Source organism: Mytilus edulis, chromosome 7 (genome assembly GCF_963676685.1).
Source record: "Mytilus edulis chromosome 7, xbMytEdul2.2, whole genome shotgun sequence".
Taxonomy (NCBI): Eukaryota; Metazoa; Mollusca; class Bivalvia; order Mytilida; family Mytilidae; genus Mytilus; species Mytilus edulis.
The window spans coordinates 76,314,776-76,386,864 of record NC_092350.1 but is presented as its reverse complement, the minus strand read 5'-3'; the positions used below and the strand labels follow the sequence as shown (position 1 = coordinate 76,386,864).

General features: G+C 32.2%; 3 protein-coding genes and 1 long non-coding RNA gene across 4 annotated transcripts in view; 2 read left to right on the top strand and 2 right to left on the bottom strand.

Annotated features, from left to right (window-relative positions):
* LOC139482220 (uncharacterized) overlaps positions 1–3,754 on the bottom strand; it is a 14,059-nt gene extending 10,305 nt beyond the window's left edge. The window contains exon 1 of the mRNA XM_071265951.1: positions 3,593–3,754. Within this exon, the coding sequence (XP_071122052.1) occupies positions 3,593–3,610 (18 nt within the window). The 5' untranslated portion in view covers positions 3,611–3,754. The remainder of the gene's footprint in view (positions 1–3,592) is intronic.
* A 12,119-nt stretch (positions 3,755–15,873) lies between these two features.
* LOC139483434 (uncharacterized) lies at positions 15,874–17,571 on the top strand. The gene has a single exon (XM_071267455.1). The coding sequence runs from the start codon at positions 15,874–15,876 to the stop codon at positions 17,569–17,571; it is 1,698 nt and encodes a 565-aa protein (XP_071123556.1).
* A 4,391-nt stretch (positions 17,572–21,962) lies between these two features.
* On the bottom strand, positions 21,963–28,904 carry LOC139482219 (uncharacterized). Its single transcript, XR_011654797.1, has 3 exons — positions 28,739–28,904; positions 28,273–28,385; positions 21,963–23,467 (listed from the first exon to the last, which is right to left on the bottom strand). It is a non-coding gene; the product is annotated as an uncharacterized lncRNA (long non-coding RNA).
* A 5,417-nt stretch (positions 28,905–34,321) lies between these two features.
* LOC139482218 (uncharacterized) lies at positions 34,322–51,560 on the top strand. The gene is made up of 9 exons (XM_071265950.1): positions 34,322–34,520; positions 36,947–37,114; positions 38,084–38,196; positions 40,885–41,047; positions 42,821–42,934; positions 43,314–43,502; positions 46,297–46,425; positions 49,092–49,170; positions 50,622–51,560. Exons 2-9 carry the CDS (start codon positions 37,015–37,017, stop codon positions 50,956–50,958), a joined length of 1,224 nt encoding a protein of 407 aa, XP_071122051.1. The 5' UTR covers positions 34,322–34,520; positions 36,947–37,014; the 3' UTR covers positions 50,959–51,560.
* Positions 51,561–72,089: the final 20,529 nt, after the last annotated feature.

Here is a 72,089-nt window from a genome sequence, read left to right as displayed (position 1 = left end):
ACTAGTATTTTTTTATTATATTATAACAATTATTGAAAATTAAAACAGAATCATATTTTTAGTTAAGATTTGAAAGTTTCATTATTTTTTTCCATTTAAAATAAAGAAAAATGACTTTGTAACCTAGGAATGTTAATGATATGGACACGATGTCCTAGGAAAATAAGTCTGGGGACATATTTTATTAAAATATAATACACACCTCTATAACTGAATATTGAAACATAACATTTATATTGATATTTTAAAATAAAGGGCATGGACGATTTTACCTATGAATGTTATTGACATGGACACGATTTCCTAAGAAAATAAGTCTGGGGACATATTCATATACAACTGTAAACTGAATATTGAAACATGAAATTTTTATTAATCTTTTGAAAAAAAGGTCTGACATTTTACCTAGGCAGTAGCAATATTATTGACATGGCCATGATTTCCTAGGAAAATTAGTCCGGGGACATTCATGTCAATGCCCGAGCTCTTGATCCAAAAAATATTTTAAATCATCAAAATTGCATTTCAATGTAAATAATTTGTTTCATAAAACGTTCCTTTTAAAATACACGACATGGACGATTTTACCTAGGAATATTAATGACATGGACAACATTTCTTAGGAAAATTAGTCTGGGAACATAAACTTTATTAAAAGAATTGATACACAACTCTATATAACAATATCAAAATATAACATTTTTTTACATTACAAAATAAAGGGCATGAACGATTTTACCTAGGAATATTAATGACATGGACATGATTCCCTAGGAAAATTAGTCTGAAGACATACATTTTATTAAAAATATAAATAAACAACTCTTATAAGTTTCCATTGTTTAAACTTAAATGATTTGATTCATTAATATTTTTCCTATAAAGAGGACATGGACGTTTTTACCTAGGAATATTAATGACATGGACTACAACTCCTAGGAAAATTAGTCTGGGGACATAGATTACTAACATCGGACTAAAAATACTAGTAAATTTTGTAACCATGGACTTTTTCTACTAGTTATATGTGTCCATCCAGATATATTTTACCAGGACAATTTTATCTCTTACTAGAACATAATTCATGTCACAATCTCTTTTTTGTTGATCTTGTTTTGCTGATAAAGTTGTTTGTTTACAGTTTCGACCGATTAGCTTTAGCTTTACACCCCTATCCTCCAAAGGGGTACTACACCGAGTGTCATTTAAGGGCAATGACTCCCCTACAATTCTACTAATGGGTTTGGCAATTTTTTTTTTTTTGCTATTTAATTGTCTTTCTATCTTTTAAAGTTTTCTAAATGATAAGCAAAAATGTCAAAAATAAGGTAAAATTATCATGAATAAGCAACACCTCTATTAAGGAGTCTACGGACGAATTTTTCAATTAAAGTTACTCTTAGTCAATTCTATGCAAAGAAGCCAAAATTGAAAAAGAGTTATAATTATTCATATAAAGGTACAATGTTTGCATAAAATGGAAAAATAGAAAATACAATTGCATTCTGAGGCTATCGGTCATTCAAGGAATGACTGTAATATTTTTTCTGTCTATGAAGAAATACAAAAAAAAATAAAATTGATGCACACTGAATAACGCGCGTAGCGGGTTATTTAACAATGTGCACAACATTTTTTATGTTATTTCGAATAGACAGAAAAAATATTACAGTCATTTCTTATAATTTAATTCTAAATTCCATTTTAAACCGTAGAAAACCATGAAAAAACGTTGATGATGTCACGGTCACATGACTAAATTATGTCTATGAGCTGATAACAAAATAACGTCAGCCAATCAGAAGACGCGTTACATCCAAAATTAAATTATTTAGAAAGAAACTCAATTCTCCAGGTTTTTACAGTCTAACTTTGTATCACCACCCCAGTAGCAAGTACTTCGGTACTGGCATGAAAATACGGATTTTTTAGTGTTATTAAAATTTACTGTTACAAAATGATAGAAATTATTATAAATTAAGGAATGTATCTCCCTCATGCAAAGCTCTGATTCCTTTCACGGATTTGGCTATACTTTTTGGACCTTTTGGATTATGGCTCTTCATCTTTTACATAAGCTTTGGATTTCAAATATTTTGGCCACGAGCATCACTGAAGAGACATGTATTGTCGAAATGCGCATCTGGTGCAAGAAAATTGGTACCGTTAATTTAATTACTACCACTGGGTCAATGCCTCTGCTGGTGGACTATTAGTCCCCGAGGGTATCACCACCCCAGTAGCCAGTACTTCGGGACTGGCATGAAAATACGGATTTTTTAGTGTTATTAAAATTTGCTGTTACAAAATGATAGAAATGATTATAAATTAAGGAATGTATCTCCCTCATGCAAAGCTCTGATTCCTTTCACGGATTTGGCTATACTTTTTGGACCTTTTGGATTATAGCTCTTCATCTTTTACATAAGCTTTGGATTTCAAATATTTTGGCCACGAGCATCACTGAAGAGACATGTATTGTCGAAATGCGCATCTGGTGCAAGAAAATTGGTACCGTTAATTTAATTTATAAAATTATATCGTGTTTTAAGATAAAACATCGGTCTAGCACCAGGTAGACAACAACATCGTATAATTATGAAGTTTATAGGTTTAATTAGTTATCAAAGGTACCAGGATTATAATTTAGTACGTCAGACGCGCGTTTCGTCTACATAAAGACTCATCAGTGACGCTCAAATCAAAATATTTATAAAGCCAAACAAGTACAAAGTTGAAGAGCATTGAGGATTCAAAATTCCAAAAAGTTGTGCCAAATACGGCTAAGGTAATCTATGCCTGGGATAAGAAATTCCTTAGTTTTTCAAAAAGTTCAAAGTTTTGTATACAGGAAATTTATAAAAATGACCACATTATTGATATTCATGTCAACACCGAAGTGTTGACTACCGGGCTGGTGATACCCTCAGGGACGAAACGTCAACCAGCAGTAACATCGACCCAGTGGTGTAAATAGTTATCAAAGGTACCAGGATTATAATTTAGTACGCCAGACGCGCGTTTCGTCTAAAAAGTTCAAAGTTTTGTATACTGGAAATTTATAAAAATTACCACATTATTGATATTCATGTCAACACCGATCGAAGTGTTGGCTACTGGGCTGGTGATACCTTTTAAGCCCCAGTCAAACTGTCACGTTTTACTACGTTTGAAAATGCTATTTTTCAACTACGTTTTGAATAAAAATGTCCCGTTATTTTGAAAGCTAGATTTTACTAGGTTTGTGCCACGTTCTTATCACGTTATCCTGCGTATTAGTACGTGAAGACCCACGTTTCCACTAAGTATTGATATGTTTTGCTACGTAGTAAGCACGTTTTGTTGCGTTCCGCTAAGCTTTAATACGTATTTACCAGGTTTAAATGAATAGGGGAGCGATACATGTAGTATTACACAGAAAACAGATTTCTTTAACATTTAAAAAAAAGCCAGCATAAGAAAGTGAATTATTTATGGACTTTAATTTTTATTAACATTACCCTTAAACAATTTGTGAAAATGGTATTTGAATATATTTCGCTTTTTTTTTAGTTGTATGTTAATCATTTAGGCTATTAATATAAATACATACCTGATACAGCAGCAACATTTTGAGAACAACTGAATTCGATTGCAGTAGCCGAATATAATATATATTTCTATACCTACTTAATATTACTTATATTTACAAATTCATATCGTTTTCATTTACTTCTTGCAGATGTTGCATTGCAGTCAATTACATGCAGAACATATCCTTAAATATTAGTTATATCATATTAAGCTACTTCAGTGCGGTGATTAAGCGAAAGCTTGTAGCTTTAAAAACTGTGTTACTAATGCAAACATGTTATCATCTAATACTAGTAGATGGTGCATGATAATTTAATCCAGTACCAAATTGAATTATATACATATTGTAATCCGTTTTAAAACTATATTCTCTTCCTCATATTTATAGGTCACTAACTTCAAGAAATTGATCAAAAACCAAATAGCAAAAATGAAATCGTTTCAGGAATATGACAGTTGTTGTCCATGTTTTGTCATTTGATTTTGCCATGTGATAAGGGACTTTCCGATTTGACTTTCCTCTGAGTTCAGTATTTTTGTGATTTTACTTTTCAGAAGAGTATTTTTCATGTAAATTGTATTTTAAAGGAAGGGTTTATTTTGACCTAAAATTCAAAGTACATCGGCTGAAAGATTTTCGACTTTTTTAAAAAAACTTCTTCAGTCGATTCAATTAGTTAATGTTAAAGATTTGAAGAGTCTAGTCATTAAAGACCCCCTAAATGCAAGCTTAAATATGAAAAATCTATCAAATATGCCACAATACATCACTTTTCAGATATGTTTTGTATAAAATGGAAGTGGCCGCATTTGTGTTCAGTCTCAATCTTTATATATGGTATGTATCATATATATTTAAGTTTTCAGACTGAAACAAGTGCAGCCACTTCCACTTTAGTCAAAAACTATCTAAAAATTAGGGATAATGCTAATATTTCGAAGATTTTATTAGTGATGCTAGTACCGGATGAATGTGCAGTGTTAAGTAAAAAACAACCCTCTTCATGTAACCAAAGTATTCTTCTTTTAAACGAATAGCTAAAACTTTACATTTTTCACAAATCCTTGAAATGCTATATTGTGGAGGTAAAAAGGGACGTTGGTGCTGTTTTTTTAATGACTGGATTGAACTCATCATATATACCAGGATGGATATTTAGTATTTGCGATAGACGCGCGTTTCATATGGTCTTATAGTAATCTTGACTACTTTAAAGAGCCATGAATGAAATATATAACATATCTGAAACTACATGTGCATCAACTAGATTTGGGGTAACTTTGATGAGATGACACAACAACGAAACAAGAAACTAAAAACAATGTCAACCTTTGCATGATTCGGTCTCCCAACAATAGACATGCATGTGGATATACAATAGGTCAAGATCTAAATTTTCTAGGATCTTAAAATGTACTTTAACAGCGACAACTAAAATGAAATCATTCGATAATCTTTTTTGTATAAAGCATTATATACAATAGTTATCAAAGGTACAAAGCAGCTTGTGTCAACCAAACTACTAATTACATAAAACCATATATACAACAAGTTTTAACAACGAGTTAATGAAGACTCCCTTGTTCTCAGTTCTATTGACCACTCACAAAATAACCTAGACCTTATATATGTTGAAAAAAATGTTGGATTCAATACATATTGTAGCTTTTTTGTAAATGATAATCAAAAAGTCTGTATTTTGAGAAATTATTGTTTCTTATATATTTATGTCGTTTGCAATAGAAGAAGAAGCATTGATTTTCATCATCTGTATCATTATAAGATCGATACTAAGATGGCCAAATATTCGGAGGAACTTTTGTTTCTAAGACAAAACAGTTTTAAGTGTAACAAAAATCATCTACCTATGAAGTTTGACTTTATTTTAGGAAATTCAATATGGGAATGTATGTATGGTATTTCTTAGACTTATTTCACTTCAATGTTCAATAACGAAAAAATGTTACATATCATGGTACTTAATTTAATTCTATATGTATATGATTTTCGTAATCCTCTTATTACATCATAACACAGAATAACTGAAATATTGATATTGTTAAAGTTATGTAAAGCAAACCAGCTTACACTTTCGACCTAATACAATTTCAACACTTTCAATTTATTCAGACTGATCCTTAGATTAATGATTCATTTTATTTATGTTTTATTATAACTGTTCGCCATTATCCTTGATAGAAATTTGCTGCGTTCCAATTTTTTTTTTATCATGGATTACCCTGGATAAAAAATTTGCAATGACGCTATTCTGACAAAAGTTTTATTGAAAGGGTAATGGCAAAATAAAAAAAATCGTCAAATCATATTTATATTTATAGATTACCGTTGAGATGACCAATGATAATATGTTTATCGCTATTTTACCTATGACGACGTTGTGAATTTCATGTCAATTTCATTAGCAACGCCACATGCCTCCTTAGTTTCTAGCGATAATTTTCAATCTTAAGCGAGTAGCATGATATGAAAAATTATCACAAAAAAGGATCATAGGAAAAATGCACAACATAGCGACAATACATTTTATTAATTGGAGATGTGGAGGGATATGTCAATTACACAGCTACTAAACGGAACAAATGACCTTAAGACATCTACGACATTGCCATAAAGCACTGCATGACGTTAGCGTTGATATGTTTTCGAGGAAAAATAATGATAAAACATGGTGTAGAAAACATTCAAACATCAAAATGATAGACTTATACCTCGAATTTGATACAAGAGGTCATCTCAGTACCATAATCTATGACAAACGAGATGATTTGAATTTTGAATTTGTCAGTTGTCTCCACATAAGTAGAAATATACTAATTCCACCTGCATATATTGGATATACATTTTCCAACTCGTTCGGTATTCAGAAGTAAAATCACAAAAATTTTGAACTCCGTAAAGTCCCTAATGGCAAAATCAAAAGATAAGACACATCAAACGAATGGATTACAACTGTAATTTTCCTGGCTTGGCACAGGCATTTTCTTATGACGAAAATGGTGGATTGAACTTGGTTTAATAGCTAGCTAAACCTCTCAATTGTATGACAGTCGCATCAAATTCCATTATATTGACAACGACGCGTAAACATAACAACCAGACATAGTAGGTAATAATGTTTAAAAAAAGGTGATACAGCCTTCAACATTGTGTTATGATCTTAATCACTGCCATTTGATTAGGGACCTCTGTTTAGAATTTTCTTCGGAGTTTGGTATTTTTTGTTATTTCACTATTTACAGATATCAGAGAAACTTCTCGGTTTTAAATCTAAGTTGTTGAGCTTGACATCGCTGACCACAGGTTAATTGTCGAATCACGCACCTTGTGTGAGTTAAATTGGTACCGTTATTGCTAATATAAAGTGATAGATAACGGATCAAGATGACCAGTAATATATTACCTTAGCTAGCGCTGTACTTTGCAAAACATTTTGAAATCCTCAATGCTCTTAAACCTCGTACTTTATATGGCCTTATTGGCGTTTTGGTTTATGCCACTGATAAGCCTTTTGTAGACTGCAGTACAAAATTTTAAGCTTGTGCTATATGATGAGTTTATTCAGATCCGAACAAAAGTTATTTAAGTTATTTAAGTTCAACTTCCCATCATTTCGTGAATATTTCACGAAATTCATTGTCATGGCAACGTGTACACCATTAGTATATATATGTTTAATGCATTTTGAAAATATAAAAGAATTAATGAGAATTTGAATGGGAAAATCATTCACGACTCTAGTGGACAGACGGACGCATGGACGTGGGATTGTTCAACATCACCAGCGTAAAGAAAACAGAGATATTTCATTATGTGATAATTGAAACTACTAATAAGTAGGTTAACTATGATATCCCGATCTGTAATATCACAGTGCTCTACACATGACATTGTTAAAAACCCATTTCACCAATGTGTGTAGAGGTCTTAAAAAACGTTATAAAATAGATGTATTGACTAAACTGTCTTTCTGTCTTCCTTAAGAGTAAAAATACAAAAATAACGAACCCCACGGAATATTCAAAACGGAAAGTCCCTAATCAAATGGCAAAATTAAAATCTCAAACATATCAAACGAATGGAAACTTATCTTTTTTTCGTGATGGATGAAATACTTTAATATTTGTAGATGAACGTTAGGAACAACTGTTAACACGTCTTGCGATTTCTTTCATAAAATAGCAAGCTGTATCTTCGCAATAATGAAGACAATTCCTCTACATTTATTTGATTTTTTATTCGTTTTCGTTTTAAAATCTTATTTTATAGCAGAAGTAACATTCCCTGTAAGACGTTTATGGTAGATTATTAGAATTATATTTCCTATTATTTAGCAAGACATTAAATATAAAATTCAATTATTTTATTGGATAAAGACCACATGATAAATATGACATTGCAACACAACAAAATAGAATACATTTGTTAAAGGGAAACTTCGCAAAAAAATCAAAAAATGATATTATGTCCATTCTGTATAAAAATTCTCAAATTTATAGATATTAAAGTTTTATTCCGCTAGATAAGAGATCACCATCGATTTTAAATTTTGAGTATCAATTCTCTGCGTTCCGCCATTTTGTCATCGTCTACGATTAAAAATCACGATATGTCTATAAACCACAAAGGACCAAAACTACAGTAACCGATGTAGTCGTAATTGCGTGTCGATATCTTGTCAATCGTACGGTTGTTTTATCTGACTAACTAACTTGATACGGAAAATGTTCTTATTTTTGTTTAAATAATCATAGTCTGTTATTTTTAAACTGTTAATATTGGAAGTAGTTTTAAAAGTCAAAGTTCAAATCTTAAATAAGTGTTCCGTGAAAATTGTTTTCGAAAATCTAATTCGTTCATAATTCTTTAAAGTAATAAACTTTATTCATATAAATTCGAATCTTCCCTCATCTGATCACCAGCATGGCTAAAGGTATTACTCCCAAAGGTATTGTGAGGGGTGTGAGGTGACACGTCCAGGTATTCAAGCGATTTCCTGTCGGGCATGCAAGTTCATGCATCGTTTCACTTCTGTAGGTATTGATCAGTGTACACGGCCGATAACTTATAGCTTTCCATTTTGAACTATCAGGTGTATAATATACATCTCTGTCTTGCGTGTCAGAAAGTAGTCATTACTTAACTCATACGCTTGTTTAAAAATAACATTTCTGGTGTAAAGAATATTATTTATAAAAATATAAATAATACCCCCCAAAAAAAAAGATTTCAAGAAATAAAAATCTATTTACATATTTTTCCAAGGGTTAATTTGGGAAAATGTAATATATATACTCGTTGTCAATAGTAAAGGACAGATACTAATAGCCTAAGATAGCAATTATTTTGTTCGGTAAATTCTCTTTCGTACAATACCAGAAAACATGCAAAATAAGTTCTTTAAATTTTGACTCTGGAATTAATACCGTTTTTGCGTGCGAGAAACTTTATTTCTGGCGATGAGCAGACATGGGCGGGAATCAATAAAAAGATAGGTTTAATTTTTGTTCATTCATTTAACATGTATATCTTGTGACGGAAATGCTTCCCTAATAATGTTAACAACACAAGATGGAATAGTCACTCTGTTTCTCTTGCCAAGTTGTTGCCCTTTTCTGACCCAACAAACAAACTAACGATAAGCCATTAGTCGGCTTTGGCTGTCAGTTAGTACGTCTGGAGCTCTCCCTCTATGGCGCTTGTACCTAAAAAAACTTATATAGCTGCCTTTTGTCCAATCCCTTTGTTTAAATGTACATTTGATACTTGAAACAATAAAATACTTTGAATTGAATATAGCTGGTTTCAAGAATAACCGGGTTCAGACAAACTGTGAAATCGATATTGTCAATAATGCATTCACCCAATTCAATATTACCATCACAGAGAGTAAATTCGTGGCAACAAAGACATTCCGTCAATAACGGCATAACTATGCATTTAGCACACGAAAACCAATCTGTGTTAAACATCCTCATTATATATTTTAAGGATATCTTGATTTCGGGAACTTCCATTTCAGTGAGCTCTTCTTCGGTATACTCTGGCTCTAGTGCGTACCCAAATTGACCATACTCGTCAAAATCTGCCTCTCTTGACGGACTGGAACCACTGTTAGTACTATCATTCTCCGAACAAGACATTTTTAGTTATGATTTTATGATTAATTTTTGGACCATATATACACTGTCCTATAGAAACAAGCTCGCACAAATCATAAGAAAAAAAATATGTGAGTAAAAGTTAATTGAATTATCAAAATTAATATCCTTTGGTCTCGAATGTATGTTAATTAATTAATGTGTTTTGATAGGCTAGCTCAAATCCTCATCCAAATAATATAATCTATATGTAATAATCGTTTCCTACCACACCGCGTTTGATGCCAAGCGGTAGACATATTTTAGGTACTAATTAAGTAATTAAATGAACAATAGATAACAATAATTAATCATAAATGTGCAAAGATTTAAAAACAAAAGTATTTTTTCTTTATTCGTACATATTATATTCCGCTTCGGTAGAGTTATCTTCAGATATTAATTAATACATGGGTTTCAAAAGTCTAAATGTAAGTGTTTTCGTACATTTTTTTTGCCTAATACAGACAATCAAAATGCTTTGGTAAAGCTATTTCTAATTTTTAAGTTTCCCTTTTTTATGAGACATAAATCAAGGACAAGAGGTGTATATCATTTCATTCTAACACATGAATTAAGTTTCCCGTCTTTAACCGAAAATTGTTTATTTCTTAGTAAATTAATTTATTTGAATTCAAATAAAGAATAGCACCAAATCTAATTGAACAATTCTACGGCGATCTATTTTCATTTGTCACCAACTTGAATATGTATTTTAAATGTGTGTATTAAATGCTCCCTTGTTTTATAATCCACTGATCCGAATAGACAGTCACACCTGGCAAGGTGTGCCCTAGAGGCGTGGTTAAATACCGAAGTGCAAATAACAATTTACCTTTCAACAAGCCATCTACGAGTATTGCCACAGAACCGTGAATACACACATCGTATAAACCTAGTCATAGCAGAGACAGTAAAAGGTCAATAAGAGTACACCAACATATTGTCTTTACAGATTATTGTACTTTAATTTGATCACCTTATCAGTCCAAAATGAATCAATTAAAAATGAATTTATAACTTTTGTGTTGTCTAAAAAAATTATTCGAATATATACGTTTAACATAAAAAATTTGTCTCATGAATGTGTACAATTGCACGTCTGTGCGTTTTATCTTCTTATTATCGGCTGGTTATTATATAAAGCATAAGTCATCGGCGCGCTTACGATTACGTTAAAATATGATTAAAAACCAAGACTTTTAATGATTGTATTTTAAATCCCGGCATGCAAAAACCAGGAGAAAACGTCACGACCTACAGGAAGTTGTTAATATTTTTTCATTAATTATTGAATTTCTCCTTTATTACTGCACATATAGCGATAAAACTTTGTGAATATATATATTATGTCATAATGAACATATTTAAACCATAAGTAAAAAATCGCGAATTTTCCCTTTAAATTCAAACAGTGACCAGCATCTTAGATTTAATTTTTTCAAACCATTTCAAAACAGACTTATTCTCTATTTGCTTCTTGGTTTTGTTTTCGTTTTGATAATACAATGTAAGCCATGGTAAATATCACTTTTACAAATGTATATTAATAGTGCTAATTTATAAGATGGACAAAGCCTATGATTTCCATATGCTTCAGTTGCTTTTACAGGAATTGGAAACATTTGTCGGAATCATGGTATTTCATCTTGCAGCCAGTAAAAATCATTATTTGTTTGAACTGGACCCTTACTGTTAGTATAACGAAGTACATATTTTAAACAAAAGTGTTCCTACGCAAATCTCTAACTTGGCTGTCAATTATTAATTTTTTTGGATTTATTTTGTGTCAAATGATAGGTTTAATGGGAAAATTGTAGACACTTTTTCTTTTGAATAATAAAACAATACGTGAAATCAAAATAGGAGGGCATATTAGGCAAAACTTTTAGGAACTTTGGTCCTTAATGCTCTTCAACTTCGTACTTTATTTGGCCTTTTTAACCTTTTTGGATTCGAGCGTAACGGATGAGTCTTTTGTAGACGAAACGCGCGTCTGGCGTAAATATAAAATTTAATCCCGGTATCTATGATGAGTTTATTTAGACTGTTTTTGCACTGCCAAGCTTCCAGTATCCAGGGCACTCTAATATGCAATTAAAGATATGTTTTTCAGCACAAGTCAAGATACGGTATAATTGTCACATGGAATCACTGTCAACTTATCTAAACTGAAGATAGTATAGCTTTGAATACTTGAAGTTGCAGAGTGGTGGCATTCCTTACTGGAGAATGAGATATAGTTTCAAAATAATATGTGTCGAAAGATTGATTTTCATATTTGCTTACCTTAACAAATATAATCATAAACGGTCGTTAGGTTTTATAAATACAAAATGCAACATTATGCAGAAATATTATAAATAATACAAAAATGCATATTTTATCTTATTGATAATTCGTGCGCAAAATACTCAACAGCCTGCATTATTTTTTTGTCACGTAGACATCGAGTTAAATAGGTACACAGTTTTATTATATTTGATTTTGCGCATTCCTTAACACTTACGCGTTTCGTCATGTTTGGTTAGTAATGGTTTGATTGCCATTGGTGCAAGTGTATTTTTTGGCAAATGTTAAATTTTTGGTACGACGTTTCGAACTTGAATTTGGTCTATTTCCTAAATTAATCACGGTAGTCCAGAACAGTTCCGAAACACAAAGCATACACCTTAAATCAATCAATTTAAGCATCATTGTGAACTACAATCGGGACTTAGAAATGTTACACAGAACGACATTGATCAATACAACAGAAACGAAAACTAATTCCCAGTTAACAAAAAGGTCAACATAGATCAGATGGTGATAGACAGATTGTTACCCCGAGAAAACATTGTCAAACAAAGTAAAGCTTCTATGTGTTGTTTTTCTTTAATTATACTTAATGTTTTGTCAGTACCATCTGTTCAAATGGTCAATTTAAAGTAACTAATCATAACTTCGTGTACAAAACAACCTAAAAGAATTTTTTTTATGTCGAAAGTCTATGAAAAAGGTCTGAGATCGAATCGTAGAATTTGAGCATTGTTTTTTAAATATTGATGTAAATTCAATGTTTTGTCCTATAAGTTATCGAGTTTTTTATGGTCTGCAGGAGTGGGTAAAATATAAACAAATGAAAATAAGTATGCGGAAGCAACTCTTACATATGAACATAAATGATCATTCCGGGAAAAAAATACAACTTCGAATACCTAGTTTTGTTATTAAAGTAACTTTTTGTTATAGTAATGGTTTCCTGCGTATTAAAAATTAAACTTAAATATATAATGCCATTGAAAATGAGGTTTTCGCATTGTCGAAGGCTGTACGGTTGTCTATAATGGCTCACATTCACTTCATGGGATCTTTAGTGGATAGTTGTCATATCGTCAATCTTACCTCATCTACTTATTCTTATATTGAGTTTTGTATAAAAATGTTTCACTCGATGGTTACACTTTCCAATGAAAGTACAAAAAGCGTACACTTTTGAATGCTGTTTGAGAAATAAAGCTAGCCTTAACTCTTCGTTTTATAACCATTATCAACCGTGTTGCCGAAAATTGATACAGGATTTGAATATTGTCTTTTTTCATTGTTTGCACTAAAAATTAAATTGTCAATATTTTTATACATGCCCTACATAGTTGTTGGCGAATTTTCAAATTTGATACAATCACTCATTTAACCATCAACATGCACCTTAGTTTCCTGTCGGCTGTAGTAATATAACGGATTAATTATTTTTGGTTGACATGTAGGAAAATTTGTAAATATAGAAGAAAAATGTGAATAACACGTATGTTCGAAGGATAATAATATAACGATCAATATTTACCTGACAGGTGAAATGGCAAATGTTTTCAACTTATAATTTAGATAGTAGCTAAATCATCAGAGATTATTAAGAAAAGGTATGTTTTTTTTATTTTCATTAATCTAACATTTATTCAGTCAAGAATGGTTTACGAACAGCTAGTTAGCACCATATATACCACTTGATTGTACACGTTGCATTTTTTTTCGTCTAAAGTTCGTCAACTGTTTTGCATCATGTACATCATTGGCTTTCGGTATTCTGCTTTGAGGGTTACAGAGGAAGGTAGACCTAGAAACAATCTTTGGACGCATGTCATTTATAAAATATAAAAAAGAAGATGTGGTATGATTGAAACAACTCTCCACAAGAGACCAACATGACACAGAAATTAAAAACTATAGGTCACCGTACGGCCTGCAGCAATGAGCAAAGCCCATACCACATAGTAAGCTATAAAAGGCCCCGAAATGACAATGTAAAACAATTTAAACTAAAAACTAACGGCCTTATTTATGTAAAAAAATGCTGTTTTCATATTTTAAAAGCGCTGATACCAGTCCCCGAGGGTTCAGCTTCTTTGTCAGTAGTTTGTGAACTGAGATGTTTTTTTACAAACCTTGAGGTGAATTCATGAACTATAATAAAATTAAGGTTTTAAATCCCTCAGACAATGTTGACCTTACATGGAGTTGGCTATTATTTTTTTGTTTAACTTTTGTGCCATATAGCTCCTTTGCTGTTTCGGTTCTTGTGCATCCTAGGCGTTCACATATGCTTCTTTGAACGTCCCTACTATGGGAGTAGATCCATTCGGTGATTATTCTTAATCATTAAAATTTAAAAAGGAAAATTCGGTATCAACTTTTGAAAGAAAAATTAATGGAATTTAAAGTTGGAGATTCGCTGAGTTCAAGACAAATGTGTAAACGTTAATCGACTTTTTTCGGCGAGAAATGAGCTTTGCCGTTATGATGAAATTCCTTCGAGTACTGCGTTGTTATTTCAATGTCATTATATACTTTAATTATGGATGTTACGTTTTTTATTGTTAAAATAAACATAGACTTTTTGTTACGTTATCTTGAAACAACTGAAGAATATAAAACTAGGAGACTATCAATCATTTTCGTTCAGAGCTCCACAGTTTTAGTAAATCACGCAATATAATAAGTATTAAAAAAAGATGAAATATGCTCTACAGTTTATTTTCCATTTCTGATTAAGGGTGTACATAATACAACGAGAACTACTGTTGTTTATTGCTTATTTTGTGTTTAGAACTTTTAAGATATTTTGCAGTGATATATGTCTTAATTCTTGTATCATGACGAGAGATCAAATTTGACATATTCTCTTTATTCTTCACAATCTACATCCTTTTCTACTCGCGAAACCTGCAAAACGTAAACGCTAGTAAATGGTAACAGTATTTGTTTTATTTATGCAGTCCAGAAAGACAAATAATTGTTTAGGTTTGTTTCTGTGTCTGTCGAACTCGACAGTAAAGTTTAACCAACTACATGAAATAGCTGTTTTTGTACAACCTCGCCATCTTTTTGTGCATTATGTTTGAACAATATTTTATCTTCTAAAAGTGCACAACAGACAGAGATTTAGAAACCTGAAAAAAATTTATGTCAATCTGTCTTTCTTAACAAGATGACAAAATTAAAAGCAAAGTGTAAAGAAACTTGCTACTATACAATATGCAATAGAAGAATTGAGAATTGAGGAATATGACAGTTCTTGTCCATTCGTTTTTGATGTGTTTTGTAATTTGATTTTGCCATGTGATTATGGACTTTCCGATTAGATTTTCCTCTGAGTTCAGTATTTTTGTGATTTTACTTTTTTCTTCAACACAGAGAGAAAATCCCGCACCTAGAACACACACTATACTCTAAAACATATAAACGAACTGAAGTTACAAAAAAACAACCCAAACAAGACTAACAATGCCGAGAGACTCGATTAAATATGTCAAATTTATACCCAATATAGAAAAAACCAATACACAACAGATTGACTGATTACATCTTAAATTATTTGGAAAAAAAAGAATGAAACAACATTCGAAAAATTTCAAGCGTCTAAAGTGCTTTAAATACACTTGATAGCATTGTTGAGGTAAGAGTCTGCATACATAATCATCGGATTAAAAATGGAACATTTTTGGGAATTTCCTAATTTAATGTTTAGATGTTCTTTCACTAAAGGGCTCCAAGCCAATATCCCAATACGTTTTAGTTTTAGAATGATGTGATATTTACCCATGTAAGATAAACAACACCATAAACAAGAAGCATGGAGTCAGTAAATTACTTTTATTTTCCAGGATGGCATCATCCAGTTCTAAGCTGTGTGGTTCATGCAAATTTAGACACATTATATCAGCTGCGATTTTCTGGTGCACGACCTGTGACGAAGGATTGTGTAGCCAATGCGTTGAACATCACAAGACTAACAAGGCGAGTCGTACACACCAGGCAATACCAATCAGTCTGTATATAAATGTTGAATCATTTTCTTCTAGCTTCAAGCAGGAATGCGAGAAACATGAAGAGAAAAAAATATTTTACTGTCCTGACCACGAAGTTACTCTCTGTAGATTGTGCATACAAGAAAATCATTGGCTGTGCTCCGGGTTAAAACCAATAATCGAAGTTGCACGTCATGCAAAGAACTCCGTCGATTTATTGGATGTCGAAACAGGGTTTGAAGAACTTGGAAAAACTTTGGAGGAACTTAAAAATAACAGAATTCAGAACATCAGTGAAATAAAAGATGACAAGAAAACTATCCATACGAAAATTGAGTCTCTAAGAGAACAATTTGATAAACATTTAAATGATATTGAGTCAAGTATATTTAAAGATTTAGATACATACGCCAATTGCAATTTGTCCGAAGGTCACCAGTTGTTGTCAGATTTGAAAGAAAAGGAACAAAGCATTGAAAAGACAAGGACAACAATAAACATGATAAAACAAATAAATGATGGATTATCAGATGTTCAGGTCTTCTTAGTCACAAAAGAATTTAGGACAAAATTACACGAGTTAGAAAAGTGGTCCTCGGCAATTTGTCAACTAGATGCATCAAAGGTAACTTCTCTACAGTTAAAAATCAATCCAAACATAGAAAAAATGTTTTCGGAATTGAGATCTTACGTGCAATTACAAGTTTACCGGGAATCCTGCCAGATTAATGTTCGAGCATGGGAGCAAAAAAGAGCGCAAGTTAATGTTCCGACTATAATATATATTAAAAGTCGTAATATAGATAATATTCAACTGAAACTTGAACGTAGATTTCTGTTAACGAAAGATACACACAGAGGATGTATTATTGTCCCGGACGGTAGAATGGTTTTTGCTCTTTGTTTTGGAAATCAACTGTCAGTGTACAAAGAGGATGGAACGATTTCTACAAATATAAAAGTTGGAAAATGTCCTAATGATTTAGCAGTGATTAACAATAACACTGTGGCAGTATCGTGTAGAGATTCTAAATCGATCAACATTGTGAACATTGATGAGGAAATTGTGAAGCAAAGCATTGATGTCGGTGAGGCATGTCACGGTTTATCTTACCACAAGAGTAAACTTTATGTCCTCATCAAAAACAAGGGAATATGTGAGTTTGATTTAGATGGATGTTTGAACAGAACAATTCCAAAAGATGTACCAGACAGCAATGACTACTTATCCATTTATAGTGACAAGTTTGTTTATACTAGTAATGAGTGTGCATGGAATTGTAACATTACATGCTGTGATTTAAGCGGGAAACAGATATGGTCATCACCTTTCGCCGATTCTGGTATTGCAGTCGACCAGTTTGGTAATTATTTTGCTGCACACTACTGGTCAAACACATTAAAAATCATATCTAAGGATGGTAAAAGAGAAAAAGATATTTTATCCAAAAGGGACGGGATTTCTCGTCCAGAAGGCTTGTACTTTGACAAAAGTAATAATACTTTACTTGTTACCTGCGAAAGAGGTATGGCAGCCCTGTATCGTGTTATTTGATTTGCCCATGTGAATTCAAACTATTTTTGTACTACTCAAACATACAGAAATTATTCAGATATATGACCTGTGCGGCTTAAATATACTGACATTAGATTTATTTACTTGCAATTGCTTTAATTGAAATTAGTTACATTTCATTTTTTTGTACCACGATACCATAAATTGATGATGTTGACGAACATATTTAAAGCTGTTCAAAGTCTGTCGGACGGTTCAAGTCCACGTCACAAACGTTCATTAGTTTGATAAATAATTAAAATGACCTTAATCTAAGCCTTGCTTTTAATCAGTTCCTCTAATTTCATAAATTTATATTTCAGTCGACACAATTTTGCGTTTATTTTTTCCCTTATAGACTTGACATTGTCACAGTTATAATGAAAAAAAAGATAGACGGAAGATATCAAAGTTAATATTCAAACTCATTATGACAAACTAACAAAACACCATGATAAATGTCGACATATATCACACAATAGTGTGGGAGACACCCTCTACTTATAAAGTTGATACAATTGTTATCTGTACAAAATATAAAAAAAACAACTAAAAATCTTAGTAAATACCTAAAATTGGCTGAGAAACTCACTGCTAATATTGACAGTACTGTGTTTATGATACTATACATATTGAATTATGTATAAGATTGATTTAATGTATTTCGATGTAGTTTAAATTTCATCATATATTTGTTTATGTAATATGGTGCATATATATAATAAAATTTTCAAACATTGTATATATCCTGTTAACTGTACTTGGTATAGAACTAAAACATTATTTAACGATAAAAAAACATTAAAAACAGCAGTTAAAGTACTAACCAGAGCACAGAAAACTAAAGACTGAGCAACTCGGCACCCACTCCAAAAAATTAAATAAAAATGAAAAATAAGAACAGACCTTGGGTGAACCCAGGTAATACAGAAAGGAAAACAGATCCTGCTGCATATGTGACACCCATGTGTTGTTCATGTAGGTACAAACTCAGGGATAAGTCTAATTTGATGATAAACAAAGTGAATGGACATCATCTATATAGCGGAACAGGAAATTAAAGGATAACGATAGCGTCTTTTCAATCTCCATACGACGATCCTGTATAAGCAAGTCGATATGAATGGAGAGACAATCAGACAAGAAGATGAGCGCAGTTGGTTCCCATCAAAATGTCTTAAAGTAAGCATCTTCATAATATTTGTTTTCGAGAGTTTTTTTCCATTTTTTTACAAAGTAGGATTTGTACCTCCCTAAACAAAGATATTTGTATCTGAGTTAGTCATTATTTTTTATGAAACAAAGCATAACATTTTTTTTTAATTTGACTTTAAGTTTGGAATGAATCAAACTTATGTCAAGGTTCGAAAAGTCGAATGCTTTTATACTGTTACAGGAGAAAAGTTTCTAAGATTGCATGTGTAATAAAATAAAATTTACGGTACCAATTTTCTTGCACCAGATGCGCATTTCGACAATACATGTCTCTTCAGTGATGCTCGTGGCCAAAATATTAGAAATCCAAAGCTTATATAAATGATGAAGAGCTATAATCCAAAAGGTCCAAAAAGTAAAGCCAAATCCGTGAAAGGAATCAGAGCTTTGCATGAGGGAGATACATTCCTTAGTTTATAATAATTTCTTAAATTTCGTAACAGTAAATTTAAATAACACAAAAAATCCGTATGTTCATGCCAGTACCGAAGTACTCGCTACTGGGCTGGTGATACCCTCGGGGACTAATAGTCCACCAGCAGAGGCATCGACCCAGTGATAGTAATAAAATTTACGGTACCAATTTTCTTGCACCAGATGCGCATTTCGACAATACATGTCTCTTCAGTGATGCTCGTGGCCAAAATATTAGAAATCCAAAGCTTATATAAATGATGAAGAGCTATAATCCAAAAGGTCCAAAAAGTAAAGCCAAATCCGTGAAAGGAATCAGAGCTTTGCATGAGGGAGATACATTCCTTAGTTTATAATAATTTCTTAAATTTCGTATCAGTAAATTTAAATAACACAAAAAATCCGTATGTTCATGCCAGTACCGAAGTACTGGCTACTGGGCTGGTGATACCCTCGGGGACTAATAGTCCACCAGCAGAGGCATCGACCCAGTGATAGTAATAAAATTTACGGTACCAATTTTCTTGCACCAGATGCGCATTTCGACAATACATGTCTCTTCAGTGATGCTCGTGGCCAAAATATTAGAAATCCAAAGCTTATATAAATGATGAAGAGCTATAATCCAAAAGGTCCAAAAAGTAAAGCCAAATCCGTGAAAGGAATCAGAGCTTTGCATGAGGGAGATACATTCCTTAGTTTATAATAATTTCTTAAATTTCGTAACAGTAAATTTAAATAACACAAAAAATCCGTATGTTCATGCCAGTACCGAAGTACTGGCTACTGGGCTGGTGATACCCTCGGGGACTAATAGTCCACCAGCAGAGGCATCGACCCAGTGATAGTAATAAAATTTACGGTACCAATTTTCTTGCACCAGATGCGCATTTCGACAATACATGTCTCTTCAGTGATGCTCGTGGCCAAAATATTAGAAATCCAAAGCTTATATAAATGATGAAGAGCTATAATCCAAAAGGTCCAAAAAGTAAAGCCAAATCCGTGAAAGGAATCAGAGCTTTGCATGAGGGAGATACATTCCTTAGTTTATAATAATTTCTTAAATTTCGTAACAGTAAATTTAAATAACACAAAAAATCCGTATGTTCATGCTCATGTTCATGTTCATGTTCATGTTCATGTTCATGTAACAGATTAGTGAAAAACTGTTCCTGTTTGCCTAATGTTATCCCAAGTTCTCTAATAAACTGACGATTGTTAAAGTATATATGTTTTATTTATACGTGTTGTTTACGTGTATTTCTATAGTTCACATTTACAATACATTTCAATAAGATATAAATTTTCAGAATACGATGGTCAAGTTTACGTTTAAATCCTTACCTGGTTAGTAAGATATAAAGTTTTAGATAAAATGTAGAATATAATACGGTCAACTACTAACTAGCGTTCAAATCCCAAAAGTGCAATCCCCCAAACCCTAGAGCTTACGTATTTCTATCCCAAAAATGACGTCATAGGCCCGGCCGGGCTTTCTGTGTCCCGGTGAGTGTCCCGGTGGGGAAAACAAAATGGACGGAACTACAAGAGTTGTCAATAAAAGGAGATAGAATAAAAGATAAGAAAGTTAACCAAACCCCTGAAAAGTTTAAGGACTTACAGTAAAATGACTACCGTCACACATGTAGTACTCTAACATATCTTCTGAGTTGGGTCCGATAACTTTCAATGTGATTGATTAAATTACAATTACTTTGTCATTTGTACGATTAAATTTAATTAATGATTACATCATTCCTGAAAGTATCTGATTAAATTGGCAAAGTTATCATGATTACATCTGATTACAATGAATTTGGAAAAATCATTTGAATGATGCGAATGAATAAACATTCAATATAACTATAGCATTTATTTTAAAAAAATAGGATTTTGTTTGATATCTTATAAGATAATAACTTCAAAGTTCATCTATTTAGTAAAACCACATAAATTCACAACATATATACATGAACATTGTGTCACTTGTAATGACCCATTACGCTCACACATTTTTGATATCTGAATAATTCAACTGCATTTTAATAAAGGTTTATAAAGCCTTTAAGGGTTTGGTGTGTGTCTTCTGACCTCCTCCAGACTTTAAATGTATTTAAAGGTGCAGTTGCTGGAAGTTAAATATGAGTGAAATAAATTTACCAGTTAAAAACTATGAAATATTCTTAATAGAATCGCTTATTAAATTTTGAAAATGATGAATTGAATACAAGTACTAAAAATCATTGCATTATACATGTCCAGTTCAAATACATAGCAATTGTTTTTTATTTTAAACAACATATTTGTCCAACTTTAAATTAGTTTGTGCTACTAAGATAAATTTTCACTTGTCTGATTTATCCTCAATCATACATGTATATTGCCCTACAGCTACACACAATTGGTATTAATTGCAATAAAAACAAACTTTAATTGGTCTGCTACCTGTCAATTCAAAGTTGACAAAAATCACAATATCAACAAAATATTATAATTCATGGGTTAACATGGTTTAAAATAATGGTCAAAGAAAAGTATTACTTGAATATAAAAGAGGGACGAAAGATACCAAAGGGACAGTCAAACTCATAAATCTAAAACAAACTGACAACGCCATGGCTAAAAATAAAAAAGACAAACAGAAAAACAATAGTACACACGACACAACATAGAAAACTAAAGAATAAACAACACGAACCCCACAAAAAATATAACAGCTATCAAATACATGTATATATATATCGTGTTTATATATATTCGACCTTTTTCCTGTTTGAATGGTTTTACAAAAGTGATGTATGTGATCCTTTATATCTCGATGTTCGGTGTAAGCCAAGTCTCCGTGTTGAAGACCGTACTTTGATATATAAAGGTTATACTTACCACATATTTATAGGATCAATATTAAACATTTTGGGATATAAAAATTAACAAAAGAGGTATATTCCAATTTCAATTTACATATATCATGTCCGACTCTACGATATTTTTCTTGGACACAATTACATGTACATTTATTAGGGACGGTGTCATATCAACAACCTTCTTTTGTAAACCTACAGGTAAAAACCAGTACCTTTCTCTCCAAAGCTGTCACCCAAATACTGTACAATGCGTATCACGTACAAAAGATATCAGAGTAACATTTACAGTTTCTAAGATATATGTTCTAAACAAAAGATATCAGAGTAACAGTTACTCAAATTCAGTACCCAAAACCCTCCTTCCTTGATGGGTGCATTTTACATAGACAAATAAAATCGTATAATATAATCCAAATGAGGATGTTAATTTGATGTATGCCTTTTTGTGCTTCTTCGTTACATTTGTTGTTTTTATAGTGATTACGATGATAACACAATGTTCACTGTTATACCCCTATTTTTGACATTCTCACCTATTGTGTCTGTTTGTTTTGTTCACGCATCGGTGACAATATAATGGAATTTGATGCGACTGTCATACAAGTGAGAGGTTTAGCTAGTATAAAACCAGATTCAATCCACCATTTTCTACATTTGAAAATGCCTGTACCAAGTCAGGAATATGACAGTTCTTGTCCATTCGTTTTTGATGCGTTTGGTTATTTGATTTTGCCATGTGATTATGGACTTTCCGAATTGATTTTCCTCTGAGTTCAGTATTTTTGTGATTTTATTTTTTACATGAACTTTGCGGTTTTGTTTACCAAACGATATTATAGGAAATGGAATATTGATAATGGGTTCGTATGTGTTAATACTGACAGCTGCAACGACATATTACAGTACAAACAGAAGAGGCGAAATAGTTCCATTTAATTTATCATACAATCCCGCCTTTACTAACCTGTACCGCTGGACCAGTGCCAATTCGGGATTTAGTAGAGAACTCTTCCCAATCATAAATATTGAAACAACAATTAACAACGTTTGGCTCGTTATAATTTGAATAACAATCAAGATTATTATTGCATATGACTACCACGTGACAAGATATTGATGAGGGATATTAGTTATTCGAAATATTCATACTTTTTTCTATGATTTTGCTTTTGATGTGGTGTTGTTGTACCCTGTTAGACATGCTTATTATATATATTCTACGTATATTGGTACAACTTACCATCTTTTTTGTAGATAATAAAACCATAAGGACTAATGTTGGCATTTGCGCAGTATAAGAATTTGTCTTTCTTACATTGCTCTGTTTCATTCTGTTTGCACATTGATCCCGCTCTTATAATGTCTGTTTCATTTATGTATAAACACACACAACTGTCTTGCTGATTATATTAATGAAAAAAGTTGAAAATAGTCAATGTTTTCATGACAAGTTACATGTAGCTACCTTGATTTCAAGCAACAAGTTTGATATTATATTGTATGATGAACGCAAAGAGGTCGTCTGATGATTTACCACGTTTATTGTGTTTTAAGAGTAGATGACATCACCGGCAAGGACGATAGTTGTGAAAATGGTACACTGCAGTTTTGTTACAATATTGGATATCTAGAGCTTCTTAAAACACCGTAGAAACATCGGAATTGCCCTAGACCTTAATATCATTGCACGCAGCTGCAAAAATGTCTAGCTTGTCACTCGCAAGAAAAAGGTTCGTGCTTAACCAAGACGTGCAAATGCAGAAAAGCTATGGTACCGTGTGGAAGTAAAATTCATTCTAAGCATACATGCAATAATACAATTAGCGAAGAAAACTAAGATCACCTGACTGTGGCATCTATATTTAATGTTTATGCAGCCTTTGAATTATAGAATTAATACATTTTTAAGTTACCATTATTGTTTTCTTTTAAAGATATAGTTTATTGTATTATTGAAACATTTCAAATGCATATTTGAAAAAAAACCTATATGGTCCAAATACTCATATGGTCCGGCCTGTTAATAACCAAACGAGAGTATATATACTCAAATGGTGGGACCATATGAGTATATGCATATGGTCATGACCATACGCGAATGGTCTAAATACTCATATGGTCCGGAACAGATACAATGCTTTATCAAAGCGTATCAATTAATATACAAATTGTTTGTCCACAATCATCTTGAGTTATCATAATTAAAGTTCGGAATAAAGTGTTTCATGATATATACTGGCTATAATTCATCTATTTAAACAGATTAATTTTTTCACGGTAATATTTGCTATTTTCGTCGATAAAGATTCACATACATGATGAATATAGACAGGAATCACAGATGTCATTCGGTTAATCGTGAACAATTTGTGAAAAAATACATAATGGTGGTAAAATATTACGATTGGATCAGGAAAGCTCTCGTATAAGTTACAAGATAAAAAATAAAAATAAAACTGTTTGTCAAAACAAAAAATGGTCTGTTCTATAACTAGTATTTCTTTAAAAGAGCTATCTCATTCTGTGAAAATATTCGTAATCCACCAATATTAAAACCTTTGGCAAGAAACGCATGTGCATTACAAAACGTAATTTACTATGTGTTTCAATTGTTTTTAAGTAAGTCTTTCTATACTTAGTGACGGATAGCATGGCATCTTATAAGGGCAATCAAAGTTTATAACAGAACTATGTCAATCATAAAATTAAAAATCAAACCAAAGAAAGGAAAACAAAATTAACGCCAAAAAATAATTGAAAAGAAGAAAAAAATAATAGAGCACATTCACAAGCAGGAGTGTCATGTTTGCTTCTGTTTATAGTGAAACTATCTTTATTCATCTACTTTAACATAGTGGTATTTACTATAAAAAGTTTATATCTTGAATTTTGAGAAAAACATATATATTTATTAATTGCAAATAAACACGTAAATTTTACAGTGCTTTATGAATATTCGTAAGGTTTCTTAACGTAGAATATCGCGTTACATTTTGATCTGTTTGTATTGACCCAGGTCTATGTATACGAGAACTTGAAAATGGCAGTCGCAAGAATTGTGTGCGTTGTCACAGTGGGAAAATGGACATAAACTGATTTTAAAACTTGTCGGACATTTTGTAAAAGGTTGTGTAAAATCAATATTTTTCTTATATTTGCAACATTTCACTAAGGGGTTTTGTTTTTTTTAGTGTGAAAGATTTAAGTAAAGTTTATTAGATTAATCTAATCGTATTTCATGTTTCAATTTGTTTTGTTCTATTGGTAATTGTTATCTAGTATGTGCTACATTTTGTTTTTAATCGATTAATAGAATTTGCACCCATTCAGAGAAATATTTGTCAAATCTATTCAAGTAAATTATGGTTTGTTATATAAACTGTTTTATTATGTCAATGTGGCAGATTTGATTTAGTATTACAATGAGAAGTTCAAACTCTGTACATTTGTATTCCATGCTGAAGTTATTAAATTATACATCGCTACCTAGAGTCATTTTGCGAGGGAAAGTGTCAGAGTCAGTACAGACTCGTCGTACTATGTATTGTGCTATTGTGGTTCCAGGCCAACACACCTCCCAGTCACACGATATATCCAATTTCTATTTGTCCCAATTTATATTACCTGTACACCTTTATAGTTATTGTTTTCATTCATTGTGGACACAACAAAGGACAAGAATCACTTATGGCACAAAATATCAACTTTATCATAAAACACCAAAAAGGACAAAGTTTGATTCGTAAATGGACCTAATGCAGATGTTGTTAAGCTAAATAAATCAATTATTTTCATAAAAGTACATAATATTCTCAAGTGAGCCCATTCTGGAAATTTAGTCAAAATATTTCAGGCTTAAAAGCTTTAAGGAAACCTTGGCCACCTGCAATCCAAAAATGTTTGTAAGTAAAAGGTTTCAATTTTGATATAACATTCATCAATATAAATATTTAGTAAAGGGGTCATAGCTTCATTTATTTAAAAAAAAAATGTGGACTTTTGTTTGTCTTAGTAGTATTATCACAAGTATATATATATGTGAAATTTGTAATTGTTTTTGTCTGATTTAAGGTAGATTCAGGGTATACCGCCATCTCGGATTGTACAATCCTAGGACATAAACGGTCTAGTTCTTTGCCCAAATCTGGAAATTTGGAGACATATTTGCGTTGTTATTGGTTTGATTGTTTATTCATATAGAGAAAAACTGAGTGAATCATTGCATTATCTTTTTTTCTACAAGTACCAAATATTTGTGTTTAAGAATCATTTTTTATTCAAATTAGCCATTTAAAGGAAGATATTTAATTACGTATTGGTTACGTGCCACATAAATGATTGTTGAATATAATATTATGATAAGATTAAAACTATGTTATTCTTATGTGTCGATTAGTTAAATTTTAAATATGCCGTTTTCCGTACGAATAGATTAAGACATAAAACATAAATCGTAAAAGATCGACCGTAAAGAATTAATGGTCACGGGTTAAATTCTTGTGTAACGTGATTTAATGTTGTATATGTATTTTATATAAATGCTGCTGAATTAAGTAAAGATGAAAAAAAAGTGCACGTGACATCTGAACGAATTCATTGAATGCATATCTCATTCATTTCGTAGAATAGTACATAGTAATACATGTATTGTAGTTCGCTATTACTAAGTGCGATGTAATGTGAAATTTAATATATTTGTATTTTAAAAACACTGAACTGTTAAATTATCGATGAATATGGTATTGTTGTTTAAAAGTTGTGGCGTTTACTCATTTGGAACCAGAGAACAGTGTTAGTAATTTGTTTACCCAAGATACGACTCTATTACATGAACATAAAATAGAATTACAAACTAAGTCATAAACGTCTTGTTTGCGTAAGATAAATTAGTATCAGATTATTACATGGCACTTTTAAGTAGTCAGCACTTCGGTGTTGACATGAATATCAATTATATGGTCATTTTTATAAATTTTCTGTTTACAAAACTTTTGAATTTTTCGAAAAACTAAGGATTTTCTTACCCCAGGAGTAGATTACCTTAGCCGTATTTGGCACAATTTTTGGTAATTTTGGGTCCTCAATGCTCTTCAACTTTGTATTTGTTTGGCTTTTTAACTATTTTGATCTGAGCTTCACTGATGAGTCTTATGTAGACGAAACGCGCGTCTGGCGTATTAAATTAGAATCCTGGTACTTTTGATAACTATTAATAGCAGAATGTATTATCAGCCCAAGTACTGAAGGCTGGAGGGCTGATATTGACCAAGGGCTGATAATAAATCTGATATGAAAAATGACATACTATGATCTTTCTATTATATGCTTCAACAATGGATAACATAACAGTTTAATATATCAAACATTTGAGTAGTTCTCCAGATGAAGTTCAAATGAAATGTTTATGGCAGAAAGACGCCATATGTAATACATCGGTTATGAAACAATTTTATCATATGCCTCAACAGAGGAGACAAAACAAAAGTATCACATTGCTTTTTACAAATGACGATAAAAAAAACCCAACAAAACATAATTACATAAAAAAAAAAAATGTATCATTTGTTTAGCATTTGCATACTATAATTTCCTGCTTCCTAATATTTAGTTTGTATCTTACATATTATATTCTTTTTCTCAAGAGCACGACATATGTATAGGCTTGACAAAATTGCAAACATTCCCGCAATTGATTTCCCAAAAACGAAATACAATCCCGTTAACTTATTATAGAATGTAACCTACCGATTTAGACTTATCACCAGGTTTGTGCTGCAATGAACACGACGGGTGCCACATGTGAAGCAGGATCTGCTAGCTCGTCCGGAGCACATTATATCACCGCTAGTTTTTGGTGGGGTTAGTGTTGCTCCGTTGATTGTTTTTCTATGCTGTGCTTTGTGTACTACTGTTTTTTTTGTTGGTCTGTTTTATTTTAATATTTTCCATGGTATTGACAGTTTATATCGTTTAACGAGTTTGCATGCTATGTCCCTTTGGTATATCATCCCTTTCATTTATCTTGTATGCGTGGAATTGATACAATTGTTGAATAATATTTTTTTTCCTTTCCATTATAACAACTTGTTGATATTTTTATTGGAGAGTACTGTTTTTTGTTTGTTGTAATTCTGTGGTAAATACTTTTAACAATAGTTATACATATAAATAGAATATCGATGTCTAATAAATTAAATTAATCTACCTTTAAACCAATATATGCATAGGCTTGACAAGATATCAAACAGTCCTGCAATTGATTTCCGTATCTAACAACTGTGGTTTTTACTATGTCTTCCTGTTTAACATGGTAGCATTCTGAAGTACAAATGAACAAATAGACAAAATTTAAAATTCAAGTAAAGCATGGAATGACAACATCATGAACTGTTCGACCGGATTTGTGACGCCTCAATTTTCGTAATCGAGTTTCTTCAGTATATTAACTATACGTGCGATATAAGGATTTTTTTTATGAATAACGGTTAACAAAACTGTTTTCATTTTTCATAATTTCAGTCTTGTTCTTTCGTTATGAAAAATCATTTCTTAATAACGCAACAAATGTTGGAAACAATAAAAAAAAAGATGCGCAGAACAATGCTGCACAAAGTGATGTAACTGTACTATCATCAACATATACACATTATAGGTTTCATAGACATACTTACTTTTATATTCAACCCAAGGTGTATATTCTACAGATGCATCTACCCATCCATATTGTCCATTTATGTTGTTAGAAACCTGGATTTCCTCAAATAAACCAATCAGCTTGCAGCTATTTCTTGCTTCTTTCCATGTATTTTTACGTCTTTTGAAATATGCAGTTGGTATTTCAGCAAAAAATGAATTATAAAATTACAAATATATATTTCTTTTCTATAAACTGGTTGTTTATCGAAGTGACAAAAAATTAAAAATAACAAAAATACCGAACTCAGAGGAAAATTCAAAACGGAAAGTCTATAATCAAAAAGAAAAATCAAAAGCTCAAAACACATCAAACGAATGAATAACTACTTTCACATTCCCGACTTGGAACAGGCATTTTCTTGTGAAGAAATAGTTGTATAGTCAACTTTAACTTTAACTTAGTACTTGTTTGGCTTTCTAACTATTGAGATCAGCGTCACTGATGAGTCTTATGTAGACGAAACGCGCGTCTGGCGTCTTCAATTTTAAGCCTGGTACCTTTGATAACTATTTTCATCACTGGGCCGATGCCTCTGCTGGTGGGCGTTTCGTCCTTTAAAGTATCACCAGCCAAGTAGTCAGCTCTTCAATGTTGACATGAATATCAATGATATTTTTTTAATTTACTGTTTGCAAAGGTTCATTGTATTAACCATTCGAAATACTAAGTATTTTCATATCTCAGGCATATATTAACTAGTTATCAAATGTACCAGGATTATAATTTAATACGCCAGACACGTGTTTCGTCAACATAAGACTCATCAGTGGCGCTCAGATCAAAATAGTAATAAAGCCAAACAAGTATCTGTACAAAGTTAAAGAGCATTGATGACCCAAAATTCCAAAAAGTTGTGCCAAATACGGCTAGACGAATTTGGCACAACCTTTTTGAATTTTGGGTCCTCAATGCCCTTCAACTTTGTACTTGGTTTGGCTTTCTAAATATTTTGATCTGTGCATCCCTAATGAGTCTTGTGTAGACCATACGCGCGTATGGAGTATTAATGTTATAAGCCCGGTACTTTTTAACTTTTAACTAACAATAAGAATGCAATAAGAACACCGTATTTCTATTACCATGTTGAGCGAGTTTAAAAAAAAATATTATGCTTAGCTGTATTTGGCAAAACTTTTAGGAATTTTAGACCTCAATGCTCTTCACCTTCGTACTTTAGTTGGCCTTTTTAACTTTTTTTTATTCGAGCGTCACTGATGAGTTTTTTGTAGCCGAAACGCGCGTCTGGCGTATATACTAAATTTAGTCCTGCTATCTATGATGAGTTTATTTATTGTACGAATTATTCGGCAAATTCAATTTTCATATATTGCTTTCTGATTAAGTACCTACGGAACAAACATATTTTCTAGTTTATCATGCAAAAAAACAATTACAAAAACGCTTGGTGAACTCCAATAGTGCATGCACACAAGCGAACTGCTCTAGCTGGTAATTAAAGACGTTAAGGTGCACAATTGACTTCGTTGTTTGGAGAAGGACATAACTCGAATGTGGTTTATTAAGCAATGCATTAAGTAAACTTGTTTTAATGTATAAGCATTTAGTGTGTATCTAAGTGTTCAAGGTGTGGTTATGATCCTATGCAACATGTTTTACCCTGCCGTATTTTTGTGCCTGTCCCAAGTCAGAATCCTTTGTAAGTCATGTAGGATTTTTTTTTCGGTTCATTTTAATGTCTCAGAGTTACGTGTGACGTCAAATTTCGCTGAACTTGTACACCTTTTTGTTAAGAGGACATCTGAAGCTCGTCTTCGGGTTAAGAATTTTCTCGCTGTGTTGAAGACTTTTTTGTGGCTTTGGTCTGTTTCTGCTCTGTGACTGTGTTGTTGTCTCTTTGACACATGTCCCATTTCCTTTCTCAATCTTGCAACCTGATATTAAGCACATGCTAAACTTGTAATCTCGGTTTATCAATTAATCTAGGTACATTTTTGCAATTTGAATATGTGTTTGAGCTGATAAGAATGATTATTCTGTGGAACGAATTAGTAAACTAAATGGGGTTACCAAGTGTATTTTCCTTGTTTCACTTGTGTGTTCTTTTACTGACAACGGCTTTAAACTGAGCGTCACCGATGAGTCGTATGTAGACGAAACGCGCGTATGGTGTATCAAGTTATAAAAACCTGGTACCTTTGATAACTATTAAAAGATGCATTACCAAGGGTGAAATCAAAATTTGAATGAATACGAAATAATGTTCCCATTATTGACTTACACATTTGTCAAAAGCCACAATTGTGTTTGCGTTTATTCCGACAGAACTGAGGCAAACTGACACCGAATTTTCAATACCACTTAAAGTTTTGTTATTTTTCAAATGCGTCCCGATACATCGATGTCCCTCTGCTACCTTTTCTTTTATATTAATGTAAATTTCAAATATTTTAAACAAAGGGGCTCTTAGAGCTTACTACCAAAATGCTCAAGTGCGGAGAAATAAACGAAGAAAAAAAGAAAGAAGTTTTTGAAAAACGACACAATTGTCAGTTACGTTGCTTTCTCCGGGAGATTTGAATATTTGTTATCTAAATAACAGTAGGCTATTAAAAGTTGCGACTTAGATCCCTTCACTATACGGATATGGATAGTAAACTGCACATTGCTAGAAAACATAGAGATAGTAATGTCAACGTTAAAAAATGTTACTTATAAAATATAAGTAAAAAGGCAACACGAAAAAATATTTGAAAAACATTGATCAACAAAGTTATAATAGTTAACATAACCGAGTTCCTGTGCTCCAGATGACAAAAAGATATAAAATTGTTTTTAATATGAACATACATTTTTCTCAATCGATGACAGTAGGTCATTATGGCGAGATACTACATATATGTCCATTTTGTACATGTACACGATAGTTTTTCGATTAACTTAACGAACATAGATTCGCAAATGGCAAATGCTTTTTTTGGCATTTCAGATACATACATGTATTTCATTTCTTATTGAAGAGGTGAATAATGTAAACAACAGTTAAGGGGTAAAATCAGAGTATAAGTTGTTTACACACTCTGTCGACAAAAAAAAATCCAAATCCCTAAAAGTTGTGAACGCAGACTTGATTTTTATGACCTACCATCCATTGCAGAAACAATTGATTAATTTTGCACGAGGAAGAGAAAAATAATTTAAAATGGTTGAAGTGAGAAAGTAGTGAATATGTGAGTAAGTAAAAATTCAAATTTAGAAATACATCAACGTTAAAGAATATAGCAATTGTATCATAAAAGGTGACACGTTATTTTTTTTTGTAGTAAATCTTATTTATCAGTTAGCAAAACACAATTGGTCCCTACATGTACCTTTAAAGGTGGATATAGATCAGACCGCGACGAATAAAATTAGAATAATAGTGAATTCATTTCAAGTGGTTACACTAAACAGCTATGATTATGCATGTTCGTTTATTACCATAATTTTTGATATCGGTGGTGTGTACCCTGTGCCCAGACCCTGAGTAGGGTCAAATGGTTATGCTTTTAGGACATACTTATCGATTTGTGACTTTTGAACAACAGTATACTACTGTTGCCTATATTAAACAAAGATATTTTGAAATTTCTATGGGACACATGTTGCAGTTGCATGGTTTTTATCATTTAAATGCACAGCATTGTTAAAAGCCGAACAGTGACCTATAATTGATTTAATCTCCGTCATTTTTTACTCCGATGGATAGCCTTCTCGTTGAGAAATATGAAAGATTTCCTTATTCTTATAATTAGTCTGTCACTTTAACTATGTATATACCGACTTACCTTTTGAATTGATAATCAATATGTGTAGCAGAACTATGCTAAAATAAAAGATACAAGAAACAGGATAGAAAATGTGTGTTCCCATTTCTAATATGTCTTTACATTCATGTGTTTATGTTTTCAGTTTCGTTGAAACACGGAAATAGATCAAACACATATAAATTGAAAAAGCCATGTCCGCTGCTTTTATATGTAATCCTTCAAAACTACTTAGTAGATCGATAAATTGTAGTGTACAATTGACCTAGTTTACACATTTTGAAATAAGAAAAAAAAGTGTTGTTTTTGTTTAAGGTTAACCACTTAATGTTATCCATGTTAAGATTTTCATAAAGTGTTCCCTCTTCTTTTAAACTTTGTTATTACTTTTTTGGGGGGTTTGGTAAGTCAAAATACCCTCGACTAAGACTATACTTGTTGAAAACTAGAATTTTAATAACGTCTATTAATGTATTGTTGCTTATTAAAGCATGTTTGTTACATATAGGTTTGAAAGAAATAGGTTTATGATTTAATTTATTGTTGCTTATTAAAGCATGTGTGTTGCATATTGGGTTGAAAGGAGGAGGTTTATGATTTAATTTATTGTAAATTGTAAATGCTTATCAATTATTGGTAAACTGGTTAAGTCCGACCACATTTTGTTTCATGTATGAAATTCCTTGTTAAATGAGAAAAAAAATCTTTTGTGAAATAATCCTCATAACTTCTCTCCTCTGACGTAATACTACAATAAGTGTTGCTAGACATTGTTGATGATGTTCCAGCATAGGAAAATCGATTACGTAGAAAAAGATATAGTTCCTGGCTTTTAATTGTCAGTGGTCAATGAGATAAAATGAATAACTACGCCAAGAATTTAAGTGAAGCTATAAGATAAAATCCACTCGCAACTGAACATCACTAATCATTTTTGGAAGTTTTTTGGGTTTGGTCGCTAATTGAGTATTTGTTTTCTATATTAAAATTCTTGGATTGATTATTCTACTATTAACAATGTTAAGATGACTTTGTAATACATGTACGTTACAAAACATGGTACATCACATCCGTTTTTATACAGATTAAGAAAGATCAATATTGCTTTTAATTCATCAAAATTAACTCTGCATTTTATTGGAGATTTATTTTCTGAGTTCTGCGTATATTTTCTTTCTTTTATATTTGGTGTTTATATAAGATATTTTGGAAACGTGGGATGACAGGGTTACTGAAGCTTGTAAACAGAAAATTTTTTCAATTTGCACAAATATATAGTACTAGAAAAGATAAAACTGTATTCTTGTCAGATATTTCATTTTTGAAACAAAGATAATTTCTGTTCTTTTTTTTCATATAGATCATGCTAAAATCCAAGGTTAGTAGTGGTGTTACATCCCTTTAAAAAAAAACACGACGTAGAAGGTGCAATTTTAAACGTTTCGATAGTCGAGAAAATTAGCGATGGGCGATTGAAAATACAAAAACAAAATTAATAGCTAACAAGATGTTATTGTTGACATACGTTTTATTGCAAAGAAAGTGAAGTCAGGCAACTTGTCTAGATGCCACATGCTACGATAGTCTGGAAGATAAATTCGTTACACGTTGATCTAGTGAACTGATGCGATATATATGGGGTGATTCGCTCTCAGCCCATATGGAATTTATTGACCCCATATATATTGTATTAGGTCACTAACACACTATGTAACTAATATTACAAGTGCGATGTGTGTATACAGAGTATTATGTTTAAACTAAATACACCCCACTTGCCTTTTAATACACTTTCAAGTACAATCTAAAATTGCGGAAATAAGTTATCAGACATTTAAGATCTTCATGTATCAACATAATTTCCGGACGGTGGTCGTAAATATATTCATTGATTATATATAATGTTACTTTGGAGAGTTTGTAGAATGGGTTGTTACCGAAACTTTCTCTATTTTGCTGCTTCATTGTTCGCATGGACTTTACAATTAGAAGGTAAATTGTTTTCTTTCTCTTATTCATGGTATAAGATGTAAACATTTTCTATACTCGACTTGTCCAAACTATGCATTAAAATACAAATATTTATCTTGGAAAGGTATGTTATATGTTTTAGCAATTTAAGGGTCACGGTATGTTACGTGGTAATATTATATACAAGAATATATGTAACGTCTGAATCACGAGGGCGCTGGATCGTTACGAGTAACGATACATGTACACAATAAATAGATTATATAAACACCTAAAAAGTGTACATAACAACACCAAAAACAAAACAAAAAAGGTAACTATAAATGTAGTTATTTGTAAATATTTTGGATAACAGATATCCTTCCTCAGTAAGATTCTGATGTTAAATGAATCATCTTTGAGTCTTCTTAAATTAACCTATAACAATCTTGACATTTATACAATAAAAAAAAGTCAAACCGAACATCAGTTAAGACGCTTGCATCATTCTAAAAATTTGTTAAACATGACAAACATGTAGGTTATATGGCCAATTAAAACAGGGAGTTCAAATATATACTTTAAATAAATATGATAATGTGCAATATGAATGAACTAGCACAATTCTAAATCTTTAACGGTAACGACAGTTCTGATGGTAATGAACAAGAACGATTACGTCAATAAAAATACCAAGTAAACAGTACTTAACGATCTAAATTTATAAATATTTCAAAATGACAGAGTAGAGTAGTTGCAACAGAGTCTGCGTACTTACACATCGCAAACAAACGGTCGTTAAAATATTATAATAAGTTTTGTCTAAGGTTAACTAGTTGAACGTGGCTTTTACATCCCGCAATAAGTAAGCAATTTAAATTGTTATATTAAACAAATTTATTTTAAAGATGAGTAAGGTTAAGAAATAGAAACAGAGGCTGTACTAATAAGTAATATAACATTAATGTGAAGCACTGCACGGAGTCGACCTTCATTTTTTCATGTATCCCATTTGGTGCCAAATTTGTTAATTTTTGTATCCAAAACCTTTCAACAGCCAATAAAATACGTTATAAATTGCCCCGGGGATAACTCGGAGTCAAATGGGACTCATGTGAAGATCTGGGTTGGTGTTCTCAAAAGTATCATAAGAATAGTCCTAAGTCACATCCTAAGACCAATATTAGGATGGACTTAGGATCCCCTTAGGACACTTGAGTTCGGACGTCCCAAACGTATCCTAGTTGCGAAAGTTTAAATCGTTGAAGTAACTTTTTTATACAACCTTTATTAATGACGAAACAAATTAATAAAATGGTTCACGATTTTTTTTAAATTATACGTATAAAATTGTATGCATGATTTCAAATGTAGTTACAAAATTTTAGATAAAAAAAGGATTGAAAATTTAAACGGGAAAATAGGTTGTATTGAAATGAGAATTAAATTTGAAGTTCAAAGTTTAAAATCAAGCACAATTTCGTTATATGCGAGTTAATAAACGGTCGTGTGCTTCATTTCATGTTCATCTACACGTAAGCAAATGAACAAACATTTAAATTCAAACTTTATTAAGTTTGGACGAAGATATGACGATATTAAGACACCTAATCAGGTGTCCTAACGTTAGGACAAACAATGTGATTTATATTCTCCCTCACTACGTTTGTCCGAATATAAAGTAATTATATTCTATGGCCTTAACAACGAACAAACGACATAATGTAGGTGTGCTACTAGCTATAACCTTTAATTCTATATGATACATCACTGTATGTATCGAATACAAACATTATAACAATAATATCAAAATTCAAATTACAAATTCACATTAAATCAACCGTGTATGGATTCGCTCCGCTAAATATGCTTTAAAAAAATCCTCGTTCTGACCCATAAGATAGGAGTAAATTGGACTGTTCATTATATAAAATTTTCGAACTACTTAATGCACATCTGAGCTTAGCTTGATTCAGTCGTAGCATAGTATGAACACTATGATTTTGCCTTTGTCATGTATTCTCAAAACACCAACCATATATATATATATATGAATGAGATTGTTAAACTCAATTGACCTGGAAGGTTTGAAAGATCTTTTTTATAATGGTGTCATATATGTGTACGTCATTCGAATGAACACTGACTTATGTGTTCATGAAAAAAATCGAATATACTGGACCTAAAGGTGTTACGTAACACTACACGGAGATAACTGTGTAAAAATCAGATGAACGCTATTTTGAAATTTTTATGTTTTTGTCAAATGGTCAAAGTAGATATTTTGTCATGCGCAATTTATTGGAAATTAAACGAGCCAAATTTATTTTAGTCAATTTATTTAGTACCACCTTAATGTAAATTTTGAAAAAGATGTACCAGTGTGGTACTTAGCTACGCATAGCAGAGTAATACAATAATAAGTATTAAATGATAGTCAAAGCTACATTATGATGTTATAATTTCAGGAAGAATCGTATCAACATACTTATCTTCTGATACATTCAGTTGGCTGGAGGGAAAGGAATAGTGTCAAATGGCTTCTCTCGAAGAAACTGCGAATATATCTTCCTCATATAAAGTTTTGAGCTGGGTCGATGTTACCGGAACTTACTCTACGTGTGTTGAGTACTTAGGTAGAATAAATTAAATATAGAAACATTCGCGCATACTTTATCTCGCGTGAAATTATTTGTAGACAACTTCGTAGTGATCAATTTTTGCGATCTTTTCGTGATAGATAAGGCAAGATCCAAGTTTCACATATTCGCGACAATTTAATTTCCTTTATTTTTCTACTCGCGAAAGTCGTGACAATACATCCCTTGCAAAAATGATATGGTTTACATCGTAAAAAATAACTTTGACTACAAAATTGGCACATGGTTTAATCGGAATCAAAATGTAAAAAACTCGTAGAATATACATTGTTTGAAAGAATAATTTCCATAACAATGAATTAGAAATAGATTTTTTGTAAGACAAAATTGAAAATTGTTAATTATAAGAGAGGGAACTCTATTGCCTAGTGGTCTTAGTAGTTCATCTTCAGTGACAGCTAGTCTGTAAACTCCTATATGTAAGGCCCGTTGCATGATGTGTACGACTCCAATTAATATTGATAAGGATTGTCAGATTTCTTTCGACATTGGTATTTCTTTGTTGGTGCATCGTTTCCTGCTAAAACATAAACGTTGTAAGTTGTTTGTTTGGCTTCATAACTATTTGGATATAAGCGTCACTGATGAGTCTTTTATAGACGAAAAGCACGTCTGGCGTATTAAATTAAAATCCTGGCACCTTATATAACATTTAAAAACACATTGTAAAAAGCATATATTATTCAACTAGGTAACATGTTGTATGCAGAGTGACTATGAATTTTTTACTAGGTATTTGAAGTTTTATGATATTTATACATTCATGGATGGTACATTAAAGGGAAAGGTTTCAAATTTGCATATTAAGTTTTAAAAAACGCAGCAAAATATTACCAGTGTTCCATGTGATATAAATATATACATTAAAGCTATATAAAAAAAAAATTCAACCGTATGATTACGATGTCAAGCAAATATTTAATGGGACATTAAACTATTTTGTAGGATGTTTTGACGTGAAAGATATCAAAATTGCTACCAAGAAAATATTTATCAACGGGACTACGCTATTGGATTGCTTAGAGATATGTAAGGGTTCTTTCTTCATCGGTTTACAGGTAAAATATATATATATTTAAATTGTTTCTTTATTCATGGAAAAATAATGTAGGTTCTCATTCGTCTTTTAATCTATTGAAAAGTTTCTGTTTTTCACAATTAATTAATAATAGTTGATGTAATGGATGTACATGAAATAGGAATCACTAGTGTCAGTGTTTACTTTTATTTTCAATTATTAGTAGGTTTCGATAACTTTTGACTTTGTCTATCTTCTGAGTAAAACATTTCCAGCAAAATTTACCAAAGACTATCAAATCTGTATAACCAATGCCTTGATTAGACAAATTTTAAAAGGTACAACTTAGGTTCCTGAAACTACGATAAAGATGGCATGATTTTGAAGTTGTGCCTCTGCTTCTAAGCAATTGCTTAATATCTTCCACTTATTTCTTTATTTTTAAAGTATGATGACTAGTTTGTGTATTAAAGTACCCGTGCAGCTGCTCATTCAGATCACTGCAAATTTACAAAGTAATTGCACATATATACTAAAATTCAAATATTTTACCTGTTTTGTGTAATCAAATCCCTGTTCAAGTTATTGAATTATTTCTGGATTTTCAATTTTTCTTTATAAATTTGAGAAGCCCTTGTTTGCCAAATTTAGATGGTACTTATCTATGTAATTAACAAAACTTTTAGAAAGTTGTATTTTAGCATAAGCAAGATATCCAAAAGCCTATTCCAACATTACGAAATCAGCTCATCTTACTGTTAATGTTTAACTAATATCATTATAATTCACACAATGATTAAACTCGATATGAACGATTTATGATAAGTATTTTGTTGGTTGGGATCCCCGTCATTGTTTTCCAGGTATTGGAATTCATTATTTTTCTAGGAATACAAAATGTCAAAGATTGTACCAGCAGTACTAGTGTTCTAAAGATTTAACATTTATAATGTTTTAAAGATAGACTTTGAGTTTAGATATAGTTTCAAAAAAACAAACAGATGTTCGTTTGGAAATATTAACATCGACTATTTCATTATAAATATCCTTATAGAACGAATATTCCATAACATATATTCCTAGAAGAAATAATATTATAAATTGCATTGTATTTCTACAAACTGCAACACTGACAGAGGCAAGAGTATAACAGTAAAGAGAAAGGAGAGATAGCTAGCCGCGATATAAAAGTAGAGATTATGAAAAAAACTCCTGTGTACACCCTTAGGCATACAACTTAATGTTATGTAAACATTGTTTTGTAACACTTGGTATTTTTTTTCTTTGGTGTTTTCAACAAGTGCGGACATTTTTATTAAGTTTATGAGGGGGGATGTTGTACCTGAGGTTCGATCTTTTTATTTCAACTGGTTGCACAAAATGCATTACTGTTTTATTGAAAAATATGACGAAGGTTGGGCATGTGTGAGTGCGTTTGGCGGTTTAATATTCAGATAAGCGGGGGAAATATCGATTTGGTCAAATCATCCTCCCTACCCCCGACACGTGTTCTAGCACTTCAAAAATTATGCCTACTGTATTAATATATAAATAGCATATGTAAAATTGAGAATGGAAATGGGGAATGTGTCAAAGAGACAACAACCCGACCAAATAAAAAACAACAGCAGAGGGTCACCAACAGGTCTTCAATGTAGCGAGAAATTCCCGTATGTACCTGCTTTGATAGATTGTCATTGGATATTTATTTTGCAAATTTTCCGAAGATTTTAACTTCGTGTTTTTTCTGCAAAAATGTAGGGATCGACGAGTTCTTATAAGAGCTTGCATTTTGCTCTAAAGTAAACTTATTTGCTAATGACTAGTAATGGAAACTATCTTTAATGTTCAAAAGTGATTATATGTACATTTGATCTTTGATAGCATATACATTTTTAAATCGTATTTTTTTATGGAAACTGTTTTATGTCATGTGATTTTGTCGAGTTACAATTTAAACCAAACATTGTAGTTTTAAGAAGATTTGGGAATGTCTATTATTTTTTTTGTGATCCGTGTATCTTGTTTGTCTTAAGTCAAATTGAAAATTTTACCATTGTTTGTTTTTATTCATGACATTGGTTTCTCTTTATCTTTTAATTTCGCTTCTTTTTGAATGACGCTTTGTTTTTCAATCCCTTTCTCTGTCTTGTTGTGCCATCCGCACGCTCTAAAGTGAACATTCAAAAATTAGAAAAACAAAACAAACAAAAAACATAATTTCCTTCGTCTTTGAATTCTCATCAAAGACAAGCTAAAAGGCAAATTCCCTATATACTATGTTTTTGTTAAATTTAAAATGAAGCAAGACCACAAGCATAAAAAATAAAAATATCTAAAAAAAAAAACACACACACTTGTGTTTAAAATGCATCCAACCTTCGGCAGTGCCTTGGGGTATACGAATTTGCATCGGTTAAATATTCTGTACACCCCTGTTAAGACTAAAATAACGAATTCATCTCTAAAAATAACAATAATAGACAATCACTGACGAAAGTCCCGATTTTTGATAGAGAGGCTGCTGTGCTAATCTGATTGTTGTACTGTAGTTTGCTTCAGAATGGAACAGACATTTACAAGGAAAAATTATAATAAAAAACCCACCAATTATACATACTTTAACGAATGAGATTTCACTAGATCACAGTTTAATCGCAGATTTAGAACGAAAAAAAGCATAATCTGTTTAAATTACTTTCCAAACTGGCAATGATCTTACTTTCAGATAAAGCGATGTGCTTGTTTACTAAATATTACACTGAATAAATTAAGTGTATCGAGTGCCTGTAGAAATGAATTATCAAACAAATGTCTCAACGACAGAAAAGCGTTTTGCGCATTGGAGGACACTAATATCTTCACGCAGCACTTCGCCGTTTATAAAAAAGGTATTTATGTACAGCCTTTTGTTGAGGTTCAGTTTGTGGTTAAATTAGTTTTAGACATTACTTGTTAACATTGTCAAACTTGGCTGGAATTTAAGACAACTGTGAAAATATCCAAACAAAATAAAAAAAACTTAAATGTGGACCTATTTGTTTCCTTTTTTATCGATAAACAACTCGTTAATTGCAGTTACAATAATATACAGGCTGAGATTGACTCTATTAAGACATCAATAACACTCAATTATTTAATTCTATGAAACTTTGGTAGAAATTTTAAAGATAAAAAGATAAGCAACATTTAAAAATATTGTTTTCCCTCAATTTTCAGTATTTTGTTTATATATAGATGGACTAAACCTTCAATAAATGTCATACATGTGTATACAATTTAATGAAGTTTTGACCAAACCTTCTTCAATATCATGAAATAACATCTTAAGAAAGGCATTCTTTTTTTCACAAAAAAACATCATGTTTGTTGTACTTCACTCTTTATAGACATTGTTTGCTGCTGTCAACACTACATTGTTACACAAAAATTGGAAGACAAAAATCATCGTTCCTCGAAAGCCTTTACGAATGTTTATTTGTAATATATTTTATGTTACATTCATTCTTTACCGACTTGCAGGTTTCAAGAGTAGAACTATTATCCGCTTGAATCCGTCCGTCCGTCCGTTCGTTATCATTTCCGTTGGTACAAACATTTGTTAAAGCTTTCATAAGTTCAGTGGAAGTAAAGGCAACAGTAGTATACCGCTGTTCAAAACTCATAAATCCATGGACAAAAAACAAAATCGGGATAACAAACTAAAACCGAGGGTAAGAATTTTTTTAACATCCGCTTAGCAATCTTCTCTATGTCTGTCAATAGTTTAGGTCTGAGAACATTCATAGAAAACGACAAATTTTGTTAAAGCTTCTTTGCTTGTATCGAGAACAAAATCATATATTTGACCTGATAACGAAGCGTGAAAGCTGTAACCAAGTTCGTTTTATTATAGGGGTATAAAAGTCAGATCATAAAATTGGGAATTGAAATGGGTAGGTGTCAATAGTTGGTATCAAAGGGACCAAAAACTTGTAGTTAATATCCTCATAACTAGTCATTGAAGGTCTTAGTATGAGACCGAACAAATCAACTTAAAAATAAAAGATCAAATACACTATTATGAAGAAAAAAAAAGTATGCACATTATGTATGCAGAGAGATATATATAGTGTTGTCCTTATGCACTTTGTAAATATCTCATTTACAGTAATCAAAAGCAGGTAATTTAAATGCTAATTTTTAAATTCACATTTATATGGTTGTCGCTACCTTAATATATGTACCTTATCGTGCACCAATATATTGACAGATAAGGAAGAAAATAACAAACCGATTCCATACATTTGTTATGTTTTAGTTCTATAAGAAATGTAATTTTCATGTTGATTTTTTTATCTTTATTTTAAACATTGCTCTTGCTGGGCAATTTATAAGTTAGAGCAGTCTTAGAACATGACGTCGACAGACACTTCTAATCACCAGTATGTTTAACCTTCCAATGCGAAAAAGCCAAAGCAATGCAAATATTCAATTACGTCATTTCTGTCCAAGTATGAAAAAGGTTCGGGAAATACTAGACTGTGTATGATATGCTAACCGGGTTAATATTCTTCAAAAATATTAATTGGCAAACACTCTGTGAAAGGATTTTATACTAGACATACTGAGATATAAAGATACATTGATACATCTTATAGAACTAATATACATATTTTTGTTAGTTAACATCACAACACAAACTGTTGGAGAGTGTTTATCAGTAACGAAGAGAGGTTCGGTCTTGAGTTATACCGCACTTGATTGTTTGACAGACCTGTTTTCTATATGTTTAAGAAGTAAGTAAACAATAGCGCAATTATAAATTTCAAAATAATTAATTATTATGTAGGACGTCTCTCCATATGATAGAAGTTTACTAAAAAGGTAGTTTTTGTATTCACTGGCTACAGAAAGAGCTAGTAAGATACTGAACAATTATGCACAATTATACAATTGAGAATTATTTTTATTTCTTCAATATAATAACCATTATTCATTTGACATGTAATTGACATTAATATTACGATAACATATTGTTTTTACATTTGTTTCTGAAATATTGGACCGGATTTTTTCTTCATTTACATACCGGGTACATTTCCTTTCATTCATTTAGTAATAAATGTCGCTTACACTATCAATCCTTCTGCTTCTTATGTAATTTGTATTTTATAGGTATATATAACAACGATATTTATGCGCAGAAAACTAGAAAAACAATTTGGATTGAATCATTCATGGAATGTGCATCAATGATTCTAGCACGGCATAGTCAAATACCCAATGACACTCCCCTGGACACCAATGTCAGATACTGGTTATCAAATACTAGGCGTTTTATCAAGCATGTTTCGGCCAGTAGAGGTATGTATACGTTTGCAATACAATGTGCTTACCAGATTTTCTTTGTGGTGATAATTTTAGACCGAAAGGCAAATTGTGTTAGTTGTATTACTTAAAAAAAGATAGTCGAACCTATAAATATTAACCCTCTTCCTGCCAGTAGTTTTTCAATGTTTCATGTCATGTGCAGAATATACGACAGCTCGTCGTCTGTGACTTCAAATGCCCAACAATGACGTCGTTCGATATGAGATCACGCTTTAATGACCGTTACAATACACCTTATCGCTGTTTAGTCAAATCCGGAATAAACAGTCATTCAGACAACTTTCAGTTTGGGTCAACAGGCAAAAAAACAGATGTCAGCAGTAACGAGTTGAGGGAGGGGAAAAAAGCGATCACTAGGGAACTTTAATAGATTATGATCGACTTTTTCGAAACTCAAATCATAGTCAAAAAATGGTTTAAACAGGTCTCATTAAAAGTATCATGCATGGTGCTTTGTTTAAACAGGGTCCTAGACTGGATGCAAAAGTTGTGTGTAATTTTAGAACTTACCGCTCGGAATACACCTTATCGCTATTCCCGGCTGACCTGAGAATCTGTCCCGCTTGAACTATTGACGTCATACAACAATCACTTTTCCATTGTGGCGTCAGATATTTTGTATTATGACGTCAAAATTTTACGGGAACCTATGTGATGTCCAGTAATTGCGGACAAATAGCGATAAGGTGTATGGAATAAATAGCGATTAGGAGTATTGGGATCCATTGAAGAAAAATATTACATTCTTTATTCTTCTGTCTTTTATTTGAAAGAGATACAGCAATGATGAGAAGCTTTCATACATTAAAACATGGACATATGTGTACCTGCAACACATCCGGTGTTGACACATGGGTACTTCTGGCAGCAAGAGAGTTAAGAACAATTAATGGAAATTCAACAATCGGAAGTCTTTCGTTAAAGTAAAGTCAATGATAAGAAATAAACTCATCATAGATACCAGGACTAAATTTAGTATACGCCAGACGCGCGTTTCGTCTACAAAAGACTCATCATTGACGCTCGAATCCAAAAAAGTTAAAAAGGCCAAATAAAGTACGAAGTTGAAGAGCATTGAGGACCAAAATTCCTAAAAGTTTTGCCAAATACAGCTAAAGTAATCTATGCCTGAGGTAGACAAGCACACATTGTATACTTATTGACTGAGTGGAATAGAAAGTTTATTGTCCCCAAGGTGCAGCTATTGCCTTGAACCAGTCAATACGTGTTTATATTATATCGAAAAAGACAACAGACAATATATGGCGGAGATAAATCAACTATCGTAATATCAAAAGCAGAAACATAACCATACCGTTTACTTCATAAATATTCTGAACTGCTAACTATTACTTTCTGCACTGAAGTCAACCCTAGATACAATAGGCAAAATGCAATATCGTAACTCCCGCGGTATTTTCAAAATCCTCCAATTCCGGAGTGCTTGCATTTGAAATTCCGCAAAATATAATGAAGCTTGCGAGGTCCAATATCTTTTTTATAAATACGCAGATTACAAACGTAATATTTCATAAAACCGATACGAATGATTCGAAACACAAAAAATTACTTTATAGTAGGGATGGCAACGAGTACTCGAGTACTCGGGTACTCGCTCGGAAGTCCGAGTACTCGAGTACAATTTTAGTACTCGGATACTCGTTTGCCTGTTATACATTTTGAGATATTTTCTCTTCACATTTCCACTCACTTTATTTCCGTTAAAACATTTCCTTCGTAATACTAAATAAAATCAATTAAGAACGTAAATATGTTTATCCTGAGGCTACTATTTGTTATAGTAGTACCAGCAACGTCCTTTCCTTCCGAGGAAATGTTTTCATGTGCAATAATAATGTGTAACAAAAAGTCAAACAGTCTTTCGTCTGAAATTGTTGACCAGATCATATTTCTAAACAAGAACAAAATCAAAGTGACCGGCGGTGAACCCTACGCAACTGATTAGAGACATTTTTAACGGTGTTTGTATACGGATCAACACTCTCATGGATTAATAATTAACTCATCACAATCCGTAAAACTTACCTTTGTTTGTTGATCAAGACTTCTATGTAAACGTGATTGTTATGAGATGTATATTTAAATTAATTTAATTACTCTGTATTTGAAACTTAACAATAATTGTTTAATTTACAATTGAAAGATAGGCGAAAGTACGAGAGCGACATTAAAACCTAAAAGTCGGAAATAAACTGACAACGTCGTGGCTAAAAAAAAAAACGAAAATCAGACAAACGATTGTGCAAAAAAAGGAAGACTAAGCAACACGAAAGTAATTTGAAGTTCAATATCATTGTTGACAAATTAATGGACAAGTCCTATCATAAAAGATACCAACTCCTCGTGAACAGATGATACATATATTGTCTACTTTGTCGGACTTAATATGCAAATATTTTTGGTTTTTTTTATTGGAATTTGGTTTATGAACACGTTCACAAACAATAATTGCTATTATGATAGGTTATTTGTAGAAACGGCGGTCGGTAATTCATTGTTTACTTGACACCAAAAAAACCAGAGGAGCAAACTATGTGTGTAGAACGTTTGTCTTATGTTAATGAAAGGTAATAACAAAAACACTGCAAATTTAAACTTTTCAATAGACGTTTTAGATTCATCCGAGTATTCGCGAGTACTCGAGTATCTTGACAGAGTATCCGAGTATTAAATTTCAGATCTTTTGACATCCCTACTTTATAGAACTAATTAAAATGAGTAAATAATTATCTTTCACTATCCAAAGATCCAGAATTTTGCATGGCAGTACAAGTACAACAAAATGGTAAAACCAAACAATATCCTAGACCTTGTAAAACACGTTTACCTGCCTTATGTTTAGGTACTAAAGCCGATAACCGGGATACTATCAGCGGTAAGATAATTAGGACACACAAGTGTTAGTTGATTATTTTATTTTAATTTGGTTAATACGTTGTTAATTTGTTAATTTTAATTTTGGTTAATAAGTTATAAACCACATAAACAAACGACAACCACTGAACATCAGATTCCTGACGTAGGTTTGATGCACATCACTTTCATATTGTTAATGATAGGAAAGGGCGATGGTGTTTTATCTATTTTTGCGACTAAACCTTTGTTATGAAGTTATTCTAATAACGAAAGCAGCGATATTTTTTTTTCTTAATGTGTTTTTGTTAGTTTTCTTTTTTCTATGTCATAAATGTACAAAGAAAGACCCTTAGCACAATGCAAGTGAAAATGAATTTACCTTTTAGTGCTTGTAGTTAGGAAAGAGCGATCGTCAACTTAGTATGCCTTTTTAGCTTTTCCTTTATAGCTTGCTGTTCGATGTGAGCCAGGGCTACGTGTTTAAGACCGTACTTTGGCCTAGAATGGTTTACTTTTAAAAAAAATTGTAACTTGGATGGAGAGTTGTCTCATTGGCACTCATGCATATCTTCTTATATCTATTTTGATTGTATAACAGCTATAAATATTACAATATGCTGATACTTTTACCATGTTGTCAACTGCCAATACCATCCAATGTAAAAAAAAATCAATAGAACCATTTAAAAGGGGGGAACAATTACAAAACTCATTTAACATGACAAAAAATATTACAAAAAACATCATGTTTGTTTGCAAACGACATAGCATATCTTGGACATTTTGTTATTCACCCTATTAATGCTATGATTAAGAAGTGACATGTATTCAATTATTTCATATACCATATTTTAAACACTTATTAATGATAAAGGTAGTATACTAGTGTTAGAAATCAGCTACGGTACAGACAAAACATAACACATACCTTAAGGGTGCAGAAAAAATCAAATCTCTAGACAATCTGAATAAAAAGGAGATACATTGTACTGTGTCTCTAGGCTTATCTGACAAGGATCCTGAAAACACTCCGTTTTACATTCCGTTCTAGTAATTATTACATCAGCCAATGAAATTTCAGCCTTCAAATTTTGGAGGTGTGTATGAACTTTAATGAAAGAACCATATCATCAGTAGGAAATTTCCTTATGCCAGAATAAATATATACAACTATTTGATGAGCTCGGGGTATTGTGTTTGGGTCGCGTGAACTTAATGCGTAGATAAAGCAGTTGTGTGACATTCTCTAATGCAAACCGTTTAGTTAAAAAAAAATGGAATTGAAGAATTTTTTTATACAGAATCCGTTTAGAAATTGCACTCCTATTTGTATTACCAGGACTGGAGGTGACACAAGCAATCGTAAAATTAATGAATACTGATTAATACTGAGTCAATGAAAATTCTGAATTACAAAATGCTTATTCACATAACTCAATCAATTAATAGTATATTATACATACTGTTTTACAATTTAATATCAATACCGGTTCTTCCATGTATAACAGCAATGGAAAAAAACCAAGAGGAGACAGGTTGTGGAATGCCGATATATATTAACACAACACAATTGCATTATACGAAACCGAAGACAAAACAGCAGTTTAGTTATCCTTGTTTAAAAAAAAATAATTAGTAATTTTTCGTCGTCAGAAATCAGACGCCAAGATTCACCAACAACAGTATTATTATCAATTATTATATTTAAGCAATACATGATTTCAGACTTCAATTCTTAAATCATTTTGTTCATATATGATCTGTTCATGGTTAAAACAATAGATAACAACGTGTATGAAAAAGGATGTATTTCGAATCGTGCTTTCACTAGACGATTAGTATAGTTTTATTAAAAGTCATGTCAAATTATTTATATTTGTATCGCCTTTAAATTGTTCTTACTTATTTTGCAGTTAGCAATTTCATTACTGTCACTGAGCATTTTAGTATTATAATTACTTATCAAAATATAAACTGTCTTAGATAACACTTAAAATTGAGAAAGGAAATGGTGAATATGTCAAAGCGACAACCACCCGACCATAGAGCAAACAACAGCCGAAGGCAACCAATGGGTCTTCAATGTAGCGAGAATTCCCGCACCCGTAGGTGTCCTTCAGCTGGCCCCTAAAATATGCATAATAGTACAGTGATAATGGACGTCATACTGAACTCCGAATTATACACAAGAAACTAAAATTTAAAATCATACAAGATTTTATTGTCGAAAAAAAGTACACTCTAAGCAAATGACTCTACAGACACTGCCATAGAGAAGGAAAAATGTCATACTAGCAAAAGGCAAATTGTTTATGACGTTTTTTATACAAAGTACAAAATTGTGATATAAAGTTGAACAATGCATTACACCTGTACCCACGAAATCCACGAAAATTGGTATCCAACGAACATGATTGAATCTACAGTATCACGCAATTATCTCTTTTACCATAGCGTTTATTTATCTTAATTATAATTAGACCTTCTGTCTTTAATTTCATATACAAAATCTAAGAGATAAAACAAAAATCATTTCCTATACCAACCAATACTTTTAACCTATAGACAAGAATGGGAACTCTTTTTTTTACGACAATCTCTTAACTAATGCCCTGTTGTCTTCAAAGGGTGAAATGGCGGTAGGTTAGTAGCTATATTGACCTTAAACTCATTTGTTTGTCACAGAATCACTGGTTACGGTGCTGGTTATCACATCAGTTTTGACAGTTGCAGTTGTTGCCGTGATCATCGTTCTTTATATGAGGTAAACCTTACTTTATTGTATCATTCGAAGTAATAATAATAATAATAATAATAATAATAATAATAATAATAATAATAATAATAATAATAATAATAATAATAATAATAATAATAATAATAATAATAATAATAATCATCATAACCATAATATATTAATAATAATCATTAAAAACCTATTGTTTAGAGAACAATTGAAGGTCTTTCCACCAAAAAAAACATGTAAATTGATATGAAAATATTAAAATCAAGTTTTGACAATCCTTTCCATTGTCAGATGAAAGCAAACTGGGTACTGATTCCAAAAATATATGGTTTCTATGCACTGTTGTCTGAAATAAGGGATATAATTTGTTACTTCCGGTTTGAATAATGTCACTTCCGGTATAATATGATAGTTTACTTGACTCTGATTCCAAAAATATATGGTTCTATATACTTTTATATTATATATTTTAAGTACAAAAAATAGCTACTAATCTAGAACGTCATTTTACTTATGACCTTGGTCTTAATTTCTCGTTCATAAATTTAAGGACCTCTAATCAAAAGACCCTAGGTCTCTGTTTTGTATATGGTTAATGAGTTCTATCACCATAATGCTAGTTTTGAGATTTGAGAGGGGAGAAAACTCCCATTCTATGTCAACGTACCCGTACAACCAAAAATTGTGTTACGATATGCCGCAATTTAATAAAAAATATTTGTAGATATCTTATATTGCTTCTGATAATAAGAAATTATAAGCCAAAATCAAAATTTAGAACATGACCTTCACCTTTAACCTTGACCTCATTTTTCTTTTAGTGGACAAAGGACCTGAAAATATAACACCCTACGTCTCTATCACTTATGGTTTACAAGTTAGATATACATATCACTAATTTCAAATACATAAGGGGGGATAACTCTCATATGGGGTCTTCGTATCGCTTCGGTCAAAATTAAACGTAGCATTCTGAGGATATAACGAGCAATTTGGGAAAAATAAATTTGTCCCTTTCTTTTACGGTTGCGAAGGAGATGTCATAACAATACAAACAGTCTGTTTTCTAGGAGATAACTCTTACAAAGAAAAGGTTCGGTTAAGCAGGGTCAGTTTCATAAGCGTATAGACTGAATGATATATTATAAAACAAATCTAAGCAACATCTTTTGAAACATCAATACAGCGCAAGCAAAACATTTGGCGGACGAAAAAAAAATTAATCAGAACAAAATCAATAGGGGTTTCCATGTGAAGTGATAAGATACAAAAAAATATAATCTTTGTTAACATTTGCGTTCGTATGTTATCAAAAAATATTTAGAAAGTGTTAAATGTTACCCAATTGGTTTGTATTTGCCGGAATAAAAAGTGATGAATCTAATACCTAATTATTTCATTATTAAAATATTAATAAAATACTCGTATCAGTCATGTAATTCACTAGTATTATTCCATATACTTGATAGATTAAGAAAAAGAAGTTCAAATGCAGGTCATCAACCAATGGATTCAAGCAAAGAAGTTATATACGCTGCTGTAAACAAGCCAATGAAGTTACCGGCGAATCAGGAACAAAATAGAAAACTTACAACCGGACAGTCTGATTTTGATGAAACATACGATCACACAGACCACCATCGATTAAATCAGAATCCGAGTCCGATTGAAAGTAATTATGACACAATGCAAGGAAAAGGAATTGAAGAAGAGACTAACTATGATCCAACTCATGAGCCAGATAGAGAGAAATCCATTGTTGTTGATGATTCTGCAGAGTACAGCCACGTGGAAGTTGACTTTTAAATTATAAGAGACCTGCGGATGACTCCATAAAGCATTAATTGTTCGTGTGATTGGGATTTTTGTTTTTTAAATTAACATAATTAAAGGTTACATTTTTTAAGCAAAACGTTGTGCAAGGCTATTATTCACGAGATCTTTTTCGTTTTCAAGCTTATCTTTTTCATCAAAATACTCATACATAAGGCAACTTGTTTTTTTATATAAATATTTTGAATACAATCTTAAACCAGAATTGCAGGTGTCATTGTAAGTTGAAACTCAGACACATGGTAATGGTCAATCAATTCGTTATGGTGACTGTGAAATGTTTACAATGTCGACTCCAGTTGTCTTTCTTATAACCGTAGAGGAGCAATTATAGTGTCAGTACATGTTCAAATGAACAAAGTCCATAGTGGGTGAAGATGATGGGTCAACTATTATCATATATATAAACGCTGTATGATGGAGAGATGGGATGTTACTGCGGCAAACATGAGAATGAGGATTAAACAATTTAAATGATCACATTTGATAAAGCAATAGTACAGAGTATAAAATTACTAACAGTTTTGTTTTTATTGAATTAGATTAAGATCGCCATAATTTCTCTCTCTTTTTTTTTTTTAAATAAAAATAAATACAGAAGTTTTGGTACCTCACAGTCGATAGTATTGATTACAATTGAGACACATGAATTGGAAGACGTGTCGTATATTCAGCAATAAAAGTTAACCCTGATAAAAGTGAGAATAACAGTAAATAGATATACGAGAAAATACATATGATAGACTGCAACCACAGACAACAACCAAATTACAGATTATCGCACATAAAGATTACGTCGGGCTAGACAATCTTTATTTAGAATGTGATGAAACGACATACTTTTTTATAATCTGAAATTAGAACGAAACTATGAATAAAGGCAACAGAAGTATACCGCTGTTCGAAGCTCATAAATCGATAAAAAAAAAATCCGGATTACAAAATAAAACTGAGGGAAACGCATTAGATAGAAGAGGAGAACAACGACACAACATTAAAATGTAACACACACAGAAACGAACTAAGTGTTAGACAAAATCCGACGAGAACAACAAACACGACATTAAAACTTAATTATAAGAATTTGGGATAGAAAAGCACCGTGACACATCTTACACAACGTTAAAATGTAGCACACACAGAAACGAACTATAATATAACAATAGTCATATCCCTGACTTAGTACAGGAAATTTTTTTAAAAGAAAAAAAGTGGTGCGTTGAACCTGTTTTTTTTTGCATGCTAAACCTCCCGCTTTAATGGCAATGATCAATATAACATTAAAATGACAACATAACATTACATGACTACAGGACAATACAAATAAATATGAGAACATATCGGACAAAAAAACACACGAATAATATCTAACAAAAGGCACCAGGTTTTCAGTATAGAAAAGCACTGTGACACCGTGGAACTTAATATTTACCAATGAGCACTGATACGCGGTCGAGGTCAAATCAAACCTGCAAGACGGGTAAGTACACTTTACAATCATTCAACTTATAAATCATGAAACAAAATTGTAAATGTTTGACAAAACATACCTGATACAAATAAGGATATGCGTATATATTCAAAGGAATTCCTGATAGAAATCAAAATCAATTGGAGTCTTTACGAAACCACGTTTGTCATTGTATGTCTTAACCCGGCTGTATGTCCAAAGACGTATTTATCTAAAATAACGTCATTGCTAGAAACTGGGAAACAGTATTCTAACAATCAATCTTTGTCCGGAGAATTAAGTATAAATTTGATAAAGTTTATCGGGTTTTTAAATGGCATTGAGACCATGACCTTCTAATCTCAAAATCGGAATCGTTTTTCTTTTCTTTGAGCTTTCTTCTACACTGAGCGAAGGATAAAAATCTGACTAACAGGGAATATTTTCTAGAAGAGAAATGCTTTGGTCCCATTTACCATTCGGAATTTAGGGCTCAAAATGCTCTTCCACTTCGAACTTCATTTGGCTTTTGTAACTTTTTTTTATTTAGCAGTACAGTAACTGATGAGTGTTTTGTAGATGAAACGCGTGTATGACGTATTTTTGCTCAATCCTAGAACCTAGTATGATGATTTCCTTCTTAGTAATTGTGTTATCACTTTAACTTGACTTAATGACCCTTAAATCAATCAGATGTTCTTCACATCCTGGCTATAGGTATTATTAGTTGTTGTGTTTCTCTTCGTTGTAGTTTGTATCTCGGATCTGTTTTCTCTTAATCGATTTATGACTTTTGAACAGCGTTATATATAAAAAAAAATGAAGATGTGATTTCCAATTAGACAACTCTCCACAAGAGACAAAAATGACACAGAAATTAACAACTTTAGGTCACAGTACTGCCTTTAACAATGAGCAAAGCCCATGCTGCATAGTCAGTCAATTATATCACATCTTCTTTTTTATATCGCTGTTCAAAAGTCATAAATCGATTAAGAGAAAACAAATCCGAGATACAAACTACAACGGAGAGCAACACACCAATTAAATTTATAGTACTGTTGTATTTATTATCAAACAAAATAAGGTGAATAGTGTTTATGATTTCTCGTCCGGAGCCTTAAACGATAACCATTGGTCGACGAAATTCAATGACAACATTCATTATATTTCTAAATTAAATATAACCTTACTTTTGATTTGCAATTTCAACTGTTTTGCGTTTTGCTTAACTGTATTTTAGAAATCAAAAGATTCAATAACCGGCAACCGGTAGTTAGTTCACAGCAAGCATATGAAACAAATGTAAGATAATTGTCAGATTTTAACTGTCCCATTTCTTCATTCTAAGTATATATACATGGACAACTCATTACTGGCAATTGTTTGTATGCCCCACCTACGATATATAGTCGAGGGGAATGGTGTTTCTGGTCGGTGCGTCCTTTCGTTCGTCTGGCTCAGGTTAAAGTGTTTGGTAAAGGTAATTTTAGATGAAGTTGAAGTCCAATTAACTTAAAACTTAGTACACATGTTCCCCATTATACGATTTTGTCATTTTCAATGCCAAATTAAAGATTTGACACCAATGTCACGGTCCACTGAACATAGAAAATGAAAGCAAAAAGTTCAGATAAAAGTTTTTGATTAAAGTTTTTGCGCAAGGTAGTTTTTGATGAAGTTGAAGTCCAATCAACTTGAAACATAGTACGAATGTTCCCTATGATATGATCTTTCCTAATTAAATGCCATCCTAAAGTTGTGACCGACACTTCACGGTCCATTGAACAGGAAAAAAAAGTGATAGTGGGGCATCCCAGTCCTATGGACACATTCTTGTTATAAACTTATTTTACAAAAATAATTTAACTAAGACAAAGAACGCAAATTTAACAGACATCTTCGTCCGTCATAAGAAAACACTTCTTTGGGTTTTTAAAAAAGAAAATGATCCCAGTTTCAACATTCAATGAATTGAAAACAAGTCTTTTTCATTTATAACAGCTTGATCATTTGCAGACTGTATGGTGTCATAGTTCCTTTGGATTGAATTCCGATTCAGACTAAGACTTTGATACTTGTATTGCATTTGATCAAAAATTCTGCTGGTTGTTATGTTTCTAATCGATTTGGTCCGTTCCGTATATAACTTTATTGCCTTAATCTTTTTTATATTTTATAAAGGTTAGAACCATTTTGACTTAGTTGGTCGTGATTATCTTAAGATAAGAGGCATCCATGTCTTTTCCAAGCAGTGAGTAATTATTTGCAAAAGAAGATATATAAATAAAAACATGGATATGGACCAAAATCATCATACATTTTTATCGTATACTTTTTCAATAAATTTTCATTTGGAAGTAACAAATGTCAATAGTTATCAAAGGTACCAGGATTATAATTTAGTACGCCAGACGCGCGTTTCGTCTACATAAGACTCATCAGTGACGCTCATATCAAAATATTTATAAAGCCAAACTAGTACAAAGTTGAAGAGCATTTAGGATCCAAAATTCCAAAAAGTTGTGCCAAATACGGCTAAGGTAATCTATGCCTGGGATAAGAAAATCCTTAGTTTTTCGAAAAATTCAAAGTTTTGTAAACAGGAAATTTATAAAAATTACCACATTATGTATATTCATGTCAACACCGAAGTGTTGACTACTGGGCTGCTGATACCCTCGGGGACGAAACGTCCACCAGCAGTGGCATCGACCCAGTGGTGTAAATAGTTATCAAAGGTACCAGGATTATAATTTATTACACCAGACGCGCGTTTCGTCTACATAAGACTCATCAGTGACGCTCATATCAAAATATTTATAAAGCCAAACTAGCACAAAGTTGAAGAGCATTTAGGATCCAAAATTCAAAAAAGTTGTGCCTATCAACTTATAAGTGAGAAATGTCAAGGTGAAAGTGAGAACTGTCTTTTAGTCGGAAGTTAAAATATAAACTTGAACGAGAGAAATGCTAAGATGGAAATAATAAAGTTCTAAAACTAGAATTTGAATACTAGTCTGTCGGACAAACGTCAATTATTGAAAGTCTAGACGATATGAAGGATTAAACTGAGACAACCACAGAAATTTGATAGATGTTATAACTGGTATTGACAGCTGAATTCGTTAACAACAAATGAAACTATAAAAAATATCACATTAGAACTAAGCTTTATTGCACAGTTGCACTTTTCTAAATAATTGTCCTGTCTGAAATGGACGCAGCGTAATTCCCTTTGAAAACATTTGATAGCCGGAATTAAAATTTTGTCCAATATGTTCTGGCAATATATTGACATTGTCAAATTCTTATTGACAAATAGCAGTGTAAAGATAGTCGTGCTCTTTCAGCGATTAATTCCCTCAGACGAAATTTCATTTTGTAATATATATGCAATAATGGTACTGATAAATTGAAATATTTCTTATTCACAACAAATGAAACCATCTAGGTAAATCATTATGAACAATAAAAACTTGTTCTTACAGTATACATAGTAATATAAGATTGGCGTAGTGGCGTTGAAAGATTTTTGGTGAGTCACAATATGTAGCCTCGTATTTTTAAATATTTTTGTTTTTAAACTTTTCAATATAATTGTGTGTTCATCCTTCGTTTAACTGCTCGTGTACATTTAAGATTATATACTATTAACGTAAATAAAAAGGCTATTAACGACACATGTTTACCAAAACGGAACACAGCGGACATTTAAAAGATGTTCATTCCTATTGTTTTAGAACTTTTGTGCAATATTCGGTATCCCTCGTTGTATCTATGTATTGCCCATAAAATCATTGCTCTCTAACACCCCTTTTTTGTTGTTCAATCCGTGTGTATTATTTAAAATAAGGGTATACAAAATGAATATAAAAGAGGGACGAAAGATACCAGAGGGACAGTCAAATTCATAGATTGAAAACAAAAATGGCAACGCCATGGCTAAAAATAAAAAGACAAAGAGACAAATAAAAGCACTGAAGACAAAACATGGAAAACTAAAGACTAAGCAACATAAACTCTTAAAAAACTGGGGGTGATCTCATGTCATCCAGAATGTAAGTATATTCTGGTCAACATGTGGCACCCGTCGTGTTGCTTATGTTATTTCAAATCCGGTAAATAGTCTAATTGGTCCCCGCTTTGATTAATAAGAAAAGAACGGCCATTGTAGATACATTTGTACATGCATCTTGTAATACTAGGGCTGGATAAACTGTAACTTTGTTGAAAAATCACTTTGATTCAAATACAAAATTCTCTGTATCCTACATTGTCAACATATTTTATTTTCTGATTGGGAACATATTTGTAGCTTTGAGGAAAATGTTTTTAACAAGCAATCGCCATTTCCAGGGGAACCAATTGTGATCCTCTTCTTATCGACTAGCTCCTTTACAAATAAGGCTGACTTCATACAGGAGCTTCATAATCAGAATAAGTACAAGCTAGACTAGTATTCTTTAATTTCACGTTTCGCTATACATTGTATATATAATGTCCTCTCATTAAATAATTTAAAGCTTGGTGATTACGATGAACACATCTATCCCATCGAATATCTAAGGAAAATACAGCAGCTAAAGTTAAGTCTGCCTCATATCTTGCATTGATTGAGTTTTGATTATCCGAAAACTGGTTGTGTGTAATTCTGCATTCGTCCTGTTTCCAATTAAGAGAAAATATAACCCAATATTACATTGGGAATGATAAAGAATATTATTTTCCTCACGAACTCTATATTCACTAGATGATGTAACATGTCAACTTAAGAATCGTCTGATTATTTCATGTATACAATGACTGTATAGGGAAACTTCCGAGAGGTTTCTTCTGTTTTTACATATAAAACAAGTTAAGAGATTACATATGCTATTTGAAAATGTTACACTGACTAAAAACTGGTTAAGTAGAAAATGCACGACATGAGCATAAACTTTTGTTTCCAGAATTGCACTTTATATATATATTAGTTTGTTACCCCGATTTTGTTTTTCGTCCATGGATTTATGAGTTTTGAACAGCGGTATACTACTGTTGCCCTTTATTTACGCTTATAAACAAATTGATAAAATAGAAGTTTCGATACATTACTAAGGCTGTCCTATATTTAAGTTCTTCTGGCATACAATAATAAAAGAAAAATCTAGAATTACGCGACATTATTCGATTATTTCGGAAAGTCTTAAATGATCTTCCATACGATTACTTGTAGTTACTAGGATCATAACTGAAAATACAAGCATCAGTTATATTAACAGAATTCTATGCTGTGCATACATTTGTTTCTTTTCTCTTTTTATTTTTTAGCCATGGCGTTGTAAGTTTGTAATCTATAAGTTTGAATGTCCCTCTGGTATCTATAGTCCCTCTTTTAGGTAAGTTCACCTTATAGCAGTGCAAACATTTCCATTTATTGCATAATCTATATAGTAGGCGTTGGTGTCATCATGTCACTAGAACAAGCAGTAATAAGACTCATTAAAATAGTATAATGAATGTCAGGGAAATATATTTAGCTTCGCACTAGATTTATTATACAGTATAGAAAATTGATGCAAGGTACATTCAATAGTTGACACTTAATCAAGTTTACTTCCAAATGAGCAATAATTAAATGTCAATGCCCATAAATCTTTCCTCTTAAATTTAAATTAGTTAGTGTTTACGAGACTTATTCGTATTAGCTTATTTCCCTAATGAAACATCATTATCTCTGTCTTACAGATAAAAACAGGGTTATTTTAGTGTACATAAAATTATGTTATCACTTCAATACTTAACTGTTTAATTATTTTACTGCAGTCTTTGACATTACAAATGTAATACGGTATAAGAAATCGCTGGTATTTGTAACATCGGTGCTAGCCCAAACACTTCTTTATGTGATATTGACCTATTTTTCAATAATTTAAGTACAAAATATTTATTTCATGATTTGTTTTAAATCCATATAAATCCATTTACGCACAAACAGTCCTAACTTCCAGCATCAGCAATTTGTCAAAATACATGTACTGCTAAACATTATTAGTATGTAAATCAGGGATGTCAACGAGAACTCGAGTGCTCGAATGTCGCTCGATAGTACCGAGTATCGATTAATAAAATGATACTCGAATAATCGGTTTCCTGATACAATGTTGCTGCTTTCTTAAGCTTAAAAAACTATTTTTTATTGAGAATACTTCCCGGGAAATCATGTATTAATAAAAATTAATAAAAATTAAAATACTATTCGAATGTTTGCATTTAAATGTCATTTGAAATTCCTACAAACAGAGGTACATGTAGGATATTTGAACAAGAGCAATTTTTCAAGGCTTACACTTTTAGCTAATCGTAGTCACCGCAACACTTCTGTACCAACAGAACATGTATTGTCATCAGCAGAACTGTTAGTTACCTAAAAAAAAAATTGAGAAATCGCTACGTCCGAGAAAAAGGTTGACAAGATAATATTTTTGAAAATGAACAAATTCGTTGCATCCTGTGTCCACCCTCACAAAATGATTAATGGTATCAGTAATTTATAATTATCACCCCTTAGTTGAGTTGTTTGAGTGATATTTTTTTTTTATATAGGATTAATCAATTACTTGATTATATTATTACCAGATTATATAATTACAGTCTACATAAAATTAGCTATGAATAATGGAATAACATTCCTTGAACTAGTATGTAGTCCTATGTAATAAAACTTACGGTTATTCGATCATAAGACAACGACCCATAATACATAAAATGGGAATATTTTGTGTTTCCTTTATGTAAATGTTTTACCGAGCCAGTACAACCACGAATAATCGATTAGTAAATCTTCACCGAGTTGACATCCCTAAATTGTAAACCTATACAATCGAGCATAAAATATAACAAATCTATGCACATTTCGTTTATATATAGACATTGATAATGAATTTTAAAGATGACTACTCCTCCTGTTTTTTTTTGAATGGTTTTCAGTAGAAGGGAAAAAGCTAGCGATTTGCAAAATGTTGGAGTCCAACGTATATTTAAGATATCAAGCAACGAAGTATTGCTAAAGATGATTCATGGGTAAATCCTAATGTAAGTATATAATTTAAAGTTAATTTCGAGTGTCAAACGTTTGCTCTATAGATGCATGATGGCACCAAGTTGTACCATTAGGTAAATCCTTAATTTACTAAAAGTGAGGAAATGAGTGAAAATGTATAATCTGGGAAAAAAAGAGAAGAAATTAGGCTAGTCTAGATAAGTTTACTTTCTGAATGATTTGTAACATCAAATTGTAGATTGCCTATACAAAGACATACTGCGTGTCATGATTAGAATCGTTATCACCATCTAATCTAGTCATGCGTAAACTCGAATTGTGTGAGTATATTATTCTAACAAACAAACCATAACGCAGCGATAGCAACGACTATTCCAAATAATTCATTACCACCGCCGATAGCATAGATATCGAAAAAAAAACAATTATTAACGCTGATCTTTAATCTTTCAGATGACCAGTACATTTAAGATTCGGACATTTATTTGCCTCCCTCCAATAAACTAGAAGCTCTACGGTGACTGTTCTTCATTTAGTCTGGCAATTCTAGATAAAAGAAATACACTGCAAGTACCAAGAAAACGATATGTATTCCACATTCAGGCTCAGCATTAAGGTGTTACTTGCATTTTGCAAAATGAAAATGGACAGTGCACAATGGGAAAGAGAAGAGGCATATATTTTTTTGTACTTCCATTATCTACCGACTATCACTGGCAACCTATATATGCAATTCAAATTATATAACATACATTGTATATCTTGATTGGAACTGGGGCTGTGGAAATGTTTGAAATATATCTGTTTTCTTAAATTATTCATGAAAGTGGATGTTCATAAATCATGTTTAAGCGATAAAAACACGTGACAGGACAGTTACTAAATTGTAAGAAGTATTATCTTCAGAATAGTGATTTACATTTCTGAATGAAAATGAACAGTTTACAATGGGGAAGACGAGATACATATTTTATTGTATTTCAATCTTATACTGACCATCACTGCCAACCTACTATGCAATTCCGGTTAAGTATAATTGTTCATTGTATGTCTGGATTTGAACCGATCAGTGGCGGATCCAGGGGGGGGGGGGGGGGTTCCGGGGGTGCGCACCCCCCTTTATTTTTGCCGATCAATGCATTTGTATTTTGTATCGGGACATATGTTTTGCAACCCCCCTGCACCCCCCCTTTGCCCTGGGTTAGCACCCCCCCCCCCCCCCCCCCCCTTCCGAAAATTCCTGCATCCGCCCCTGCCGATGCTATCTAAATGTTTGAATTGTCTCTGTATTCTAATACGTGTATGTTTATAAATATATTTAACTGATAGAGGCACATGACAGAACTGTTACGTCACAAGCACCAATTTGTTTTGATATTCTTTAAAATAGTCATTTGCATTTTATTAGACATGTAACGAAAAGGTATATTCACGACGCTGAGGTTGATAAATTACACTTTAAATGTGGGGACTGTGTCAAAACACAAAGTATTAACATTGAATATGATTTAAAAATTGCATTGATCCTTTTGGAGGCAATTCCGGATGGAACGACCATTCAATAACATTTGTACCATAAGAAAAATATAAGAAATAGATATTAATGAATTCCATAATATTTTTAAGAAACTTTAATGCAAAATAAATGGGAGGAGGAGGGGGTCATGTTAATGCAGTAGAGGTGCGAGACAACGGAGACACGGGGTACATACATGTACATGTGTGAATTCTTCGGCGAGCCCTTAATAGACCTTGCCAATAATCTTAATTTTTAATAGCTAATCACTAGTAATTGTTGGGCCCTGTATAGCTTGCTATTTGATGTGAGCCAAGGCTCCGTGTTGAAGGCCGTACCTTGACCTATAATGGTGTAATTTTATAAATTTTTATAAAGATGGAGAGTTGTCTCATTGGCACTCCTACCACATCTTCCTATATCTACTTGCCAATAATCTTAATTATTATAATTTGTTTTACACCTACTCGTGAATATATATGTATATAACGGTCATTTCTATATAGTTACGAAAAGCAAACAAAGGAGTGTATGTATTTTGATCCAGTTGTTTGCCGCCTAAATTTTTGTCTAACGGGGTCTGTTTTAAAACACATAAAACACGATTTTAATTCAATTTTAGTTTAAGAAAATTTACTTCAGGCCATATAGCGTCGAAGACATTTATTTTCTTCCTTTATTTCCTTTCAAGTTTTTCTTAAATTAAACAGTTTCAACTCAAGTTTTTGTTTCCTTATAAGGGATTTTTGATTGTTGATTGCTTAACGTACAGTGGCAAATATTTCATGCATGTTCAGAACGATAAGAGGTTTGAGTAAAATATGACTCACTATTCACCGGTTGAACATCCCTACAGAGTTTCAAAAGCATTGCATAATAACTTTGCATGTACACCTTAACAACACCTTATGCAGACATTGCTTTCATACACAGGTTATTTAGGACAACAGAAATTATATATTAAAGATTTATTCGAAGTTGTTTCCTAGGACACCAAAATGATGCCCAACAGTATAATCTATTGTCTTTAATTGGACTAGGTTTGAAATTAGATTTCCCCTAGAATTTTGTCATCTTAGCGGATAAAATTTATCCATGTCGATCGCCCCTCGTTACCCCTTACAGATGCCATCAACTAAGAGCTTAAACCACGAGCAGAAGAAGAAAATGTAAAAATATGAATTTGCGTATATCAGAGTGGCGGGTATATGTCGAACACGCTATAAGACGCTTAACAACTTTCAGAGTCATTGGAAGCTTATGGAGACACCCGAGAGAGAGAGAAAAAAACAGACTGTAGAGCTTAGTTCGGGATTATTGAAGCCACAGAATGAACTTTTTCGGGAACTGTAATACAACAATAAAACTTATATCTAACGTGCTTACTATGTATTAATATCAATCTAACTAGAATCGAATGAACTTGTATAACTCTCAGCCCCCCTTTTTCTAGCCCACCCAATCCGGCACGCGTACACCTTTTTATGTCTTATGATATCACAAAAGCAATTGTCATAAAGGATGTTACATAATGATGTTGTAGATAAATGTGATTTGAATTAACCCAGACGCACAGGATTCAAATAGTACGTACTGTTTAAATCTAGAATCAATGTTTTAATTGACACCGTCCCCAATTTTAAAGTGTAATTTGTCAACCTCAGCGTCGAGAATATACCTTTTCGTAACATGTCTAATGATAACTGGAAACACACTTATGTAATCTAGACGATTCATGACATAATCTATAAGACCATGTGTATTATTATATGACTATAAATTTTCTGTTTTCTCATTTGCTAAAAGCATAGGAAATCCTCTTTGATAAAATATTATATTCACCGCGTCAAAAATCACGAGAGGTTAATAGAAGATTTGGAACAGCGTCCGTGTACCTAAATATAGAAACGGGGAATTCTTGTTAGCTATTTAAGGGATGTATAAATAAAATGGTTTTTAATTGGACGACCGAATAAATATCAACCAATCAGCCATATCCAACTATCTCCGTCATCACGTGACTTTTACACTTCTGTTGTATATCATTAATGGCCGATAGATTATCAATGAAAGTGAACGGGGTACATAGATAAAACGGTCATAACTTTTTTGTTATAAAGTATATTTTTCCTTCCAACCCCGCGTTTTACAGTTTATAAATTTTTACAATTAAATATGTTTTAAGTTTCAGTTCAGAAATATGATTTCGTGCTTCGAAATAAGTTTGAAAATTGAGGTGACATAGCCACACAGCCTCCGTTGACCTCTTCGTTAAAACTCGACAAAATTGCAATGGGGCCTTTTTGTAAAATCAATTTTCTCAATTAATTTATTGTTACTTATATCCTTCCAACCTCTAAAAAGGTCGACAACATATTTATTTAAAGTAAATGGCAAACCATATCAGTTCAGGTATTAAACTTTTTGCTTCGAAATTTGTTTGAAAAGTTCATATTTTGGCAGTCTTCAGCAATATTTTCAAAATGGCGGACACTGTTGAAGGTTCATAACGACACGACATGCCGGTATTCATTTAGTTATAAATCAAAAAGTAATATTTCAAATATTTATCAAAGTGTGTCTTTTTGTATTTAAGAAATTTCTTTTTTTCACATGTTCTTCAATATATTTATTAGAAACAGTCTCTCACACTAAAAATAAAGATTTACATGCACCGACCATGCAGTTTAGAACATTGATAGCGTGGGGCGACATGGACATATATATTTTTGAAGATTTGTACGATGAAAATCGTAAAATTGTTAGATGCATGTCTTTTCAATAATTGTCTTACCGTAATGCAGTATATATTTAAACACTATTTCCCTCTGTGAAAGTGGATACATGCTATTTGTTTTGATAAAATTTCGAAGTTACATATAACAAAATGGCGACCAAATAATTTCAAACGTAGAGGATGTTCGACACTTAGTTTACACATGCAAATAATTCAATAAGATTTAACTGTTTGTATTGCAATTAAATATGACACGTTATTGTAACTCGTATGATAATTAAGGATAAAGCAAGATTGTGGAGATATTAATTAAGTCATCAACGTGATCAAACAAAACAAACATGGCAACGTGATTTAATCACGATGTGAATTTTGACAAGACTTAATATATATATTAGTATTATACGATTGTTTATGAAATCATTTTAGGATAATATTTTTTATCAACGAAAGGAAACCACGGATGGGTTGAAACAAAGATGCAATATCTATATATATATTTTTTGAAATTATTACTTGGGTAACCAGTACATTTTACATAACCATAATTAAACCAGTCACATACAGAGTTATCGAACCTAATTATGACTGGAATAGTTGCATATGCGCTCTCGACATAAAATCGTTTCGATCTAACAGACGACAGTTACATGTTTCCGGCAACAAAGTATGGCTGGAGCAGCAGAAGTAGCTACTGAAAAACGCTTTCCATCGTTAAATAATGAGGAAATTAAGAAGATTTTGATAGAAAAGGATTCTGAAAATACTCGCCGATCAACAGATTCTAGCGTGAGGACATTTAAAAAATTGAAATGATACCATATTCTTCTAGTTTTAATTAAGCAGAATTAAATATGTCTAAAAATCAAACCCAAGCATAAAATAAAAACAGTCTAGGCAAAATACCATCTAACCAAGGATATATTTCACAATCTAAAAATATGAAAATGACACTGAGAACTAAAGAGTCATATAATAAAGCAATTGTTGACTTTTGATATCAGTTGATACAATGATTTATCTTCCCCAGATGTGATATTCACCTCGGCCGTTGGCCTTGGTGAATATCACATCTCTGGGTTGATAAATCATTGTATCAACCTCATCAAAAGTCAATAATTGTATAGTGTTGCTGTACTACTACGCATACGTTATTTTCGATTCAATCGTACTAGTTTAAACCGATCTCTGCGTTCACATCTAAAGTAAGATCGGTTTACTTTAGATCGATTCAAACTAAACTACCTCTTTTGGTGTTTTAGTTTAGACCGATTGAAGATCGATTCAATGCGTTCACATTAGCCCTTAAACCGATCTAAAGTGAACCGGTCTAGTTTAAATCGATAAAAATGTCCTAGTGTGAACGGGGTCTAAGTAAGTGGTGACTTTTAGGTTACATGTTTTCCGATACACGTGTGAATACAATGGGTATCGCGATTACCAAAATATCAAAGTAACTTTCTGTCACGGCGATAGTAACACATCAGATTTTCATAGAGATATTTGAACATGTACCGGTGTGTCTTTTAAACATGATTTATAACTAAGTAATAATCTAACAAAATAAGGTTCCATTTTCAAATTTTTGTAGAATAGCTTACAAGGGTATATCATTTTGATCAATAAATTCATGATGGTGACTGTAAACTAGTTTCCTTTTCAGTGATATATTTCCTTTAAACAATGTTTGGGTAAAGACTACGTTCCTGTGAATGAATGGATGCAGGAACGTTTAGCTTTTAAATATTGATCCTTAGGCTAATGCAACGTGTCCTTTTGTAGAAAATGGTTAAGCAACCGTGAATGGAATCAACGCTTTACGGATGATGCTCATCATGAACCAGACTCATAATAAACAATCAAAATGCAGTGTCAAATATTATTTTCCCTTGTTACCTTGGTTACCTTGTTTCTTATAATGTCTAGTCTAAAACTTTTAGCATGGAATGTAAGAGGTATTATGTCTTCTACTGTATGTTTGAGTAATTTATTAAGAAGTACTGATTGTGATGTTTGTATTATCTCTGAACATAAACTTAAAACCAGATCCTTAAATTATTGGTCAAGTATTGAACAAGGATATAATTGTGTATGTAAAGCTGATTCCTTGCCTAATTTTTATAACGCATATCATGGCAAAGGTGGTATTGCCATCCTGTATAAGAGCACACTTCAATTTTCTATTAATGAAATTCATGATACGAACTCAGAAAGAATTGTTGGTCTTGAGATCAAAACCCCATCTAAAGGGTCATTATTTATTTTTGGTGCATATTTACCATCTGATGAATCTGTAGATAACTATAGAACTGAACTTAATATATTAGATGCATTATATACTCATTATAGTAATTATGGCAATGTTATAATCGCAGGGGATTTAAATGCCAGTTGTCTTGAGAAAGATAAATTATGTTCAAACAAGTACAAATCTGCGGAGCTAATAAAATTTGTTAAAAGATATCAATTGCTATTTTCAGGTGGAAAAATTAAACATAAAGGGCCAGATTATACATTTATTAATAAGACATCAATGATTGATTATATTCTTATGAATGATAGTATATATAGGCAGCTTAAGTGTTATGAAATACTTAGCGAGGGTTCGGTTAGTAGTACATCCGATCATTTACCAATTTTAGCCGAAATAGTGTTGCAACATAATCCGCATACAATATTGAATTCATTTAGTAAGCTACCAGCATGGCATAAAATAACGGACGATCAAATCGAACTGTATAAACAATTTTTACACGAACCGTTACAAATTCTGATAAAGAAAATGGACTCGGATAATGCAGATATTGATACTTTATACAATGATATGGTGACTATTTTACATGCTGCAGCGGATAAAACAGTCCCCAAGTGCAGTTTTAATCCTTTTACTAAACCGTATTGGACATCTGGTGTTAAGATTGCCCACGAGAAGGAACGAACATTACGAAAAGCCTGGGTTATTGATGGTCGCCCTAGAGGTATGCATTATGATTCATATAAGTTATACAAAAGAGCAAAACATGAATTCCGAAATATACAACAGGCTGCGTATGAACAATATATACAACAAACTAACGATGACATTAATAAGGCAGCTGAATGCGATATCCGTCTTTTTTGGAAACTTATTAAACGTAATAAAACTGTCTCGTCCAAAATTTATCCTGAAATAATCCAAGATGATAATATATGCAACACTCCCGAGAGCATCGCTAATGCATTTATGGACTACTTTTCGAAACTCTACCAGCCGGACAGTGATGAATTGTATGATAATGACACGAGACAACAGATTGAACTTGATTACAATAAAATATTAAAATCTTGTTATGAACAAAACGCGTATTTACCAGGTGGTATTATCAAAGAAAGTGAAGTCGATGGTATAATTAAACTCTTGAAGCGTAGAAAAGCTAGTGGCCATGACAAAATTCAACATGAACATCTGTTGTATGGTGGACATACTTTAGTCCGATGCTTAACATCGTTATTCAATCTAGTTGTGAGTAAAGGTCGTATCCCTAATGGATGGAAACTAGGTCTCCTTGTTCCATTATTTAAAGGCAACAATAAACCGAAGACCTCGCCGGACAGTTACCGACCAATCACGTTACTTCCATGTGTTCTCAAAGTGTTTGAGCATGTTATTAAATCAAGATTGTTGTTGTATGTCTTTGATGGAAGTGTCTTTCCGAACCCTCAGCAGCAAGGCTTTCAGAAATATCTCGGATGTCTTACTGCATCCTTTAATTTACATGAAACTATATTTCATAATATTGAATTATTTAGTAAAATTTTTGTAGCATTCCTTGATAGCAGGAAAGCTTTTGATACGGTATGGAGGATAGGTTTAATGTACAAACTGTTTAAACTTGGTGTAAATGGTAAACTATGGTTATTAATTAATGACTGTCATTATAATACGAAAAGTGCAGTTATTGTCAATCAATGTCAATCAAGTTTTTTTCCTGTATTAGAAGGTGTACGACAAGGAGGTGTGCTCTCAGGTTTATTGTATTTAGTATTTATAAATGATTTAATATGTGATCTGGAAAAATTTAATCCAAATACAGGTATTTTCAATATCAATTGTTGTGCACCTGCTCTTGCAGATGACATATCATGTATTGCCACATCTCCAGCATCCTTACAACGTATGCTTAATGTGTGTAACCAATATTCAAAGAAATGGCGTTTTCGCTTCAATGCAAATAAGTCATGTATCATTCAATTTTCTGTGAATACGAGAGAGATCAATGTCAATTTTCCATGGTTTATTGGTAATGAACGTATTCCGATAGCAAATAACTATCTACACTTAGGTATAGAATTAAACTATCGATTTAAATCAAATCAAAGAACTGAAAGTTCCTGCAGAAAAGGCAGAAACGCATACTTTGCGTTGAATGGCATAAAGACAAATGCAACAAACCCGTGTGTGTTACTCAAACTATATAAAACTGTGATACTACCCAGTGTTTTATACGGGTGTGAAATGTGGAATAACATGAAATCTTATGATAAAGCTACTTTAAACCGGTTTCAACATTTTATAGTGAAACATATTCTCAACTTGAAAACGTCGACTCGATCTGATATGTGCGAAAGTATTCTTGGTATTCATCCAATAACAGGATATATAGACAAAAGAAAACTTATTTTCCTACAAAAACTGTGTACTTTAGACATTTCCTCTCTTTCTAAGAGAATATTTCTCACCAGATTGTTTACTTTCTTTATAGACTCTCAAAGGAAACACTACGGATTTATTCCTGATATCGTTGACATTTTAAAACAGTATGGACTTATGAGTTACCTTCTTGACTATATTGAAGATGGAACATTTCCAACAAAACAAATTTGGAAGTCTATTGTTTATAGCGCAGTCGATAGTATACAGTTAAACAATTGGTTAAACCGTGTTATTTCAGATGACAGCTTCACACGTTTCAGGAATATTCATACGTCAGTGACAATTACAGAATTTTGGAAACACTCAAATTCTTTTAATGAGATTAAAAATTCTTTTTTAATCACTAAATTACTAACTGAAATACCAAATACAACAAGTGATATATGTGATATATGTTCAAGGAATTTTAAAGATGTTTATGTACACGCTTGTTGCAATTGTCCAAGTACTAATGCACAGCGAGAAGTCTGGTGGGACATTTTAAGTGACAATTTTCCAGTGCAGCTTTACTGTGAATTAAACATGTATGACGACGAAATCCTGTTTCAAATGTTACTCGGTCGAAAACCACTGACAATTTTTTCAAGCATAGATGAATCGGTTCAATTTCTCAAGCTGTGTCATGCACATGTTATTCAGTGTGTAGCAGAATATAGTCGATCTCTTAGACAGTGTTATTAGATGTGTCAATACACGATGTGTCAATACATGATGTGTCACTGCAGTTATACTTTAAACATTGCTTTTATAGATTATTTATATATCATCTTTTGTGTATTTACCTTATACTTTGCTCTTATACTTATAATTTGTGTGTAATTATGTTGTAACGTTTGCTTATATTTATTAATTGTATGTTCATTGAATCTCATTTATGAGGAATTAAAGATATGAATGAATGAATGAATGAATGTACTATAGTACGTAATGAAGAACGGATGTCATTTCGTGCACATAGTTAAAATGACATCACTCAAAAAAAATTCCCATCAGCTGAATCATAGGGTTTTAATAAATGTATTCATGAGTGTCGTAGACAAGACTGCACTTTAAACACAAGGCACTATATCATTATAATTTGTAGTATAATGAACCAGCACAGGAACGTAATTGAACTGACCCATATCAAATTACCATGCCAAACAAACACTTTCTACGACAAATTGATCAATTATGCTGTAAGAAGCTAATGGATTTATTGCTAGAAAAGTCACACCGTATACAGCGAAACAGTCGGTCGTATTTTAAAACAATTTAATTTAGATCAAGAACAATTCAAATTTAATTACAGTCAGGGATAATGATTTTTCGATTAAGAAGTATTCCGCGATAAGTATTTAAAAACAAGTCTATCTGTATATTCTTTGAACAAGGGAGCGTCTGGTTAGATCAATTTTGTACTTGACTGTTTTAATTTCAACCCAACGTGTCTGAAATAAAATGAGTTTCATTTGATTAGTCTTGTCTTTAGTCTAGATCTGAATTTTATTTAAAAGTACGATGTTCCATTTTGAGAAAGTTTTAACGTTATTAAACTGAAAAGGTCGTGTTTCTACTTAATCATAAAAAATGCTCAAAAAGACCTTATATGTTCATCGGTACGTTAGTAGGGTTAGGGTCATTTAATACGGTTAGTTGTCTGATATAAGTAGTAAGTTAAGCTGTAGCAATGAGACATGGAATATTCGCAAAGTTCCGCGTAATGAAAACGTTCAGTGATTGCGAACATTTTGTTATTATGTTCTGCGATATATTGAGTCTAGTACATATCCTTTCATACATTTAATAACACTTGATATTACGAAATACATTCTCAGAACATTCTTCCTCTCTGATGTATTTATATGTATTCATAGACCCTGTTCATACTACCATTTTTTTTATCGATCTAATTTGAATCGATCTAAATAAAACCAGTTAGCGTTCACATTATCTTTAATCATATCGATCTCTATCGGTCTAATATGAACCACTGCGTTCACACTACAATTAAAAACGTAATCGATCTAACCTTTTTGCCCGTAAAACTGTAAACACTGTGTATAAATAGAACTGATTTATCAAATTCATAAGCTGATACACTGATACACACACACTTGGAAAAAAAATTGGATAAAGTTATTGTTTCTCTTGAATCACAATTTAAAATTTTGATACTGGTGTTATTGCAGTTTTCTTTAATTTTGAAAAAAAATAACTGTAGCAACCAAGTAACAACACGACGCCGGAAATACTGCGGTTCCTGCAAAGAAAAAAAATCAACATAAGAAAAGAAGACACAGACCTCGCAAATCTATGCTATGGCGAAGACAACATGTTTACAGTTTGTTTTAAAGGTCTTTTAACAGAGAAATATGGGTTAAACAACGAACCTCTGAGATAGTTTTGCCGCTATACATGCGCATACGTTATTTTCGATTCAATCGTACTAGTTTAAACCGATCTCTGCGTTCACATCTAAAGTAAGATCGGTTTACTTTAGATCGATTCAAACTAAACTACCTCTTTTGGTGTTTTAGTTTAGACCGATTGAAGATCGATTCAATGCGTTCACATTAGCCCTTAAACCGATCTAAAGTGAACCGGTCTAGTTTAAATCGATAAAAATGTCCTAGTGTGAACGGGGTCTAAGTAAGTGGTGACTTTTAGGTTACATGTTTTCCGATACACGTGTGAATACAATGGGTATCGCGATTACCAAAATATCAAAGTAACTTTCTGTCACGGCGATAGTAACACATCAGATTTTCATAGAGATATTTGAACATGTACCGGTGTGTCTTTTAAACATGATTTATAACTAAGTAATAATCTAACAAAATAAGGTTCCATTTTCAAATTTTTGTAGAATAGCTTACAAGGGTATATCATTTTGATCAATAAATTCATGATGGTGACTGTAAACTAGTTTCCTTTTCAGTGATATATTTCCTTTAAACAATGTTTGGGTAAAGACTACGTTCCTGTGAATGAATGGATGCAGGAACGTTTAGCTTTTAAATATTGATCCTTAGGCTAATGCAACGTGTCCTTTATAGAATCTCGTATTTGGAAACTAAAGCATGAACAGTTTTCTAGAAAGAGCCTGAAATAAAGATCTCATTTTTGGATAAGGAGTAGGGTTGTACCCTTATTTGGGATTTTCTCTGATAGCGGGGGCATGAATCTTTAAAGGCAGGGTTTAATTACTAAAAGGGTTGTCTATATTTGGTTTAGCAGACGTGCTATCTGACTACTTTAAATCAGCAACAATATAAAATGTTGTCATGTTCAATGCACTAGGTCCTTTAGTTCAATTAAATAGCCACTGGACGTTAAGCAACCAACAATCAATCAATCAATTAAATAGGATTAAGCATTTACAAAATTTTTAAATGGATACAGTGCATTTAAGACGAGAGGACATTTTAGCATAAAATTTCGAACTACTAGGGGACAATTTAGCGCCGACATTAGAATCCATTTTAGCGCCGGGTTAATATGTTTACCTGTATATTCGATAGCCCATTTTAGTGAAACCTAACCTGGTAGAATAATACCCACTAAGCTTTGTGCAGAAGTTCTGTGTAATTCAAAGCAAACAAATAATGGTTGAGTCGTTCCATGTCCATTATAATGAGCAAATACTAGTTGTCACCCAGCTATTTGCGTTTTTCTTGACAC

What these genes read in the sequence shown, in the direction of transcription:
- LOC139483434 (XM_071267455.1), top strand. Translation starts at nt 15,874, where the DNA reads ATGGCATCATCCAGTTCTAAGCTGTGTGGTTCATGCAAATTTAGACAC.
- LOC139482218 (XM_071265950.1), top strand. Translation starts at nt 37,015, where the DNA reads ATGGCTTCTCTCGAAGAAACTGCGAATATATCTTCCTCATATAAAGTT. An exon ending in CTTCGCCGTTTATAAAAAAG is followed by an intron (nt 41,048 to 42,820) that starts GTATTTATGTAC and finishes TATTTTTGTTAG; the next exon opens with TTAACATCACAACACAAACT. An exon ending in GCATGTTTCGGCCAGTAGAG is followed by an intron (nt 43,503 to 46,296) that starts GTATGTATACGT and finishes CACTATCCAAAG; the next exon opens with ATCCAGAATTTTGCATGGCA.